This window comes from Microtus pennsylvanicus, chromosome 11 (assembly GCF_037038515.1).
Source record: "Microtus pennsylvanicus isolate mMicPen1 chromosome 11, mMicPen1.hap1, whole genome shotgun sequence".
NCBI lineage: Eukaryota > Metazoa > Chordata > Mammalia > Rodentia > Cricetidae > Microtus > Microtus pennsylvanicus.
The window spans coordinates 75,114,597-75,186,685 of NC_134589.1; the positions used below are offsets into that span (position 1 = coordinate 75,114,597).

Consider the following 72,089-nt stretch of genomic DNA (forward strand, 5'->3'; position numbering starts at 1 on the left):
AAAGTGAAGATATACTTCTCAATTAAAAATAAACTAAGATTACAGAGTTTAAGCGTAAATGAAGACAGCCTAGCCCACTGCCAGCAGAGGTGGCTGGACCGCTTTGAAGTAACAACATTTGAAAGCTCCCATTCTTTGAAACTAATTTAAACACACAGAATTGTTGAAAGATTAAAAACCGCAGTCAGCTAATTACACCCTCTCTCATCTCTTATTCAGCAAATGAATCACTTCTCCTGCCCACTTAGCTGAGGTACATGGGTTTCTGCCTAATTAGAAATGTTGTAGACGGGACATTAGCGGGAGCGGAGCAGGCCGGGGCGTCTCTGCTGCTTCATGTTTAATTTCTGACAGCACAGCCTGATAGCAAAGAATAGAGGAGTCATTAAATAATTTTAAATTATTTATAAAAATTACTTTGCCCAAATTATAATTATTTTTCCCCAAATGGGCTCGCGTCTAGTGGAGTGAGGGAAGAGGCGGTTCCACATTGATTTTAATGAACATTTTAATGTTATATATAACAGAACATCATGAATACAATGGAAACAAAGTTGTATCAATTGAATAAAAAAATTTTCAACATAAGTGGGGAGGTAATAATTCGATACTTATAATATTTATTTTAAAAAATATTCCCAGCTTGAGGCTGAAACATTTAATTTTGCATTCCAAACTCTAGCATCATGATTTTCACGTGAGCTTAATGCAGAATCACAGCAGGAAAACAAAAAATTTAATTAATTTCCTTTATTTGTCATTAAATCAATAAAATCTCTGACTGCTACAGGTCTCCTTTAATAATATATATCGAACTTCTATTGGAACCATATTGCTAATGCCGTATTATAGACACTCGAAACCCAAACAAAACAAATACTGTATAAAATCTAAACGTGAACATGGCTGAGTCCTAACATTTATATTTAACTTAAGGTTTTAATGCATTTTTACCTTTCAATTTTTTGAAAAGACACCAAAAAAGATAAAAATAAATATTTTTCTCTTCTGACTGTTTCTGACTTGAATGATGGCTACGAGGAGGTGCACAGAAGGCAGCCTTGCCAAGGCAACCACTGCGGAGTGCAGCCACAGCTGCTGAGACAGACGACACAAGAGGTCTTCCTTCGCCAGCTTTTAAAGGAAACCGCAGTGCAGTCCTGAAAAAAAAAGTTTTCCCAGTTCTGCACGGGGCAGTTATAGAAGGAGACATGGGTGAAGCTCACAGCTATGCCAGCTGCGGACACAGGGTTCAATCCTGTAGAACTCAGATGGCCTGTCAGCAGTGTTGCTGGGACCTCGGCAAAGGTATACACATCAAGCTACCTTTGATTTAGCCATAATCACATATGTATGCCTTTTTTTGGACAAAAATATATATTTTTATAAAAAACTGATCATCCAACTTTAATGATTTCATATATGGACTCGAGAGTGGTAGTAAAGGAACAGACCCAATTGTGACAAGGCGATTGAGGGACAGAAAAATCAAGTTCCTCAGGAAAAGCAAAGTATAAAGTTAGAGAGAAGCACATTTCCTCAGCCCTGTGCCAGTCCTCCCACGGACTATCCTGTGACATGCGCTCTCCGACTCGGAAAGGCCTTTGCGGTCTCCTCACCATGAGTTGGGCATCTTCACTGGGGAAATCGATCCTGACTGCCTCGTCTGAAGTGGGTTTGTGTTGCTTCTGAAACAGACACTTCACTTTATGCCTCAGACTTTTTGGTTCTTTATGTGGGTTATTTAATTAACTGATAAAAGAAAAGGGAACTGCTTAGCACTTTCCATCCCAGCATCACCTACTTGCAGCTACACATTCTTCTTCCACTTGCTTCTTTATGATCTTTTATTTGCTAAAGTTGGCAAAGTTTGCAAAGGCATCTTGCTTGGGCTGCACAGTTCCAGAAGGCATGGCCATGTTGGGCACGCCCATCCCCACTGGGCCTGTCAGGCCCATCCCCGTGGCTGACAGCCCCATGTTCATGTTCATGCCCACCATGCCCTGGCTCATCACTGGGGCATTTCCCAGAGGGGCCATCCCCATGGTGCCCGTCATCACACCGGGCATGTTCATAGGCATGGGTCCCCCCATCAGAGGGTTAGTTTGTGGCCGGACAGGAAGCATGTTTGACGGAGAACTGAGGTTCACAGCTCCAAAGCTTTGTGTCATCACATTCAGAGGCTGTTGCATATCTACCAAGAGAAAGGAGAAAGGTGACTTCAACAGAAGTGAATTCTTAAAATTCACAGAGCAGAAAAATAAGACACATTTTCCTGACTGTCAATCCTTCTAAACCCAAGAAGAGAAGTTGATTAATTTGTCCTGGTTACATTCAACAAATATTCAGCAGATGTTGCTTTGGTCTCCTAAAGACAAAACATGACTCCAAAACATTGCTGAATCCTTCCTAACAAACTGTCAAAAGCAGTGTCTACCAAAAGCCTTTAAAAGTTTATATTTGTTGACTCAAAATATTATATGAAGGAAAAAGCAGATGTACAGAATGTATGCAAATTTTTTATGGTTAAAAAGAGTTGGAAACAATTTAAATGACCAACAGGGAGCTGTGCAGTGGTACAAGGGGAAAAATCTAAAGATCATTTTTCTCTGAAAATGCTCAATAGAGGATAAACCATCATATTAATGTTGTTAAATGCAAATACCAAGAAAGAAAACAGTACATATATCCACATTATCACTTGGCACACTGAAAGAGAGAGGACAACAACCATGAGACAGGGCCCTGAGCTGGGGAGTTCAGATGGCTTTGTTTCTTCATCACTGTTTACAAAAACAGCTGTACAGTAATTCTGAAAAAACAAACAAAACCCAACTTCCTACTTTGGATCACTATGGAGCAAAAGCTGTACCACTGAGCTCTGACTTGGTGCTTGGGTTTCTAACTCAGTCTCCTATGTAGTTCAGGCAGTCCTAGTAACTCAAAAGCCTCTTATGTGCTGGGATTAATGGCATGCACTGTTCTCATAAGTATTTTTATTTTAGAAGACCAGAGCCTTAGAACTCATAAATCTTATCCTACCAGAAGCACAACACAGAGTTGGTGTGCTAGGAGGAGGGGTACCAACTGAACACTAAGCAGAAAATCTTAGTTGAATATGGTTATCTTCACATATACCCCACGTGTCCTCAGTGTACGTCATCTATATTTGAATACAGAAGATCTGAAACACAGATGGGCATTTGAGGTAACTTACTCTGTTGTTGAATCATTGTGTTAAGCGATGGCTGCTGGGGCTTGGAAGGTTGCATACCAGGTAGTAAGTTGTCTAGGCTGATGTTGACGCTGGGGTCAGACCAAGTAGAGGGCAGGGTTTTGCTGGCCGACTTCTGGACCATATCTGCATTCTGATTATAGAGAGGGTTAGGCTTCTGCAGCACTGCACTAACGTTCTGCAGAGGCTGGAAAAGAAAAGTACGATCTAGGAATCAAGACAACACCTTCATCACATACTAGCATATTAATACTTCAGTGCCCCGAGAAACTTCCTAAATGGAGCCCTCCGAAGACTCTGGGTATTCTCCCATAAAGCAATGCCCAGTTCTTTAGAAGGTACTATCTGTAAAAAACACCCAGGGCAATTACCAACTTGAGGTTACTATAGGCCCCAACCCCCAGGAAAACAGACTGAGTAGACTCCAAAGGGCAGCATCTGAATAGCAGCAAAGAACCACCTGCCAGGTTAGCACAACTGAAGGTGGACAGGTGGAAATGCAGCCTTACAAACAATGCAGGCCGGTCTGCTCATGTTATAAAGCCCAAGCCATCAAGCAGCAAGTCCACTGCACAGGCCCTGACTGGTGTTTCCCAGCTCTGTGCACCTCTAACTGCCTCGAGCGAGCGAGCGCCTCCAGTGGCACTCGTCCATGCATGGACTCACAAAGGAAAAACTCAGGAGAAAGAAGCAGAGGTGCACGGTGGCTACTCAAGATAAATTTATAAAGGGACAGAAACAAAGAAAGGACGAGAGAAAACAACCAAGGCAAAGGGTCAAAGGAGGACAACAGAGGCTGAAAGAAAGCCACCGGCCCTCTCACAATCACCTTTCTGCTTCTTTCTTCCCCTCCTTCATCCCAAACCCCAAAGATGAGGATCTATACGTTAAAACAAGCGATTAGTATCAGAAACACATCAGTAACTCAGTCAAAACTAACAAGTCCCAAGTACAACTCAGACACTCTTTCACCTCTGTCCATTCAAAATTCTACTGTTAAGCAATTTGTATTTAACTCCTAAAATGTGAATTTAAAAACTCCCACTAGTTTTCCTTTATGAAAATGAAGGTTGACAATAGGCCCAGAATGGGGGGAACATACATCACTGAGACAATGGTTTTCTACATGAGCAATGATGTACAGAGAAACTTGGTAAGACAGAACCAGAACTTATTCACTATTTTCCATGGGTCAAAAAATGTATCTGCTCCCCAAAACAATTTTGTGACCCAACAGATTTCAGCATGTCTCCTTGTGCCAGCTACCATGCTTGGTATTTTAGGGACTCATGTAGGTAAGACGGCCTTGCCCTCCAGAACACACCTGACTCTACCAAGACACAGTGGGTGATTAGCACAACCTACAAAACAGGCACAACCCCACCTGTGTTGTGCAGTCACGTGCCAACTAATGGTGTTTAGGTCCACAGTAGACTATGGGAAGGAGGGTTCTGTTGTCTTACACTAACCCATCATCTTAGCAGGTGTAATAACAATTCCCAAGGAAAGCAGACAACTTACCTGTGATCTTGACATAGGCAAACCAAGCCCCACAGTGTTAGTGCTCATCAAAGAGAAATTCATACTCTGGGAAGACGTCATGGTTGCCTGGGATGAGCCCATAAGATCAAACAGGTCTGAGGAGTTTGAGGCAGCAGGAGGTGGGCCTAAAGCTGGCTGTGAGCCACTGATGAGTTCTACTGCAGGCTGTGGGGCGCTGCCAAAAAGCTCACTACCGGAAACAACGGGGCCTGATGGGGCTTGGTTGAAGGCACTCCAGTCACCAAAGTCTCCATTCCCACTTGTTGCTGTTATCAAGACAGGAAGAAGACAGAGTAAGACGCACTCTGAACTGCACAGACAAATGCAAACTCTACGAACCGCAGCTAACTGAAGTTGATAGGAGTCCACGCAGGTTAGCATCTGTGGGTCGCATCTCCATCTGGACATTATCCTTCCTCATGAATATTACAAGACTGTTAACATGGTGGCAAAGAAAAGAGCTAGAACTCTCAAAGTAAAACCTACCTCTTGGCAGGTCTGTTCATGATACACAAAAAGCACCATGAAATGACTCCAACCAAGTCTGCATCAGTTAAACACATGGGACTCAAAAACAGAGGAAATTCTATACTGGTTAACTTCTTGCTAGGAGTGAGGACAACTCCACAGAGTTCAATTTTGCTCATCATTTAGAAGGTTCAAAGAGAAATCCAGTTGTAAATTATAGCTGTGTAATTGCTGAAACCCCAAGTTCATGATATAAAATTTATTAAGAACAAACAGAAATCGTGAAAGATAAAAAGCTAATAAAACAAAGTGTGGGTATTTAATACATTTCTGTTAGAAGCTCTCCCTCTCCTTTTGCTTTCATGGACTCCACAGGAGCTACCATCTAGACTGCCGCTCCAGCATGCTGACTGCTTAGTGGATGTCAATGAACAGCAAGGGGAACTCAGGTTTGAATTGATGCAGTCTGAAGGGGCATATACTCTCTCCGCTTCCACTCTGAGAACAGCAGCCTTTCTACCACAGGCCCAGAAGCAAGAACCAGCTGACCCTGGAGCCTCTGAAGCTGGGAGCCAAAGGAGACTTCTCACACGTCCTCTCACAGTGATGGGAAGCTAACACTTCAAGCTAGCTTTAGAAAGTCACCAGTAAGAGCTCATACGTTCCAGAGGCAAACTATTAAAAAGCAACTAATCAGCTAGCTCCTCTAGACCCGACTTTCAAGTCTACACTGTGAAGATGGAGTAAGGGCGCGTGCGGCATCAAAATTATTACTTTGGACAATTCAAATTGAGTGTACTGCACAGAAATGCTGCGTCTGGCTTCTGGAACAGCTGCATAACTATCTGTAATAGTTACCCAAGGAAGTCATAGTTAAACATTAGTTTGACTAGGCTACACATGATTCCAAGTAAATACACCTGTCCTTTAGGGAGGGACATCCACATGAATAGGAGTCAGTGGCAGCTGAAAAAGCAGAAAGAACAGAAACGCCATTTCTGGACCATCATCTGAAATTGTAAGTGCACAGCTCCATGGTCTCTATGGTCTGGGAATACGTGTCCAGCCTGAAAGGTCACCTCCACAGCAGCACTGTCTCATGAGAAGACCAGTCACATGATGCCTTGAAGCCTGCACTCCTCTATTACTGTAGTAATACATAGCACCCTCAGGAGAGAAACCCCGCACTGTGCTGACAGTTTCAGGTAAGAGTGGGGTTGCTATTCTTTATCCAGGGTTTTACTATAACCAGCTGTTAATCTTTACAAGATACTGTATTAGTCATTTTTATAATTCTTTCTTGATTATTAGATATTTTAAAACCATTTAAATATGGCTGCTGAATGACCATAAACTTTATCCTAATTTTCCATTTGCAGGATCCATTAAGCAGAATATGAGTGGAAATGGGCAAAGCATGCTGCTCCATCTGAAAACTCAGCCATCGGGATGATTAATCATGCAAGGACAAGATTTCAAACGGTGCAGACGCTGTTCAGAGATGATTAATCACTGTTGTAGGTTCAGCCCCTGTGTGGTGGTGATCAGACTATATTAATCACACATATATGAATGGAGATGTATGAGAAGGCTGAACTAACATATTCAAGTTATTTGCATACTAGACAACTTCATATATACAAAATAAAGTCAAGGATTACCGAAGGAGCCTGTACAAGTAGGCCATGTTTACCTTCTTCTTTGATGTGCCTATAGCACATCAGCTTTGGGAAGGTGTGCCACACTTCCAGAAGGAAGCAGTTAATCAATCACAGAACAAATCTAGTTTGGGGGGAAACACTTGGAATTTATAGGAGGAGGTTGTCAAAATAATGCAAACTATCTTCAAAGTTATGTGCTTTTCTTCCTAACTACTCCCTGAACTTACATTAGGTATCATTCAATATAAAGTACAACCCAGGTTATTATAACAGCAACAGAGTCTACGTGATCTGGAGAGTAACACTGACTCAGTTACATACATTTCTCCCCTGGCCCTCATGCCTCTGATTCTCATAGCTATTGTTAAGTGCTCTCTCACAGTGTGGGCCACACAGATTCTATGAAAAAAAAAATACCACAATGCCTTCACACCCTGAGGAAAAAGACAAAAGGACCTTAGTCTTGCACTCTCCAGATCTCTAGAGATATAACTATCTATATAAGGAACCATGGTAGGTGGTGTTTATCCTTAGCTTGAGAAAGCTGCCCATTTTCATTCCTGGAAAACCAGGCCAACTAAGGGAAACACTAATTATTGTGCTTTTGCTCTAAAATGAGACCCATGTACTTACACTCATCCCTGGAGGACTAAAGAGTATGCTATTGATATAGGTGGGGTTTGCTGGCTTAGTTTGAGTCGTATACAACTAAGTCAACTAATCTAGCACATCTAAGACACTGAACCAATTTATCTTGTGGATAAAATGATTGGGAATTAAGAATTATAAATACCATAGGGATTAAAAATGCTGATTAATAGCTCTGTGTTTATGCATGTCAACTTTTCTGATAACTTTCTACAACTTCTGGTTGTGGACAGTCAAACCATCTCATACCTTGGGAAGGGAAATTGCCTGATGCAGCAGCTGAGCTGAAGTCAGCAAATCCCCCAAATAAGTCAGTGGATCCTCCTAGAAGGAAAAATGGGGACAATGTTTTGAACAATTACAAACAATTTCAGGAATCCTTTTAAGGCAACACACAAAAATATGCCACAGGAGAGGTCCATGCTCACCCGACAAGCTGGCCTGCTTGCCTGTGGTTCTCCCAGCCAAGGTTCTTGGACTCCTTGACTTTTTGACATTTCTTCCCCCAATCTGTTAAAACTTTATCCCCCCCACCCCACCACCACACACACTGAAATTAACCAGACCCAAAGTCCATACATCTCAATGGACTTCTATACAGTTAGAATAGTCATTCTGAAGCTGTGGACCTTCAGATGGAATTTTACATTTTTACTATCAGATGTATTTCCACCACCACCAAGTGAAAATTCCATGTTAGATTAAAACCAGAAAAAACAACTGACTGTATATCCTCTTTCAAAAACGACACAGAGCAAACCATGAAACAAAAAACCAGACACACACACTGGGGAGGGTGTCGGCATCAGATCTCCTTGGAATTGGAGTTGCAGAAGGTCGTGGTGTGGATGCTGGGAACTGAACTTGGGTCCCCTGCAAGGGCAGTGCATGATCTAAACCACTGAGTCATCTCTCCTGCTTCCAATTTCAATGTTGTTGTTGGCTTTTGTTTGGTTGTTGCTTTTTTTCTCCCATGTCAGGATTTTTCTGTGTAGCCCTGGGTTAACCTGGAACTCACTTTGTAGACCAGGTCTGCCTTGAATTCAGAGATCTGCTTGCCTTTGCCTCCCTAGTGCTGGGATTAAAGGCACGTGCCACAACCACCTCGCTTACAATTTTATGTTTTAAAACAAAAACTTGGGGAAAAACTTGAAGTTGGTTTGCAAAAAAAAAAAAAATCAATTTGAACAGACAATGGGAGAAAACTCAGCGTGATAATGGTGCCTTTTCTCTCTTGCTCACTTCACAAAAGATTAAATACCTTTCCATTTTTTTAACACATGGGGAAAATCAGCTTTTTGCTACTATTTACTTACTCATTATTTTTATTGTGTGTATGTGTGTCTCATGACACATGCTCTGACACACAAGCAGAGGTTATAGGTCAGGATCTGCTTGTGTAATCTGAGCCATCCTGTCAACCCTTGCTACAACTGCTAAGCTGATGTTTTTAAAATGGCAAAATCACAGCCACTGGGTCAATCTCCTTCACAATTGGTGTAATACTACAAAGGTCAGGGATTTATTTTTAAGATCTAAAACTTCAAGCTATTGACTTTATTTTTGTCCTTAAGGTTTTACTTCTTAAGAGTCAGAACCTTAGAAGTCTAGAGCAGCAGCTCAGTTATAGTGCTTTTAGTGTTATGTGAACATTACACAGGTTACATCACAGCTGCTTAGCCTCCAGTGCTTAGAAACTAGCCAGGTGGGACTGCAACATCTGGGCGGCACTCAAATACCACCAGGGACAGTTTCCAACATCTGGTGCCATTTCTGAATTGCTTTATCGCTGCGAGACATTCTGCCCCATCTGCTATCCTCAGCTGGGTTAATTAAAGTATAACCCTGCCCCTTCTAAGGTGGCCAGCACAATAAAGGGAAGAATCAGTTTCTGGTACATTTGTGTTGCTCTTTCTTTTGAAGGTCTATTTACTGCAGCCAACTATCAGCAGGTGTAACTGCTTCCTCCTTCCCTCTCCACACCGCACCATTACACGCACTACAGATACATCCGTACAGCAGCCAGCTAGTGCCAACCACAGGCTCTGCACTCCTACCAACACAACCGCGCCCATGGCTATATTAACACTCATCCAAAGGACAGTATCAAAGTACTTTTGTTTTGTTTCTTTCCTTACAGGTATATGGGACAAGATAAAATGCTATGAGCACAAAGAACAGTGAGCTAATGTGCATACAACAGATAAGCATATATTAAAAGTTAGCAGGGAAATGAATGTTGCAAACACTGGAGCTTAATATTCAAGTTTGTTTTCCATGTTCCTTCATGTTCAACATTTTGATCAAAGTATACTGCTAACAGGATGACAACTTCTATTAGCAGTAAGGGATTTCAAAACAGATCATTTTAATTTGCTTCATGCAGGCAGTGAATAAAACACCAGTAATTTTTATGCTAAGCACAGACCATCAAATCTGAACTAGTCTAAAGTTACAGAGAAAAACCCACGCTGCAGATAAAAGCGGTGAAGAGCACAGATTTTAAGAAGCTTTTCATGAATGTGGTATTTCAGTGTGTCAGTTCTTCCCTTCTCCCATCTACACGAAAACTATACATATCAAATGTCCACGGCAACTCCTACCCAGTCTACCCACTCACGTGTGGCTTGGTTTCTACATGACCTGAGGAAGGAGCAGCGAGAATGGGCACGCATGCTCTCTAGCATGGATCTGCCCTTTTCTGATGCAAGACAAAACCGCCTTTAACTATAAGAAGTGTTTGAGAAATTACAAACCTGTTTCTTCAGGGGCAAGCTTCTCAGAGGAGGGAGAAGCACGGTGACGCTCTAACAGCACAAGTGCCCATGCTCCAGCACCTCCCATATCATCTCTAAGGAAACACAGGGAAGACTCTCTCTTAAGAGTGCTACACGAGGAAGGCCGCTGCAGGTTCCCACATGAGAGCTGTCATCATAAATGAATCATATCCTTCTGCCTTTCCAGGGCAGCACGGAGGTTATTTACAACCACCATCTGGGAACATGAATTTTCCAAAGCAATACTGGGAATAAGAAAAAACATGGACAGACAGTGCCTAAACTACAAATGAAAAATTAAATAGTTGAATTCAATGCACTAAAAACTGAAGAGTTTTAATATATATATAAAGTTAAGTGACTGATGAAAAAGAACTTTTAAATAATCATTAAGAATAAATACCTACACTAGAGAGAAAAAAAAAGCCTAGACCACCAGTAGGCAAAGTCACAACTGGCCTATAAAATATAATGTGATTCCTCATAAAACAAAGATTCTGAAAGGTGTAAATGTCCTGTGTTTGGAACAGAAGAATTTAGGAAAACGTCAAGCTAAGAAACCTGAAGTACAGAAAACAGAGATCATTAAGTTAAAAAACTTGGTGTAAATCACAGCAGGTCAGCAGACAAGCTGTCCTCAACTATCAGGCCTCACAGCTTGGTCACATAATAAATGCTAACGTTCATCTGACTGAATACGCACAAAGAACACTGGGGAGGCAATGTGCACACCTAGGAGGCCAATGTAGAAGGGTTAGGTGTGCAGCCAGTTTGGGCTGGACGGCAAAGCCTCATCTTAAAAGCATTTTACAAAGAATAGACACCAAAAATGTTGACAGCTACCTTTATATATTTATTTGGTGCAAATCAGTTGTTTCCCTCATTTAAAAAGTGGGCACAATCATCATCACCATCAGTGAAAAATTCCCTAACAATAAATTTTGAGTAAACCCAACTTAAAGATAGCTTCCATCCAATGCACAATGATGTGCTTAGACTCCCCACAGCGCTTCCAAGTCACATAAAATGCAGTTAGGGTCAAATGGCAATGGGAAATTTGGACTTAACACACATTGTTTTGTTTTTTTACTTGACAGAAGGAATTTAGGCTATACTAAGACCTATTAACACAGCTGTTCTAGGTACTGGTGACATTACTCTCCACTCCCAAGAGAAACACATCTTATACAGCAACAAGACAAGACCTAAACTCTTAATCAGAGACACAAGGCCTACAGGGTGGACCCATTCTAAAAGAGAAATGAAATGATTTTAGCATTGTTTCTAGTTGGCTTAGTTTCTAATTTTAATACCTATTTTCTGGCATGGTCTTAGGAAAATGCTCCCTTAGAAATGAGCTGTTATATAGGAGCCTGCAATGGAAGATCATAACAGGACAGTTATGAAAACAATCTCAAGAGCAAGCCGGCAGCTTAGGTTTTGCATTTTTAAATTTGGTCAGATGGTCCATAGTGATTTTAGCAGACACTTTGTAAATGTAAAATATGAAGATGCAATCACACACCCACACGAGGAGGAACGGAAGAAGCACAGAGAACCTGAGTGTGGCTGGTGGAGACACTCATCTGATGAGTGGTACAGATGTTCATCTGCTTGCCTCACTGTCTGCAGCTGGATTACTGGCATGGCAGCCCTGTGATGAATACAGGACATCTGGCATATCCTTACACACTCTCATGTGCAAGTGCTAAGATTTAAATCTAACTTCCTTCTGTGGCAGAACGTCAATTAAAACCTATAGTTAAATATACTATCTCAAACGAAATAATTAAAAAGTAATTCTGATGTCAAACCACGTTCAGCTGCTTTTGAGATAATATTAAGATATATTTTAAGGACAAGAAACCTTCCAGATTTCATTTAAACCCTTCCCAGTTACTGTATTAGTATTAACTGTTGTTCATATACAATTAGTCTACCATTTATACCAGAGAAGAAAAACCACACAAAGGTTTTTTTCTGCTCAAAGCAATCTTGGGATCACAGAGGAAAAGTCACATCCACACAGCTGACCTTCCTAGTTAGTTAATTCTTCTTTGTTCCACAGAAGCACAAAAGAAACCTTTCAATATTTCATGCCAGGAAGTCCAAAATAGTTGATACTCCCTAACACTGTATCCACATTAGTCGGCTGTATGCTAACCACCAGTCCATACTATAGTTCAAATCTTAAAGATACAAAGACAGCACATCTGTTGTGAAATAACCAAGGCAGTGGTTTACCACTGAGAGCACTGCAGTCTCACCAAGTCACAGTAACTTTAGGACAGTTACAGAAGAGACTGGAAGGGAAATGAAGAATCTCAGAACTGGGCCAAACTAGATGTCTTGTAAGTTTATTCCTAGGTCAGTAATTTTATGACAGTAGGCAAGAAAGAAGAGAGAATAACTGGGGGTTCTATATTAATCACACGTACTAATCTATCAGTGAAAAGTGATAGTGAAATTTACATCATGGACCTATGCTTAAAGCAAACAAGCAAGTTTAAAAACAACTTTGCTTCTGAGAATTATTACACTTACACACTATTTGTAAACAGCTGCATTCTACACACTAGTCACACCCAATCCTGCTGATCTTCATTTTAATGTAATGAACTTTAAACAGCCTTAGAAAAACTAATCTTTAAAAAGCTCTAGTTTTGAGCTGTTTTTACTTGGAGTACAGTAGTTTATTAAGACTACAATCATCAAGTGCAATTCTACAGCATTAATTTATTTGGATTCAATTTTTTAGGAGTTACTCAAAATATAGCACATGCTGGAGATCACAATGAAGATATTTTCAATCTCACTGATGAGAAAGGCTTGGTCTTTTTTGTTCAGTGTGATGTCTCCCTTCTCTTTCTTCTCCTGACAGCTCTGTGTATGTTGCCCAGGTTGCTCTGGAACTCCTCAGGCCAGGCGACCCCCACCCCCAACTCTGCCGGCTAAGAACTGTAATTATAGGCACATGCATTCCACCTCTTACAACACCCTCGATGGGGATGCATATTCATATAAGGCCCCTTTCCTCCAAAGCACCAGCATGTTTATAACTAGGTAACAACAGTCAATCACCTCCCTTTGACAAATAATTACTTTCTCCACTTGACTTTTCCAGAGCCTAAGAATTCCATTTTAAGCACCCAAACAGTGTCTGGGTCAGCAAATACACGCTGACAGATGGTAAAGAACACAAGGTATATCTGCTTTGACAACCACAATGAAGGTTTAACGAAAATCATGAAAACATGCAGGGTAATACATCTTTTTATAAAAAGAAATTTTAAAATGTTAATTTTCATGTAATTTTTTACATCTTCAAAATTACTTGTAGAGCTTAAAAATGTAAACTACAAAGCCTCCAAAATCTTGGTGGAAAATTTCTTAAGTATATTAAACCCTGAAGGAGGAAGCAGTACGGAGAGGAAGCCCTGTAAGTTAAAACATGTTACAGTGACTGATGACATACATTCACTAATACTGGTGACTACCACAAACAAGTCTTTTCTCCCTCCAAACCTAAAGATCAGAAAAAAGTACAAAACAGAGCGAGTTACTTTTCAAAGAATGCTTTGAGAAATAGGTGCATGCATATGATATAAAAACAGCAATGGTAACCCCAGAGACACATTCACAAAGGCCACAGGCACTGAAGACAATAGGGGAAGAGGCTACCAAATTATCATCTTCCCCCATCAGGCAGTTATATAATTCTCTCCAAACAACACTGAGTGCTCATATTAATGTCATATTAGCAAATCCGGAAGTATTTTTTGCAGGACTGGAGAGACAGTCCAAAGTCACCTAAATACTTGGCAAGTGCTCTATCAACGAGCTGTATTCCCAAACCCCTTTCTAAATTTTATTTTGAAATGAGGTCTCTTTAGGTTGCCCAGGCTGGCCTTGAATCTATAACCTTTCCTGCCTTAACCTCCTAAGAACCAGTGCTTACAGGCTGCATAACAAGACCTGGCTAAAGAGACAGGATCTCTCTATATAGTCCTGGCTGTCCTGGAACTTGCTCTGTAGACAGGCTGGCCTCAAATCACAGAGATTCACCTACTTCTGCCTTCCAAGTGCTGGGATTAGAGGTGTGTGCTACCACACCTGGCTAGAATTCTTTTATTCCATCTTTCACATAGCATTAGAAAGTAAATAGCAGAAACCGCAGTTGCTGGAAAGAAGGAGCCTTACCCGCTGATTGGCTGTTGCCATCAAACAGGTCAACGAGGTCCCCTGATGACTTGCTGCTCGGCACTGAGGGCTGAAACAGTAGAACAGTGAGTGAGCTTACAAAGAACTCTAGCGCTAACCCCCAACTTTGACAGAAATTATGTAATCATCTAAACAAGGCTAGATTTAGATTTCTAAAAGAAGTAAGAGAGGAAGAGCAAGCATCTATATAATCACCGTGAAGTTCTATCACATCTTAAACAGTTCCCCCATCTTAAGATTTTATTAAGGAAATATATATGTGTGAATGCTAATGCACGAGTGTAGGTGACATGGAGTTGGGGGATCAGATCTCCTGGAGCTGGAATACTGTACGGTGATTCTGAGCTGCCTGATGTGGGCCAATAAAAGCATACGCCATCTCTCTAGCCTCCACAATACATGGATGGTCTTGCTATGTAGCCCAGGGTAGTCTTGAACTCAATCCTACTGCCTTAGCTTCCCAAGTGTTAGAATTACAGGCATGCATGACTGAACCAAGATCTAATAAATTAGAAGTGAATTTTAACTCACTTTTCTTCATACTGCATTTCAATGTGGGAAAGCACTGCACTTCACACCAACCATGGTACAGCACCAGCCTGTTCTTTTATCATTTCTCCTAACTGTCAAATTTGGCCATGCTTTCCCTAGTGAATGTGGGTGAGACTGGTGATGCTGGTGGTATGAGATGGGCACAGATGGGATACACTGGGACTCACAACCTCCCTGTGTGAATGACAGTGTCATGTCTACCTCACAGGAAAAGTCATTCAGCCCTGGGACAGGTTTTTTTCTCCCAAAGAGATCTCTTACTATTAATGACTGAATAGGGCATGCCAGATGAGCAAATAATATGACCGATTAAAAGGCCCCGGCTTACTAAGGCAGGAATTCTGAAAGCAGTTTACGAGAATAAGGCAAACATGCTGTGTAGATCCATGTTGTCCACACCTTCGCTGAAGACTGAGGTGTGTGGGTTGAAGCGTTCTGATCCGGGCTGGCTTTGTCCCCTGTGTAATGTGCTGCTGCTCCTAGATCAATGGTTTTGGAAGGGTTAGCTGTGCGCTTGTGCCGGGTTGTGGTGGTCTCTGTGGCCTGTGTGATATGGATATGCTTCGTCGTCACTGTTTCCTCTTCGTCTTTGAATTCACCTTTGGGAGATCTGCCTCTTCTTGCTTTCTTTTCTTCATCGCTGTCACTAAAAGATATTAAAAATGAAACAACATAATAAGACTTGGGAATATTGTAAGATGGAGTCCTTAGTGGTTTGAGTGAAAGAATCAAATGCACTAATTTCAAAATTCGACACTTTGACTGTTTGACAGGATCAACACAATGTTATTTAGGCTGTTGAATAATGATGTGTATGTATTAGGGAGGAAAAGGGAATGTGCACAATTTCCTAGTTAAGTCTAAACACCCCTACAAAGGGGGTAAGTTATTTTCAAAAATGTGCTGAGCAAAAGAATGTCTAAACCACCTTAGTGTTTGTTACAGATGTAAAACTTAACTAGTAGATAAATACTGTGCAAATGTTTACAATTTCATTTGTCTTCTTTTAAACATTACCAACTTTCTGAAAAAAAAAAATGTAGTCTTAGATGGTCTCTGTCTTACCATATAGGCAAAGATGACCTGGACCTCTTGAACTTCCTGCTTCTACCTCCCAAGCTGGGGTCTGAGGCTGTGACCACACAGGCTTTTCACAGCTCTAGTTAAGAACTCAGTGTGTTAGCAATTCTCATGCACTAATCTAGGGACATAACAAAGACCGGCTAAGGTGAGGTATGCAGAGCACCTCTGTAACCCCAACACCTGGGAGGAAAGTCAGGCGCTGAAGGCCATCGCTGACTGTAGAATGAGTCTGAAGTCGGCTGGAGCTACCAGAGACTGAAGGTCGGCCCTGTCAACTGTCACCTGAGAATGAAGACAAGCACAAAGCCAGGTCTTTTCTAACTGCTGCGTTTCGCTCCTCTGTCATATCACACATTACCTACCTGTCAGCTATGCTTTGTAAAACTCGGCCCTATTTAAAATATTGCTGAAACAACTATCTTACTCATGTTAACACTGCAAGTCAACTGATCAAAACCCCTAGAGAGCAGGAAACCAGGATTTTCATATGTTGGGAATGAAGAGTCTACTATCAAGCCATTGAATTTCTGGTCTGGGTGCAAGCAGGAGGGAGGAAGAAGAGTGCCGTGAGAACCTGAAATACATCCCATTACTTTAGTGCTTAATTACAAAATATAGACATACAGCTTCTGTATTTTTCAGGTCAGACAAACACTTTTGAGGAAGGGGAGAGAGGAGAGTGCTCAGACACTGGTTCTCAAAGTTCAGTGCTAGAATTCAACACACTGATCTCGGGGAGAAAGCAGATATGCTCCTACTGCTGACATAAACTCTGTCCCTTCAAAGACCATGTTCCTACAAGTCCTGAAAAGGGCATTCTAGAGATGTGATGACTCTGGATGACACTGAAAATACACTAAAGTACTCATTTCTAGAGTCCTCAACAACCTATTTCAAAATCAGATTATGGTTTTATTTGAACTTCATTTCCATGACACCCTAAAACCAAACTACTATGAATTTATGGGTAGGAAAAAGATGGTATTTAGTTAAAAAACAAACAAACAAAAAAAGCAAACAACAAATGAACAGCGACAAAAAAAAAGCAAACAAAAACAAAACAAAAAAACCCTCATTTTGCCGTGCGGTGGTGGCGCACGCCTTTAATCCCAGCACTCCGGAGGCAGAGGCAGAGGCAGGTGGATCTCTGTGAGTTCGAGACCAGCCTGGTCTACAAGAGCTAGTTCCAGGACAGGCACCAAAAACTACAGAGAAACCCTGTCTCGAAAATCCAAAAAAAAAAAAAAACAAAACAAAACAACAACAAAAAAAAACCCTCATTTTACAGAGGCCCACACAGTCTGATGGGCCTCAGGTTTTACTTCTATTGTTTGATATAAATTCAATCACCTACATTAGAAAAATAATATTTATAAATACAGGCCTGTATTACAACTCTAGGAGCCAACTGCACAGGATTCTTCTGGTCATGTGGGCACGGGATGGTAATGCAGTATCTCAGGTAGTTCAACTTCAGCCCTTAACTTTCTCTAAAACAGTTTGTAAGTGTTATTTCTCCAACATTATTTTAGATCATGGAACCGTATGTTGTCCAAATGTAAAATTATGAATAAAAATTTTATCATGGATAAAAAACTTCAGGGCAAGACTAAGATGCCTGAAGGAAAATGCAGACGACAGGACCAGATCACTATAGAAACAGACAGGTGTGGACAGTACGGAAGAAGTGTGAACACTTACAGTACTTCTATCTGACCTAGTGTTCAAAGAGATGTGGTTTTTGTGTGGAACTGCCTAGCAGCATCGTGAACGGTTCCCATTGTTTGACATGGGGCATTTCCAGGAGTTGACATTCCTCTGTGAGATGTGACTGGAGAAATTCGCACATTCGCCACACTGCACATCCATACTGGTTTCTCAGTTAACAAATATATCAAATTAACACAATTATCTTGAAACTTCGGGAAGGAGTGGGGTATGTAGCCACCTTCGATACTTTATAACCAAGTTTCAAGTGTCCTCTAAGCGGGGAGGTGGTGGCACATGCCTGTAATTCCAGCACTTGGGAGGCAGAGACAGGCAGATCACTGTGAGTTTGAGGCCAGCCTAGTCTACAAAGCAAGTTCTAGGACAGCCACCAAAGCTACATAGAGAAACCCTGTTGGAGGTGGGGAGAGAAAAAGAAAGGAAGGAGAGAAAAGGGAGGGAGGGAGGGAGGGAGGGAGGGAGGGAGGGAGGGAGGGAGAAAAAAAAGACTCATCTAACAAAGTCTGTTAAAATCCAAAAGCTGAACTTCAGATAAGATCAACACCTTGAAATCAGACAAAAGCAAACCAAACACTGCATCAGCCCGCAGCCCTGCAGTGAGTGGCGGGGAAGGCGGCACACCTGCAGCGTTCCGGAGAGTCCTCCCGGTCTTTCCTCCGGAACTTGCTGATGGTGTCATCGATTGTGCTTCCGATCTTATCGCTCAGCTCACCTAACTTATCACTGAATGGAAAAGCGCTCTTGTTTTTATCCCATTCTTCATCCCATTTGGACTTGGGTTCAGGATCATATCTTTCATCTGTGTAAACAATGAAGAAAGAAACAACTAAGGATATTGAATTTGGAAGGTTCCACAGTCCTTCCTTCTGAAGACTTTCTCATAAAACATTATTTTGAAGAGAAAACAGAAATCTCGCAGTGCCACACAAGCTTTGCATGGCAGGGTGCAACAAATGCCAATCATTGTGTCAGGAATGCAGACTCACAAGTGTTTCTTCATGAGAACGTCACAGCCCTGATGGCTGGCAGCCATCGTGAAGCCCCTGAACCCTGCTGTGGAGAAGGAGCGGACACAAAACACACTTCACAAATAGAAGTCGGAGGGAAAGCTTTCAAGTTTTCAAAAGTCATTTAATGAATCCTATTTTTGTCTCAATGGTGCTTCAGTTTTAGAAAAATCTGAGACAACAACAATATCTTACAAGAATAGAAAGTAAAGCTAGGTGCTGTGGCACACAACTATAGTCCCAACATTCAGGAGACAGAAGCACAGTGCTAGTTCCAGGACAGCAAAACAGGTCACACTTCCAACAACCGAACAACAAAGAAAGGCGGTGGAGTGGGGCAGAGACTTGAAAGGAGAGAGAGAAGAGGACAAGGCTGGAAGAGTGAGCACACACATGCAAAGCAAACTAAAGACATGGAGGCTGTACTCTAGACTGCTCCAGACGGAAGTTGAGTGAGCATTTGAGGTCAAGACTTTAAGGCCATCTAGTGAAATACAACACAGTGAGATACCTTCTTAGAAACAGATGAAAGAGGAAGAATGGACAGACAGACAGACAGGCTGTCTTACACGACTGAGAAACCAACCAACCTCCTCTAAAAACACTGTTTCCCTAATGGAACTCAAGTCTGACTTCTGCAGCCCAATTAGCTGAAAGAATCCCATTCTTTGGTACCAAACTAGAAACACTGTAACTGAATGGATTTTAAGGTCTGGGAAAGAAATCTGTAATTTTCATAAAAAGAATTCTAATTTTCCAAACCTTACACTTTAGAACTCCAAGTGTGTCAGCAGCTCTGAGCTGTGAGGATCTGCAAGAGTGGTGGAAATCCCCGGAGAGCTCTGGAGGGAAAGATCAGTGATGGAAGGCAAGCACCACGATCTGCACTGCTGTGGTCTGGAGCTCAGTGGGGATTATGGACACAAGCAGAAACAACCCATTTCCATCTCCAAATTTAACTTAGAAAGCAAACTTGGGATCTAGTGAGATCACCTGAGCTTAAAGAAAGAGAAACGATATGAACGCAGGCAGGGTGGGGGGCGACCAGAACAAAACACTCAAAGGACAGCAAAAGGGACTTCTACTCGGAACCCGTTACAGGGAGGGGTGACATAGGCGTCCTTTGGGAAAGTTCTTACACATAATCTGCTCAACTGCCTGCTAGATCCTCAAGGTTAAATTTTACAGTACGGGGTTAACGATTTTAAAATATGTGTAGTAGGAGCTCGGAACCCAGGTCTGAGCGAAGGCCCAGGGTTCAAACCCAAATGCTGCAGAATGAATCAATGAATGAATGGATGAAGAAGTAAAACCACATAAAGCAGCTCAAGCTGTTGAGAAATCCAAAACCCATTAATAAAAACCAAAGACTGTCAATGCAAACACAGGCTATTCCACTCCACTGTAACACAGAAGCTGAACCAGCCCACTACGATACTGTCTACAAACTCACTCAACTTTCTGAACTCATCAGCTGCAATTACACACTGGTAACCAAACAGGATGCATGCACATGGAAGGAAAGTTGCCAGCGGCAATTTAGTGGTACAGAAAAAGTCAAGAACAAAAAGACTACTAGGACAAACCCAAAGACTTTTCACGCTCTCAGAGAAGCCACTCCAAGACTTAAGTGCTTACTAGAAGAGACGTGCATTCAATCAATTCAAGGTCTGGCTTTTTTTTTTTTTTTTTTTTAGGAAAAGTTTTCTCTGTAGCTTTGGAGCTTGTCTTGGAACTAGCTCTTGTACACCAAGCTGGCCTTGAACTCACAAAGATTCACCTGCCTCTGCCTCCCGAGTGCTGGGATTAAAGGCATGTGCCACCACCTCCCGGCTGAAGACCTGGCTTTTTATGTGATATATGAGATAAGACTGGTTTTCTGCTGCTAGAAACAACTTTCAATACTAACTAAAGGCAGCATTTTTCCTCTGGAAGCAGCTAAGCAAAGGAACAGAAGAGAGAAGATATTTTCCAGGAAATCACAAAATGATAAATTTTATTTTATTTATTTTTTATTTTGGAGACAAGATTCACTATATATCCCTGGCTGGCTTGGAACACCATATGTCAACCAGGCTGACTTTGAACTCACAGAGATCTGCCTGCGTCTAGTGTCCACCACGCCAGCAATAAGAAATTTCCTTTTACCAATATCCACAACCTCAACAGGATCCAACTGTAAGCAAAGTCAGAAGCAGGCGCAGGAGCTGGAGAGCCTCATGAATGCTAAGACGACATACAGCAGTGGCCCGCATGTGTCCACACTGGCCAGGCACTGTCACGGTGCACAGAAGATGGGGAGGCCCAAGAGACACGCTACCCAAAAGAACCTGTGTGTGTTTCAGCACTCAGAGTACTATCTTCACATTAAGAATAAACATTAGAAACAAATGTTCAAGCTATCTTCTGTGTGGCCAGGACTAGTCTCATGATTAAACTGGCTTGCTGGAAACTGTTAGAGGAGCTTCCCTTCTGTAAGAAGGCTAATCCTAAGAGGAGGGTGTGTGCCTCTTTGTTCTCTGATTAACTCAAAATGTTTGTACTTATCTAACTAGCCACAATCAGCAAAACCCTATTTTTTGGATTCACAATAAAAATAGAAAGATTCCAAAGATCTAGGCAAATAGGAGTCAAAATATTACATATATTTCAGAATTCTGTGTATTCCTGGGGAAAAAAGTATTTTTTTAAATTTTGTTTTGTTTTGTATTTCAATGATTTAAAATACACCCAAGGCTAAGTAAGTGGAGGCCTGGGTGGTTATGGCCTGGCCCTGATACTCACTGTATCTGAATCCGCCAACGCTGTCTGAGGAGACTCCAACATACTTGTCTTTGTTCTTCTTTGCTTTCTTTCGCTCTTCTCGAAGCCTGTCATCATCCTGTGCAAATTCAACTAGCTCCTTTACTTTCTGTCGAATGTTGATGCCTTGATCCTTGCCGTGTTCATCTTGAGGACAGTAAGGGAGAAAGCAAATTTTAAGAACTCTCTTAGTGTGTACCGACTGTTTCAGAACAGAATTGAAATGAAAACAGCTACAAAACTAATTTCAAATTTTTTAAGGAGGCAGATTATGACATTAAATTCTAACTGGACTTGATGACCTAGATCACAACTAGACAGGATCAACCTAAGAGCCACTGAAAGAATTGCAAATGTGACATGTGGGGTGCAGAGACCCGAAAGTGTTTTCTATCACATTTTAACGACTAAAAAAGGAACTACTCACTTTTAACATTCTGATGATCCCAAAGTACCAAGTATCTTGATTTCCCCAAGTTTGGGAACACTAACTAGGACTCAGTATAGCTAAACCCTGACATTTTACAGTTATTACAAGTAAAGCAGGGTACAAAATGAAACGCTAGCCGCCCTTTGCCGCTTTCACATTCAGAACATACTCTGTCCTGCTGTCGAGCCCAGTAAATACTATCTGGTGGGAGGGACTAGCTTCAAACAGATGTGTGTGTTTTGGAGCTCTAACCTTCTCTTCCCACATGATTAAAGCTATTCCTTTATGGACACCACAGGGGACCAGTCACCAGTGCATATTTTAATATAAACCCCAACACTCATGTTGTGTTGGTTCTGTTGTTATTAGCCAGTCCTTTCTGCAAGCTCCTGTCTCCACTAATTAATACTCTAGGGCCCACGCCTTGGATTCTGCACTCGTCACATAACCAGCAAGAGTCACATGCTAATTAGAGCAGAGAAGCTTCCAAGCTGGTTCAGATGACTGACAACTCCAACTACTGTTTTAATTTGCTTATGAGGGTTTTCTATTGCTCACCTACAAAGTGGTAATTTTCCAGGGATCGCAAATCATAAATGTGCTCTCTGGCGCTTGTAACAACTCGCTCCGATCCATTTCTTATGAGGTAAGCGAGGAGCAGCAACGACTGTGGAAATATAAAGCACCAAATGACTTAATGGAATAAGCTCTAGAAGAGCTCTGGTACACAGCTACACAAACACAAAACCCCAATATTACTAGACGGGAAAACTTCATGTTAGTGGTAAGGAGTGTGCCCTTTCATTACCGTTTGACCAAAACAGTTTGAACTTCAACCTGAAGTTCCTCTGATAACTAGTTAATAATTACAAACTACCTAGTCATTGGCCACTTTAATTCAAATTTTTTAAAAAATAAAAACAAAAACAAAACACCCAGTAATTCTGACATTCAACACTAAGTGTGTGATTTAAATGAACCTGGAGACTTGGGGGACTGGCCCAGCTTTCACTGTGGGCATTACAGAGTCAAATACCAGGGACTTGGGGAGATCCTTCTGTCTCTACAGGACCCTGCACCACTGTCCTCATATAAAATCTCATTTTGAAGCTAGTAAGGTTTCAAAACCAAAAAGCCCACAAAAGAAAAATTGAGAGTTTGAGAACACTTTGCTGAAATGTCAACTTCAGGGGTGCTAAGGGGCGTGGCTTCTCTGCTGAACTAGGCAGACAGGCTCTTGCAGTCTTGTGAACACAGCAGGAACACTCTTTTCTTTCTCAAGTGAACCTTCATTTCACAAGCATTCGATGCCTGAGGGTCTCTGCAGGATGATAAAACCAAGAGTACAAACCTACATTTTACTACTCAGTTTTGGGGGTTGGTTTTGAGACAGGGTCTTGCCATGCAGTCCTGGACGGCCTCTAGCTCACAGTAATCCTCCTGCCTCAGTCTCCTAAGTGCTGAGGTTACAGCCCTATGTCACCATACTCAGATTCCACAGTTTTTTGAAAAGAAGTCCAACAATATTTAAAAGCCCTCATTTTAGAGAAATTTATAAAATTTATAGAAATTCCAGAGAATATCTTAGAAAAAAATACCATAAAAAAAACCAGAATTTGTTGGACGTGACGGCACACACCTTTAATTCCAGTGGGAGGTAGAAGCAGCCAGATTTCTATGAGTTCAAAATCAACCAGGATTACACAGAGAGACTTTGTTGTCTCCGGACCCCTCTAAAAAATTCATAGAATGGGGAGTGATAGCTGGGGAGGTTTCATGATACAGAACCATGCCAACATGGAAACAGAAGTTTGGCTCCCTATCACCCACGTAAATAGCCAGGCAGGCCTGGCTGCCACCTAATCCTAGTGTTCAGGAAACAGGGTCCCATGGCAAGCTGGCTGCACTAGCTGAGTCAGAAAGCTCTGAGTTCAGTGAGCCCCGGCTCAGAAGCTAATGTGGAACGCCTGAGGAAGACACGAGGCAGCGCTCTGGCCTCCACACACATTCAAACACACTCATGTGCAATACCCACACATCCACAACAAAAACCTCCACCTGAAACAGGTTTTGAATCCCAAGAGCCAAAATATCTGAAGTTTCAAATGTGAGCACTGCTTTGGCAAGCAGCATGTTAATATAAATCCTATTTGGCACACAGCGTGCACTGGAAATAAAATTTGAGGAGCAGGAAAACATGATGAAAGAGAAAGCCTATCACCTTGTTTTAGAAATACAGAAATCGAAGTGAAATGAAATGAACCTGACAGACAGTGCTTGCACAATGGAAGTGTCAGCAACCTACACATGTCACAGTACCAACCAGTGTCCTTCGCTGTCCTGAGCACTATCACAACACAGCCATAAATTAAACAAAGTTTACACAGAAGTGACAAACATGAGACTCGCTTTTAATCTCAAATGCTTACGTAGTAAACATGTATATGACTACAGATTCAGTTCTCAGAAATATCCAAATAATTTAGTAGGGAAAAAATTGAAGAGATAATAAAAACCTTCCATATTTAAAAGAACACAAGTATGCAAACCCTCTGTAGTATGAAGAGCTGCTTGTGACGGAAACAAAGCAGGCACAGCCACTCTCGTGTGACTGCGGCAAGTCTGGACTTAGTGGACAGCAGCCGCTTGTAAGCTGTCAACACTCACTCTGTGGCCCCCACCGTACCTTATAAACTCTTCTCCAGTTCTTTTTGTTGTCTTTCAGCATTCGGGACCAAAGCATGTTCATAAGTTCTGGGAACTGTTCGTACATAAAAGTAGCCCTGCAAGAAAGGAGTTTTCCTTAAGCATTTGTAGTAGGTTAACTTTGACAGTAGGTGGCAGGCTTGCTCTAGGTCCTTTAGATTACCCAAATAGCTTAAAAAATAAGCCTAAATCAAATTTCAATGACATTCTTGCTAAATACGGCTCCTCTTATTCTGCGCAGCATCCAGAACATCTATAAGACCAGAAAGCACTGTGTCATGCTGCAAGCTTTTCACTCACGGCCTCGGTGCCCCACATTATTATCAAGAAAGAAAAACTTTATTGACTTTTACTTTAAATCATTTATATGTATTCTTCAAAATTTCCATGAGAATTCTAGTGAATCTCTAAACTTGACGGACACATTTTTAAAAGCTAATTTTTAATAGGAATGGAATCTAAATAAAACTCTCCACACCATGATCAAAATGGATATGCAGAATGTATGACTGTTGTTCAACAGTTTAAACCTGAAAGCAAACTTCACTTTCTGTGTAAAGACACTTTGATTCTTCCTGCGCTGTTGAGTCAAATCACCACTTACTTGGCAATCTCTCCCATGAGCTGCCCAGAAGGTCCCCAAGGATCATCATTCGTTGCTTCTCGAACTTTAGACTCAATCTCTGAATAATTCATAACCACATTGGTGCTGTAGAGAAAACAATGCACACGTGTGAATGCACACACACATACATACACAAAGATTAGCATCAAAGCTGAGCAACACATGAAAACTTAATCATGATACTAGTGCTGTATATGTCCTAATGAGTGGCCTCTATGGGGTGGGGCAGAGGGCGTCTCTGTGCACAGGCCACCCCAAGGACACCACATTTCAGGCTTAAGTTATCCTAGGAAGGGCTGGAGAGATGGCTCAGAGGTTAAGAGCACTGGCTGCTCTTCCAGAGGTCCTGAGTTCAATTCTCAGCAACCACATGGTGGCTTACAACCATCTGTACTGAGATCTGGCGCCCTCCTCTGGCATGTGGGCATACATCGAGGCAGAATGTTGTATACATAATAAATAAATAAATCTTAAAAAATAAAGTTATCCAGGAAGATTTTACTTTCAAGAACACAGGCGAGAGATCCCATCAGCCCTGGTATGAGCCCAGGAGAAACAGCTTGAACCAAATCTCACAGACAACTGAACATGCTAGAATAGATCACGGAACTAAGAAGTCAATTTCCTCACCAGTTGTGCTTTACAAGAATTTAGTTTCGTGTTTACAGGAATTCTATTCTCTCCCTCGTGTACTTCACCTGGGCGAGCTCTCTAGCACCTCCTTGACTAGCTCACCCTATGCAGTAAGCAGCAAGGGGCGGGAATGGTTCTGCTCTCACAGCCTCAGGGCCAGCTCACCTCTGCCTTTCTCCCCACCCCTATCGACAGGATCTGCTCTCCTGAGTGCTGCAGCTGGTGAGGGGCAGGCCTAGCTTTTCCACTCTCACGACCCAAGGGCCAGCTCTCCCAGCTGCCACAGGCAGCAAGGGGCAATAGGTAAGGGGAGGCATTTCTCCTCCGTCCGCTATGTAGTTTTTTAAAAGTCATCAAAAAGTTGTTTTCTAAGTCCAGAAGTGGCAGCTCATGCCTTTAATCCTGGCACTGGTTAGGCAGAGCAGGCGGATTTCTGAGTTTGAGGTCAATCTGGTCTACAAAGTGATTTTCAATACAGCCAGGACTACACAGAGAAATCCTGTCTCGAACTACCCCCCCCCCACCCAAGCTGTTTTCTAAATAAGGAAGGAGACCTTTTAAATCTTATTCATTCCTTCAAGTACTGTAGCCTGGGTAAGATACCAATAAACAGATCCATATCAGATATATATATATATATATATCCTGGACACTTCTTCCGACTGCACCAATGTCTGATAGCGTGACTACAAGTTATTTCTTGAGATCCCACGACTCCTGCTGCCCTTGAAGACTATTAACAAATTTTCCTAAAATTCCAGTGATGATTGTGTTGACAACAATTTATGAATAAATAGTAGTGTCCCTCTTCTCCTTAATTTTATCAACAATGGAAAAAAACAAAAGTGAGTCAGCCAAAACCAGGTCTGCAATATAAGATGCTACAAAACAATATATTTCACACTATAGTTTATCCTGGTGGCTGAAGACTCCATGGCTGCGGGCCATGTAGCATGCATCCAAATGTAGCTGGGAAAGTGAGCAGTACCAATTAGGATTACACTCCACCTTGCACTTCGTTACAGAGCTTTCCGCTCAAGGATGAAGGGTTTGCACTCATGCAGCTGGCAGTCCCACCAGAGCCAGAGCAGTCAGCAGTGCTGAGGCTCCCACAACACTGCTTCCCTTGCTCCTGAAGAGGCCCATGGGCAAACGAGAACCTTTCAAAGGCTCTTAGCTCAAGGCCTGCATGCTGGAGCCCTCTGTGTTTAGGAGAGGTGGCAAAGGGCCAGCAATTTAAGAATTTCCTCATTTCCTTAGCTAAAAAACAATGGGAGCCATTAAAACATAATGTTGGTTATAAAAGACACCCACAGAAGTATCCTATGTTGTTACTATGATAGCAAAAATCTAATACTTCCACAAGAACACTGTTCTAAAGCTATTTTTCAATAAAACTGTTGCTTTCAGAAATGAGCAAAAATAATACTTTTTTTTTCAGTTTCACTAACTCAGAAGTAAGTCTTAACTAAAACAAAACAAAGAACACTGTAGTTAGGCCTCATTCCATGCATTTCAAAGTACCAGTTTCTAAAAAGGTAAAAGCAGCATAACCCTTTGTTATTTGGATGCTCTCAATGTTGGACCTATTCTTAACATCAGTAACATTTTAAAAATGGAAAACAACTCCCTTCAAAAATAAAAATTAGAAACAACTTTAATCCCAGGTAGCTTAATTCTAGATCTTCCTAAGATGGACAGAGACATATGTCCCTGACTGTTTCAGTTGCTGGAGGGGCTCTCTAATCAGTGTTTGGACATACAAATTCTAGAAAACCGTCTGAATTTGGCTAAGCTGGAAACAGCTTCCCAGGACCTGGGCAACTGTGAATCAATGAGTTTCTGGGCTTGTAGCAATCTGAGCTCAAACTCTGGACTGAAGCTCTTTCAGAAGGTGAAAAGAACAGGACAAGTCTCACCACCACCCTCTTCTGAAGGGCGGCACTACAGAGACAGCCTTTAAACAGTGGCCCTGCTCTTCATTCCCCATTCCCTGACCACCTGAGAAGAGTAAAAAATCAAGTTGTTTTCCTTGCACAGTCCGTGTCCCGGTTACAGGGGCAGAACTCCCAAAGGAAGCAAGGTACCGCCGCTTCCGAGCCATGGTCAGCAAAACCATAAGGGGGACATGAGCGGCAACAAGTGATATTCTCTAAGGCATTTTCAAGAACATGATTTACTTAAAAATATAAGCCAAGAGAAGTGTGGAGAAAACTCAGGACCAACTGTGAATGAACAAACAATGTGGTACCAAGCACTCACTTCTCCTTCTGTCTGTCTGTCTGCCTGTTTCTCTCTCTCTCTCTTTTCCAAATGGGGTCAAATGGGTTTGGACCCTCATAGGCCATCACCCTTTAAGTCAAAGCTTACAACTTTGCTCATCCCAAGATCATGAAACATTAGACCTCTAAATGTGTTTTGTCATATTCAAGTGTACAAGTTTAAGATAGAAAGACAGCCAGAAACGGACCCAATAACTTAGTTCCAAGCAACAGTTTCAAGTAACAGTATTTTCTTCATTCTGTCTCAGATTTTCCTAAGTCATCCCCACAAGCATTACTAACCGAGGGAAACTATACAATGTTACTAAAATGCACTCCAAATTCTGTGTCACAGTTGGCTACATTTTAACTATTACAGGTTAGAGACATGAGGATGAGCAACAAGGATACTACCTGCACATCCAGTGTTCCTTTACCTGGACAGTGAGTGCCACAAAGCAGCGACTGAAGTATGTCACCTAGTGTTATGTGAATAAGGCAGTGCACAAACTTACGTTCCTGCAACTGGAATAATATTTTTAAAACAGGAACTGAGAATTAAGTCTACATCTAAGTAACCTCTTAAGATGTCTATGCCAGAAGAACTTCAAAAGGACATTCTGATAATGAAGTTTTGTGAAAGTTATGTTTCCTGATAAATGCCCATGTCTCACTTCTGCAACACCCACCTGGAGACAGAGGCAACAGGATCAGGATCAACACAGCAGGCTGGGCTATGCTGTTAAGACTCTGCCTCATAAAATTTCTTTAAATGTTACAGCACCCCAATTAACAGAAGAAGACATCAAGTATGGGTACTGTACTGCTCGAAGAACTTAAAGTTGAAATTATGTTTAAAGATACACTCTCAGCTACTGAATTGCTTTTGTTTTGTAAGCATCTATTAAAGAAGGAGCAAGTGGGAGTTAGAAAGATGGCTCAAGGGTTACCAGTTAGCACTTTCTGCTTTAGCAGAGGACCAGTGTCCAGTTCCCAGCACTCAGGTATGCAGTCCGCTCACCAAGTTCCTGCAACTCCAGCTGCAGGGGACCTGATGCCTTTTTGACTTTTTGCAGCACCAAAACACACATACAAATAAATAATAAGTCTTTCTTTTTAAAAAAAAAGAGATAAAAACAATTTTTTTTCCTCTCTTACAATACATGTTCTCTCTTTCTCTGTGTTACATGGCAGTCAGAGGACAACCTGCAGAAGCAGACTCATCTTTTTTCCATAGGTGATCCCTAACAATACACTGTAAGTGAGAATAAAGTAAACTTTCAGGGCAAAGCCCTAACCTGAAGACTATACCCTTTGTCTGAACAATGCAATGGCTACAAAGGCCCTGGGAGCAGGCGGTGAATAATGCTATTTTCTCGCTACGGGGTGGCCCATATTTAAAGCTACTTACATTTTTATTTCTCAAAACAAGACATTTTTATGATTAGTACACTTTACTCATTGACTCTACAGAGCTGACACAAACCTCGTGTATATGTCTATGTAAGCATACTCACTGAGGCCAGAAGAGGGCACTGGATCCCGGAGTTAACTCAAGTTCCCTGCAGGCACAGGGGCTCTGAAGAGCTGAGCCATCTCTCAGTCCCCAGAGATGACTCTGAGACAGTTTTCCCCAAGGCCCCCAGATTGGAAATCACCCTGAGCTGTGAGGTGGAACACAATAATAGACTTGTTCCCAACCCCACACAGTATATTCGGGTCATGACAGAAGTATAAACTATGTCTTTGTTTTGTAAACTTTCCAATTTTTTACTAAAAATGAAAACTTTCAACAGAAAGTCTAGTAAGAAACTATTGCGTTTTAGAATTTAGCACAGAGGTAAATGCAATGTCAGAGAATAATCTGTTAACTTAGCTGCCGCTGACATGGACGGATGACACCACCTAATACTTTCTCTTCTGGTTCTAAACTGTCTTTCTCTAAAACTTCCAAGAGTAAAAAATAAGCATTCCAAGTTGGGCATGTTGACCTATATCTGTAATCCAGCACCTACAAGGACTCCAAGTTGTGAAGCCAGCCTGCATTCTGTATTGTGAGATGCTGTCTTTTTTAAAAATATTTATTTATTTATTTATTTATTTATTTATTTATTTATTTATTTATTTATTTATTTATTTATTTATTTATTATGCAATATTCTGTCTTTATGTCTGCAGGCCAGAAGAGGGCACCAAACCCCATTACAGATGGTTGTGAGCCACCATGTGGTTGCTGGGAATTGAACTCAGGACCTTTGGAAGAGCAGGCAATGCTCTTAACCTCTGAGCCAGTGAGATGCTCTCTTGAAGGAAGGAAGAAAGGAACAAAGAAGGAAGCATTCATTCTAAAACCCTGTAATTTTACTGTGCGAATCAAAGAAGTGTTTGTTCCCCCACTTAAATGATCACATATCTAACACTCCAGGAAAATCCCCACCACTTCATGTCAGTGTGGAGCAGGCAATAGTAACCAAACTCATGTATAAATTTCTGAGATTCATAAAAACCAGTTTGCTCGTTTCTCACTCTAAAACTGTCCTAAAATGTAACTAGAAGTTCTGTTTCCACAAAGCACCAACTTTCTGATTGCAGCAAATGGTAACTTAATCGGGCAAGTTTTCAGGAAAATCCTTGAATAATTTATGAGACAGACGTGCTAAGAAAATGACATGAATGGGACAAGCCAAGAAAAACATCCTGGTGTCAGCAGCTAAACCCTGAGCTGTAGGAAGATGCCATTTCCCTTTCCTTACTCTCCAGGGGTGAGCAGCACTAAGCAAAACAAGCTAACCGACAGCAGTCCTTTCTCAGACTTAACACGGGCCTTGGCCCCAGGAACTACTCCACAACACAAGGCCACAGTAAAAGAAGATACTGTACACATGTGTGTTTTCATCAAGCTACTTCATCGTTTACAGCCATTTTGTATAAGAGCAAGGCAATACACAGATTTACTCCATCAGTGACTTAAGTTACTGAGGAGTGAACTGATATCTCTGGTACACACCTACTGTTGGGTCTCTAAACAAACCGATCACTGGCATGTCTCAGTCTCCTCGTTTACTAAGTCCCCATACATCATTATTATGGTGACCAAACAGTATGTACAGGCAGTTAGCTGAGTTTTCTGATCCACTTGCTGTTTTAGGTTGAGTGTTTAACCCTAAATATGACTTCATATGGACTGAATATGAAACACCCTACTGACTCATGTGTCAAAAACCTGAACCCTGCTGGTGACCGTATTTTAGGAGGTTCTGGAAACTACAGAAGACAAGGTCTCTCTGGAAGAAGACAGTCACTAGGAAAGGTCCTCTATCTTTACTGGCTGCTAGAATGTGAATCTCTGTGCTCCACCTCCTCCTTGTCCCAATGGCCTGGCACTGCTGAGACCATGAGCTAACAAGCCCCTTCCTGTCTGGGATGTCTGTCAAGTAACTGGTCACAAACACAAAGAAATTGACTATAAAGTCCCTCATCAGAAGGGTAAGAATACATGTGATGCCTAATTCTGACTGTCTCAAAAACAAACAAATAAATAATTAGCAGAGCGTTGGAGAGATGGTTCTCCGGTAAAGAGTGCTTCCCGTTCTCTCGGAGGGCTTTCCATCACCCGCTTCTGACAACTCACAACTACCTGTAACTCCTGGTACCGGCATTCCTTTTTGGACTCACTGGGCAACTGCACTCATACCCACAATGTATACAGATGTATAGCCATATAACTCAAAGTCAAAGTCAAACTCAATTTTTAAAAAATAATTAGCAGAAGCTGGGAGTATGGTTTGGTGGTACAGCACAAGGTCCTGGGTTCAATTTGCACTACCAAAACTAACCAATACCCAAAGTATTAGAAGTCTGAACTCTTAAAATATCCAAACCAATGTCCATATAATTACTCCATGTGGCATGCGGCTGAATAAGGGGTTTTAGAAGTGCCATAAAACCTAGTTTCCTTTCCAAAGACATAAATTATACTATGAAATATCTGGATAGTCACTAGGTCTTACTGATTTGTGTGGAACTCTGCTCACTTCCTAGGAGGGGTGTTGCTTTTATGATTCAGGCAAACTTACAGAAAATCTATCACCAAACAGCTTCTCTCATGACATGGCAAAGTTACTTTTTTCCACAGAGGCACCATGCCGGCTAAGACTGAAAGATCAAGCTTATCATGGCTAGCAAAACAGAATAATTACCCTCAAGAAGTAGAATAAGAAGTAACTCCCATGTGGGTAAAATTCCAATCCTGAGAAATCCCTTACCCAGAAAAAGTTCTCACAAAACTTTATGAATGTGTTTAACAACTATATAAAAACATATGCACGTGGAGAAAAAGACACCCCCCCCAATCAAAAACCAAACCAAAGCTCCAAACAAGATGCCAGTGAGCAGAGTGGGGTGAATGGAGATGGCCAATTTAAAATGTTTAATATTATTTAGACAATAAAAAAAAACAGAGAAAAAAAAAACAGTATCAAGTTTTGCCCCATTTTCTAGCAAGTGCTGGATGGCTGGACAGACATAACTGCTGGGAATCTTCCCAGCTCCTTGGTTCGGCAGTCACCCATCTACAGATGGACAGCTGTGCTCGCTGTTCTCACCTTCTGGCCAGAACATCTGGCCATCACCAGGACACTAGTCCCTACGGATGACAGTCACAACCCCAAACAATTTCTGTTTTCTGCTTTTTAAAACCTTTTATGTTTCTCAGCTACTTTAAAGATTTGAAACCATTTTATTTCCTCTGAAACAGCAGTCTAAACAGTTCTGGGAAAATTGTCACTGGGGATTGACGACGGGTACGCCCTGAGAAGAGGGTTCTCTGGGGAGCTAGGCAACACCGGATGCAGAGAAACTTCCCAACTGTACTGCTTCTGAGACCCGCCTAGACTAATGGCTCACCCCAAAGGTGACAGCACTGTACATTCCTCACACTTTTGAGATAACATTTCTTTCCTTGAACATCGTGTCTGAATGTCCCCAAACCCACCTTAATATGACTGCTGTAAATACAAGTGCCTCTTCAAAGTGTCAAATACACGTCCACCTCACTCTTCCTTTTTTCTTCGTAGGAATAACTTTCCCTTTAGTCCTAAGTTTTTATTCTGACAACTCTTTGGGAGTACACGATGGCTCTGTGGGTAAGGGGGCTTGCTGCCAAGCCTGACAACCAGAGTTCAATCCTTGAACTCAATCTGGAAGAACAACCAAGTTCTGCACTGTCCCCTGTCATCCGAGTGTGTGTCATGGTGTGCTTGTGTACATGTACACCCAGGCACACACATAATAAAAGTAAAAAAAAAAAATTAACTCTTGGGCTAAGATTTCAGCCTTTTAACTTGTCTCAAGTTTCACCTATTTGTGGTGTTTTTAAAAATCTCAGTTGTTCCTGAGTGTCATTTCACTTTCCCTACTTGCTGGCTTTACTTACCTACCTTACTTTATACTGACACAAAGTTGCACACATGCAGACAGCTTCATGTTTTGATGCAGTTATACACCAGGTGGTGTAGGAGGTCCTTTTGTTTATGTGTTGCTTTCATTGATTAATCAATAAAGAAACTGCTTGGCCTGATAGGGCTGAACTTAGGTAGGCAGAGAAGACAGAACTGAATTCTGGGAGGAAGAAAGCAGAGTCTGAGAGCTGCCAGGTCAGACATGCTGAATCTTTCCTGGTAAGCCATGACCTTGTGGTAATACACAGATTTATAGAAATGGGTTAAATCAAGATGTGGGAGTTAGCCAATAAGAGACTAGAGCTAATGGGCCAGGCAGTGATTTAATTAATACAATTTCTGTGTGGTTATTTTGGGTGTAAGCTAGCCAGCTGGCTGGAACAAAGGGACCCTCTCGTGCAACAACCAGGTAAGACTCGCACCCGTCACTGTGGGCCTCAAAAGGCCTGTTCTGGGCGCACGGTGAGCAGTGACAACGTGATGACGCAGTCAGCAAACCTTCCTGTCCTTCTCCATTCCTGTATTGACTACTGTGCTGGGGACCAACCTAGGCCCTTTCTCATGCTGGGAAGTACTCTGGTTCACACCACCTATGCCTCTTTCTCCAAGACACGATCTTACTGTGTAGTTTAGGCTTATCTGGAACTTGCTACATAGTCCAGGTTGACCCACCACCTGAGGCTAAGATTACTGGAATGTGCCACCATTACAAAGTGTCCCGAGCATCTTTGTAACAACAAACTCATCTCCTCTCAATTTCTTCCTCTTTCCCCAGCCTCTGCTAACCACTATTCCCTCTAGTTTCCACTTCTGCAGTCAGCTTCTCTGTGTCTAGCCCATTTCCCCCATCGTGTTCCCCAGTTTCATCTATGATACTGCATAAGACAAGAACATCCCATGGTGGAAATGTGCATCATCTTCGTGTAGCAACCAAAGCACACAACTGATTTCATGTTTTGGCTGCTGTGAATGCTTCAATAAACATGAGAGCTCCGTGTATCTCATCAACAGACTATTTCCTTTGGACATACACCTGCAAGTGGGACTATGGAGTTATATGGTTGGCTTGGTTTTTGTTTTTTTAAGGTATCTTTAAAAAATCTTTTGTGTATAGGTGTTTTGTCTGTATGTATATTTGTGTACTATGTGCATGCCTGGTGCCCAAGAAGGCCTGAAGAGGGTGTCAGATCCTCTGAATCTGAAGTGGAAGCTAGAAATTGAACTCTGGTCCTTTGGGAAGTGCAGCCATGCTCTAACCACTGGGCCATCTCTTCAGCCCATTTATGCCTAACTTTTGCTTTAAGTCTCCATACTATTCTCTGTAATGGCTGTGCTAGCTTACTTCACACTCACACCCAACCTTCTTTGCCCCAACCCTCTGCCATCTTAACCCCTGCTGTAACTGGGCTAATGTTACATAGCACATGGGGTTTGCTAAAGGCATTTAACCTTTACTTTAATCCCTTCAAAATTCCTATATTTTAATTTCTTTTCTTTCGTTTCTTTTTTTCTTTTCATGACAGGGTTTCTCTGTGCAACAGCCCTAGCTGTCCTGGAACTAGCTCTTGTAGACCAAGCTGCCCTCGAACTTACAGAGATCCATCTGCCCCTGTCTCCCAAGTGCTGGGATTAGAGGTGTGCACCACCACCACCCAGTTACATTTTAATTTCTAATCACCACTTTAATCATTTTATGCCAAACACCTTCCCCTTCACTCTGTGCTAATTGTATTTGGCACTGAACAGATAGGCAATAAAGTACTCAATGGGATGAATGGATGGCCCCTCCACATGGCCTGACTCTGGACCAGCAGCACTTCTCTGGGCCCTGCACCCTCGTGAAGAGATGTAATATTGCTCACAAATGCCAATTAAAGATGCATGTGATGTTTTCAAAAGAATTAACTTCATCAAATCCCAAGAGTAAAAATGATTATTTTTGTAAACCAGGGCTGTTTTTAAACAACAGAGTGATATTTTTCTTTGTATTATTTGACAAGGAGTAATATGAGTTCTGAGCTCATTAGAAGGCTGGGCAGGCTACATGCAGCAGCTGGAATGCTTACAGCCTACTCGTTCACTTCTGTATTAAGCAAACAGCTCTTCCCTTTGACCAGGAATAAGCCCTTTCAGTCTCCTTAACTTGTGGTGGTGGCCAAGTTAACCTCAAGCACTGTCCTCTTGCTTCCGTGGGCACTCCTGCCTGAGCTAATAGCTTGAGCACTGCTGCTGGTGACTCCTCACATCTCCACCAACTGTCCATATCCTCCAGGTCTTTCCCTGGCCTTCTACATTCCTCTACAACGCACCTCTCTACCTCTTTCGCCCACCTTTTCCCCACCTGGATTGCCAAAAGCCCTAACTAGTCTAGTCTTTCTGTGTCTATTTACAAATTCCTACCACACTTGAGCCAAACTCTTGATCATATACAAGTCTTACTTAAAGTTAGCAAAGGCCACCCTCCCCCTTTGCTTTCAACTCAAAACCCAAGTCGCTTGACATGAAGTAAGGTTCTTGTTGGATAACAATTTACCTCTCCAGTTTCAACACTCAGCAATCTTTAGGTTGCTTGCTTAGGTTTTCTTGGTTTTGTTTTTAAGTTCTTTGCTCTACTGCTAACCACATTAGCACTTGGTTTTACAAATGCCACTTCCTCCAAAAAACCTTCCTGCAGTGCTCCAAACAGGTGGAGTCCATCTATCTATACCTGCCTTCTACAACTGATCTGAAACAAAAACAAGTGTCCTGCTTGTTTCTTTCCCCTGCCCTGGACTTAAGACTATGACACAGTATTCTGCTTACTTAAACCCCTAGGTCCTGAAATAGGCTTGGTGACAGCAAATATCAAACCTTTACTGAACAGTCTCAAAACAACACCACCACCAACAACAAAATAAGTAAATAAACAAACAAGAGGCTGTGACAGGAGGACACAGCAGGGGATGAAGCAGATGAGGCAGAACCAAAGTTAACTAAACTCCCTCTTGGGGACAAAGTGTGCAAGCAGAAACAGCGAAGGCTGTAAGAGCCCCATCTGCAACACCACACACTGACAGGAAAGCACAGAGCTTCTCAGTGAACCCGAGGGCTTAGAAAGAAACCTGCTTAGGCAGCTGGTTTAGAATTTCTTTGGTTCCGACCAAAGTTCTGTCACCTGATATCAAGCCTACATGAGCTGGAAAAGTTCAAGGAAACCATACACAAAAATTTGGTTTGAACATCTCTTCAATTAGTCAAAATGTTAATAAGCTAAAAGACAGCAAAAGTTACTAGGGATCGTGTCAAGTTCAGCTGCAGCCAGAACCAACAAAGATAGAAAGAGAAAGAGTGTGCTCTAGCCCAGTGATTCTCAACCTTCCTAATGCTGTGACCTTTTAGTACAGTTTCTCAAGTTGTGGTGACCCCAAAACTAAATTATTTTTGCTGCTGCTTCCGAACTATAATTTTGCTTCTGTCATTATTCTTACTGTAAATATTTGATACGCAGGATATCTGAGATTTGACTCCTGTGAAAAGGTCATTCAACCCCAGAGGGATCTTGACCCACAGGTTGAGAACAGCATTCTAGGTCATCTGATGAAAAGTTGTTGACCAGCTCTGATCTCCAGCGATCTCTGGTTCTTCTTGGTTACTTGTATGCTTAAGTGCAGTCACATGAAGTTGGCTAGTAATGGAGACACCAGCCCACTAAGCACACCCATGACAACCAGCAGAAAACTGATGCTTTCTGGTTGGGCTTTTAAGGTCGCTGGGTTTTTGTTTGTTTTTGGTACCTTTTCTTTCTTTTTAATTCTTCTCTCATATATTACATCTCGACTGCAGTTTCCTCTCTCTCCCTCCCCTCCCAAGGTTGCTGTTTTTATAGTTTGCTGTTAATTGTTGGGCAGCAGCCAAGGGTGTGGTGTGGACTCCATACTTGCAAACTGACTAAGAAACTAAAGTATACCTGCAACCCTAAAACCAACAGTCATGTGCTGTCCTGATCTCTTGTGGACATGTCTGTGCAAAGCAGTGTCCACCATACTGGTTCTCAGTGGAGGTCAAGGATAACACCGTGCCCTCGTTCACTCAGTACAGATGTCTGTTGTCTATTCAATAACATGTTTCCACAATCCTGCTGTTTAAACAGCCCACAAAGGCAGTGCACAAGTGCTGTTCAGTGGTGCTCTAAGTCCAAGAGGGCTGGACAGTGCCTCACAGAGGTATGTGAGTTACAACGCTGTGTACAGGGGTTCAATGAGATAGATACAACATATAAAGTTAAGGGTTGGGACTGGAGAGTTGGCTCAGTGGATTAGAGCACTCTGCTCTTCCAACGACCCAGGTTCAATTCCCAGCATCCATATGGCAGTTCACAACTAGCTGTAACTCCAGACCCAGAAAATCAAACATCTTCACATAGACATACAGGCAAAACACAAATGCACATCAAATTATTTAAGAAAAGTGTCTTACATCAGAAACACACTTTTGGAAGGTTATGGATCAAATGAAGCAAATGTTGTGGCTCAGGCTCACAGAACCTAACTCTACCTTTTTCCCTAGGAGCAAGCACATGGTTCTTGCTAACTTTAATGATGATAACTTTACAAAATTGAACAAGGACTGACTGCTGTTTCTTATGCACTGGTGACTTAAGGTTCAATTTCTACCATCAAAAACAGGTAAATGGACACATAAAATCTGACTTGAGAAGGGAATGCATAAATGAAATTGAGTTGTATTGGACAGAGGTGGGCTGGAAGGTAAAGAAGTGAGATCAAGAGATTAAAAGACATCCACCCAAAGCACACAGAGGATGAATGCAGGAATGTCCTAATGAACACCACCACATGGTAGGGGACGGTTATTGATGTTGCTTTTAAAAGATATCGTAAAACCAGGGGTCATTTGGGGCTTGGATAGAATTTGGTCTGTCACCTGAAATTACCTCAGTGGCAGGAGCTGTGTCTTAAAGAAACAACTGAAGAACAACATTAGAAACCTACAACTTAATGGGATACTCGAACATTTAGTTAAGCCTCCTCCCTCCTCATGCTGAGTATTACATGAAGAGCCAGGCATCACCACAGACGCCATTTAAAACATGAAGAAAAGTCTTCCACGTCTCTTTCTTTGCATGGAAACTTGTTTACTAAAACCCTTCCATGCTGGAAATGTGTTCTCCGCACAATCTGTTCCCATGGAAGAAGTGCGCAAAGCTGCCATTGCCTGTATAGTGATAAATACTCTTGGGTTCTCTCCAAAGCACAGAAAATCTGCAGCAAAGCACAGCATCCCTGGCTCCACTCTCTCCCCTATAAAACGGCTGTATTTGTTGTTCACTGTTTTTTTTTTAAATACACAAACCTGGTAGTTAAGAGTGCTTGCTGCTCTTCCAGAGACTACAGTTCAGTTCCCAGCATCTACATCAGGTGGCAAGACAGCTAGAAGGTGGTGACAAAAACACGCAGGTGCTGTGGGAGTATAAACAAGAACAGCCCTTACAGGCCCATATATAGGAATACTTAGTCATTAGGGGACGGCATCACTTGAGAGGGATTAGGAGGTGTGGCCTTGTTGGAGGAAGTGTTCCACTAGGTGAAGATTTTGAAGTTTCAAAAGTTCAAGCCAGGCTCAGTCTCTCTCCATGCTGTCTGAAGATCAGGGCATAACTCTGTTACTTCTCCAGCACCATGTCTGCCTGTATACTTCCATGCTCCCCAAGAAGATGATAATGGGCTAACCCTCTGAAACTGTAAACAACCCCCAGTTAAATGTTTTCTTTTATAAGAGTTGCTTTGGTCATGATGTCTCATCACAGCAACAGAACACTGATTAAGATGAGTGTTATGTGTATGCGTTTGTGCCTGTGTGTATACATACACTTAACACACAAATAAAATAATATAATATAAATCTTTAACACAGAGAACAATAATAGAGTGGGTAGGGATTTATTTAATCCCTAAAGTCAGGTTTTGTTAGTATCCCTATTTTACAGAAGGTAAACTGAGGTACAAGGTTAAAGTCTCTCATTCGTCACATAACCACTAAATGGATGTGTTGAGTACCCAAGCTCAGGGAGTGTGGCCTTAGAGCCTGTGCTATTCAGTGTTGTCATAGCCATGACTTCAACAATCCTCCCCGATCAGTATACAACTCAGCACCAGGAGTAAGGGACATGCTTGGGGTCATTTCACTCCCTTGCTTTTCAAAATCCCTCATGGGTATCTTAAAGTATGTAGGACAAATCCAGATTCCACACACATGACTTACAAATCCCCATAGGCACGACTCTTCCCTGCTCTGCCACATGCCGTCCCATTGTCTGCACGCACAGAACCCCTGCTTACTCTCTCCTCTTTATATACTCTATTTTTCAGTCTTACTGGAAGCTCTGCATTTCTCAGAAGGGAAAAGCCCTCATCATCACTCATTATCAGAGCCTCTTCATAACCCTCCTGAACATCTAGTGTTCCTTGGAATTTACTTTTATTTAAATGTGTATGCACATGCCTGCTTATCCATAATCCACGTGTTTGCAGTACCCACGGTGGCCAGAAGGTGGTGTTGGATTTCCCCCAGGACAGGTGTTACAGGTGTTTATCTGCTACCAGTGGCTGGGAACTGAGCCCAGATGTTCTTTAAGAGCAAGTACTCTTAACCACTAGCCATCTCTCAAGCCCCAACTATTGTTTTCAGCCCTGTCTCTACCTAAACATTTTCACAACTTCAGTACCACAAGAGCTCCAGGTCAAAGATAATTATTCATTCAATAAACTACCCTGTGGTTTCCTGTATTCCCTGTTAAGACACTGTTCCTTTGGATGTGGGCATCTGCCACGAGACACATGCCTTTTACTAGAGTTATTCATCACGGATTACATAAGCATAAAGAACAAAGTTAAAAGACAGGCAGAGAGGGTAAAGGTACTTGCTGCTGAGCCTGACAACCAGAGTTTAATCCCTGGAACCAACATGGTAGAAGGAGAAAACTGAGTCCCACAAGCAAGTGTACGTACGTATGTACACACACATACACACATACACACACACACACACACACACACACACACACACCAATAAAACAAAAAACAAAGTCATTTGTTTTTTTAAAGAAAAAATTTAAGGGATAGGCTCCATGACAAGATTTTTGTCTATCCAGAATATGCAAAGTCCTGAGTTTGGTTCATAGATACAACACACACATACATTTACTTTTGCGTGTTCAGAAAATACATTTTATATTTACTCACCATGTAGCAATTATCTACCAAATGAGCAACATCTGTACCTGAAGCTCTTTCATTTAAGATTTAAGATTTTTATTTAACTGTAATGGGGGTGGGGGTGGGGACATAAACACCACAGTGCACATGTGCAGGCCAGAGGACAACTTCTCAGAGTTGGTGCTCTCCTCCCCGTTACACAGAGGACAACTTCTCAGAGTTGGTGCCCTCTTCCCCGTTACACAGAGGACAACTTCTCAGAGTTGGTGCCCTCCTCCCCGTTACAAAGAGGACAACTTCTCAGAGTTGGTGCCCTCCTCCCCGTTACACAGAGGACAACTTCTCAGAGTTGGTGCCCTCCTCCCCTTTACACAGATTCTGGGGATTAAACTCAGGAGAGCTTGCACAACAAGCAGCTTTATCCACTGGGCCATCTTCCCAGCCCAGCTCGTCTATATTCTTTTGTTTTTTATCTTCTTTCTTTCTTTTTTCTTTTTTAAGACAGGGTTCTCTCTGTGTAGCCCTGGCTGTCCTGGAACTTGCTCTTATAGACCAGACTCACAGTTCCGACTGCTCTGCCTCTCAAATGCTGTGTTTAAAGGCATGTGCCACCTCGCCTGGCAAGTTCCTTTTCTATTCTTAATGTTAATGTTGAAATTAATAAACTGGGGCTAGGGATATGGCTCCCTGCATAAAAAGTTTGTTGTCAACCATGGAGACCTGAACTTGAGGGCCCAGCACCCAAGCAAAAGCTGGCATATGTGACTGTAACCCAACACTGAAGGGGTGGAGACAGGCAGATCTCAGGGCTAAGTGGCCAGCCACTCTAGTGAAATGGCTAACTCTAGGTTCAGTGAAAGACCTTGTCTCAAAGGGGATAAAAGGTGTGTAGGACAGAAATGAATGAGAAAGACAGCCTGATACCAAACTCTGCCCCCCCATAAGTGAATAGCCACAAGCATACAACATATACACACAGGGAAAAAGTAAGAAACTGCATCTGTGCTGCGTACAGTGGTCCAGACCTATAATCCTAGCACCTGGGAGTCTGGAGCAGGAACACTGCCAGTTCAAGTCCAGCCTGGGCTACAAAGTAAGAACTCATATTCTCCAGCCTCAGTCTCCTGAGTGCTGGCATACATAGATTTTTAATCGGTGGGAAAATGCTACTCAGAACACATAGCCAGTTCCTCTCCAACTTTATTCAAAATGATTACCTATTTCAAGTAAGTTGTGGTTTAGTCTGGAAGGAAAGCACAGCATCTAACCTTAGATATCTACAGATCCACCGCCAGTCAGCTCTCCCTTAGACAAACTTCAAAACACTTACTTCACACTTGTAGTTGCTAAATGAAGCGCCAACAGCTAGCATTCTAATTACAACACCGCTGCCATAATTGACTCTTCCTGAGCAATCAGCTAAGGCTACAGGAGGGCAGTGCAGCAAAGGTGCTGAACACAGGTGCGGGACAGGAAGTGCTACTAGCAGGCACGCCGTCCCTGAGAGCGACTTATTGACATAATCAGAATAAATATGCTTTGATTGTTGTCTGTTCATATCTAATTGGTTTAAGGAGAGCAAACTGCATTGCTGGAGATAAAAAAAAAGGAGAAAACAGATAGATAAATGTGTTCTTAACCTCCAAGTCTCTGCTCTGAACTAGCTGTCTTCATACACGGCGTTCGGTCGTCTAACATGAAGCCAGACTGAGGATGGTGCTTAGCTGGCAGAGGGCTGCACATTACAAGCATTTTTTTAAAAAAGAGGGGCACAATTTAAGTAACCTCTTCATGTAGATCAGAATATGTGTCTACAGACACATGGGGTGGGGGTGGGGAATGACACATGTAAACACTGAGCAGTGTGGAAAGGGATTCAGGAATGCCCCGTCATAATTTCTAGAACTTTCATTTCAAAATACCAAGGTTTAAAAAGTCAGGGCGCTGGCTGCTAGACAGTGTCTTCTAGACACGACAGGCAAGCTGCAGCAACGAGATTAACAGTGTGGTTGCTGAAACAAGACCTGGATGGTGACAATACCTGCTGACACAGCAATGTGGACCCAGAAGATTTCACAAGTCCTTACCTTAGATGAAGAAACACAGGCAATCAGTGTGCTGGGAGAGGGAGGGTTAGTTTTTTCCAAGGACAGGGGCCTCCTGGTAGGTTTTCCAAACCCAAGTGGTCAGTCTTAAACACATATACATATTATCAACACTAAATGGACTCAGGTTATTTTTACATATATACCTATATGTATACATGCATACATCTGTGTCAGTATGTCTAAAAATAATAATTATAGAAAAGGTCATGTATTTAGAAGGGCATGGGAGGAGCTGGTGAGGAGAGGGGAAGAGGTGAAAATGATGCAAGAAAAATAGCCAAACATGAAATTCTAAAAAAAAGAAAAGAGAGACAGGCTGAGATTTGGCTCAGTGGTTAAGAGTACATCTTGCTCTTGCAGAGGACCTGGATTCAGTTCCCAGCACTACATAATGGCTCACAACCATCTGTAACTCCAGTTCCAAAGATTCTGACATCTTCTACAAGCCCCTGAGGGTTCAATAAACTCAAGTGCACACACACACAATACATTTAAAAATTAAAGTTAAATCAGGGGCAAGGGATATAGCTTAGATGGTGGAGTGCTAGTCTAGCATGCACGAGGCCCTGGGTTCTATCCATAGCACCACACATCTGATATTCCAGCAGTGGGAAGGTGGACACATTAGGTTCATATTAATTTTAGGATAGCCTGAGCTTTGTGAGAAAATGCTCTTACTGCCCATGCTGCAATGTACTAGGCGCTACTAAACAGTTTAAAACCATCAGTGTATCTTACATGACCTATCTTAATAATGCTGTATGCACAGACTAGCTGCTTTTCAGTAAACCGATGCTTTGCTGTTGTTTTTAAGAAAGGACAGTGTAGTATTATTCTCCTGGGGGAAATAGTGAAATAGTCAAGGTACTTTAAAAAAAATGAACACAGCCCAAGAATTTTATTTGGATAAGATTGCAATTCTAGTTGAAATTACAGCCATAATAATTACTAATAAAACTGCTACATTTAAACTAGGTTAAAATGTTATAAAAATATCATATTTTACTTATTTATTAATTTATAAACAGGGTCTTATAAATTTATAGCTCTGGCTGGCCTAGAACTCACAGGCTTCAAACTCAGAGACCCTGACTCTGCCTCCAGAGTGCTGGTAATAAAGGTTTGGGTCACCATGCTTGGATAAATAAATTTTAAATTCCTATGAATTAAAACTAACCTGAAAAAAATACTGTCATTATGTAACTTTAAAACCTGTGCGTCATAATTTTAAAAAGTTACAAATCTGCTGTGGGAGTGGTTTATATGTGGAGGGCAGAGGACAACTTGCAGAAGTTGTTTCTCTCCTATTACTATGCAAATTCTGGAAACTGAACTTAGATTATTGGGCTTAGTGACAAGTGCCACTGAGCCACTTTGATGACCCTGTGTTATAACTTTTAAAGTTATCTCAATGAAAAAATTTAAACAAAAACCCAGAAGAACAATCTACTCAGAACACAATGATAAAATCTAACACATCAGTTCATTTAATCCTTTAACAGATCCACAGGCAAATTATACCAATTCTGACTCCATGTTTGGTAGCTCATTTGAGTTTCTTTCAGCAGTCACATTTGAACACAAGGATCTTCATCAGGTTTTGGCTCCACCTGGTTCTTTTGGGAGTCTGGCTTTGTGTTGTACTTGAAGTATCCAAACTGGAAGAACATCCCCTATAGTATTGTTTCTTTTTCACAGGCAACTTCACAGAGCTATAGAATCCATTAGAACCTGAAGGTCTGGCTTCATGTTGCCCAGGACTCGGTGGAGCTCTTTAGAAACGAGTAAGACTTTTCAAAGTCTGCAGAATACTTGTAAGCTCTCAACAGTGTATCCAGTTACTACGTAACATTTAAATATTTGGAATGGATTAGAAAAGCACAGTATCTAGACATGAAGATACAAGTCTAAGATGCTATTTCCAAGTGGTTCATTTGGAACACAAGAAATATTAGGAAAAATAGATAGTAATCAAACCAGTATGGGAATACCAAAGTGACCATCGTACAAAAACCAAAGGGCTGGGAAACTGAAGAGCTTTGGAAGCTATTTACAGATGATGACTGATTCTGCATCGTGATAATTCACATAAATGGGACAACATTCTTTGCGACTGATGTCAGAAATGCCTTCAGAACAATAGTGAAGGTTTCCTATCTCACATATGAAAACGTCTGTCTTTCCCTCCATTTTGGGTCAGCTAATGTAAAGACGGTATGTGGGATACTGCAGAAAAGGGTAACTGCCAAGTTTGGTTCTGAATCTTAAGTAGTAAATATATTTTCCAGGTAAGTCTCAATTTGCAAAAGGTATACACTAGTAACTCAACTTTGGGATAATGAATGATACAAGTTTGTCAGGTGACTCTTTAGGAAGACTAGCGAAGACTGCAGATATATGTCCTAAAGGCAGATGGCTGTGGTTTTAGCTTAGACTACTTTCCAGGTCTGCTGCCTCAGAAATGCCCCAGACTTATGTAGCTCATTTTCTTACTAGAATAGTAAAACTGTGGAGCAGGGAGGTAGGGGTGGGATGGTCAAAATGGTACTTTTAATAAGATTTATTTTAAAAGATTAAAAAGAATCTGTGTGCCTGAAGTTGGCAGAGGCTAGAAGAGAGTGTCTGATCCCCTAAAACTGGAGTTGCAGATGTTGACCCACCACGTAGGTGCTGGGAATGGACTAAGGTCCTCTGCAAGAGCAAGTACTCTTAACTGCAGAGACATCTCTTCAGGTTCCCACAAAAACATTCCTAAAAAAGGAGGGAGGGAGGGAGGGAGGGAGGGAGGGAGGGAGGGAGGGAGGGAGGGAGGGAGGGAAGGGAAGGGAAGGGAAGGGAAGGACAAAGTTGAACAATGACTGTCACTTACTTGGTACATAATGACCTTTATTACTAGAAATGTCCTGATTTAAAGGACAGTCTAACAAATATCAAGTTAGCAAGTTTAGCAAATTTATTCAAAAACATTTATTAAGTGTCTACTGCACATCATGAAGTTCTAGCATCTGGGCAATAAAAAGAGCAGGAACTAAAATAGACAACTACACACCAAACAGAAGAAGGCAGGCACAGGGATGCTGTTTGCGTGCAGGTTATGAAATACAGAAGTCCAGGGCAGCAATTAGACACGAGGTCAGAGGGAGAGCCTGATCACAGAGGTGAGATGAGAAGCCACTGAAGAATTCCGAGCAGAACTAGCTGGTATTTTTGCTTTTAAGATACGTCTATGTGACGTAGTACAAACATCCGGGAATCTGTGATCCTCCTGCCTTAGGCTCCTTAGCACAGGGTCACAGGAGTGCTGCACCATGTGCAGCGGTTGAGTGTCCTGCTGCTCTAAGGGGGCCCTATAAACTCTATGTTTATTACTGCATGTGTGCAGGATGTGTGTGTCAGAGTACACGCCACAGTACATGTGTGGAGGTCAGAGCACAACGTTTTGGGGTCAGTTCTTGCTTTCCACCTTCACGTGGGTTTCACAGATCAAACTCAGGGCTCCAGACTTGTATAGCAAATGCCTTTACTAATTCAAATCACTAAACCATCACACCAGCCCCGTTACAAACTTTTATTTGCCTTCGTGATAAATGAGCTACCTGCCAAAAGTCCATGCAGCACCAAATATAACCATGAGCCAAACATGCCAAACAAAGAATATGAAATGCAAGTAGCACATGACTTTGTCTAAACAACTTCATGTCACCTAAAAAAGACAAATATGGATGGTAGCAGAAAGCTGAGGTAGGAGAAACATAACCATGTTTGAAGGTAGCTTGGATATCTAACAAGGCCCTGGTTTAAAAAAAAAAATTAAAGACAATAACGAATCTGAGAAAAACTACAGAAGACACCAGCTAGCCTGATATATTATTTTTCAGATTTGCTAAAAATGCATGAAATGTCAAGAAAAATAAAATTAAACTGAATGTGGCTGGGCATGGTGAAACAAGCCTTTAATCCCAGCACTTGGGAGGCAGATCTCTGAGTTCCAGGACAGCCAGGACTATGTAGAGATATCCTGTCTCAAAAAATAAAACAAAACCACAATAAACCCTGAGCTTACGAAGCACGTTTCCACCAGGAAAATATAGAGCTCTGTGGATAGGAGATGAGTGAAGTGCTAAGAAAGCGCGTGCGCAGGCTGAGCAACCAAAGTCAGTGCGTGCACATCGTCAAACAGTCAGCCTCGCACGCACAGAGCCCTGAGTGCAATCCCTAGCCCTCCATTGTTCAGGTGTGATGGCATTCACATCATCCCAGTAGTTAGGAGGTGGAGCCAAGACGACCACAAGTTCAAGGGAGCTCAGGGTCAGTGTGGGCTACAAAAGACTGTCTTAAAGAAAACACTGTAGTTGGGTGTACTCGTTCATGCCTTCAATCCCAACATGGGGGGGGGGGGCAAAGCAAAAGAAGCTGATCTCTCCAAGTTCACCACACAGAGCTCCAGGCCAGGCAGGGCCACACAGTGAGACCTTGTTGTGTTTGTTTTTTAAAAAGGAAAAGCAAGATTACAAAAAGATTATTTATATTCAAATTATACACAGCATTTAAATGTTCTCCTACACTAAAAAATTAACAAAAATCCATGTCAAAAGATATTCTAAAATAATTAGTTATTAGATTTTAAAGTAAAAAACAAAACCTATTGTTATCGTCAGACTCTAAGAACCGTTTGCATTTAACAAATCATTAGTCTAATTTACTCAAAAGCAGCTATATTTGGGATCCAGCACGGGAATGTGCTCTATTACTTTACCTGTATTGGGATCCTGCACGGGAATGTGCTCTATTACTGTATTGGGATCCAGCACGGGAATGTGCTCTATTACTATATCTGGGATCCAGCACGGGAATGTGCTCTATTACTGTATTGGGATCCAGCACGGGAATGTGCTCTATTACTGTATTGGGATCCAGCACGGGAATGTGCTCTATTACTATATCTGGGATCCAGCACGGGAATGTGCTCTATTACTATATCTGGGATCCAGCACGGGAATGTGCTCTATTACTGTATTGGGATCCTGCACGGGAATGTGCTCTATTACTATATCTGGGATCCAGCACGGGAATGTGCTCTATTACTGTATTGGGATCCAGCACGGGAATGTGCTCTATTACTGTATTGGGATCCAGCACGGGAATGTGCTCTATTACTATATCTGGGATCCAGCACGGGAATGTGCTCTATTACTATATCTGGGATCCAGCACGGGAATGTGCTCTATTACTGTATTGGGATCCTGCACGGGAATGTGCTCTATTACTGTATTGGGATCCAGCACGGGAATGTGCTCTATTACTGTATTGGGATCCAGCACGGGAATGTGCTCTATTACTATATCTGGGATCCAGCACGGGAATGTGCTCTATTACTGTATTGGGATCCAGCACGGGAATGTGCTCTATTACTATATCTGGGATCCAGCACGGGAATGTGCTCTATTACTATATCTGGGATCCAGCACGGGAATGTGCTCTATTACTGTATTGGGATCCTGCACGGGAATGTGCTCTATTACTATATCTGGGATCCAGCACGGGAATGTGCTCTATTACTGTATTGGGATCCTGCACGGGAATGTGCTCTATTACTATATCTGGGATCCAGCACGGGAATGTGCTCTATTACTGTATTGGGATCCAGCACGGGAATGTGCTCTATTACTATATCTGGGATCCAGCACGGGAATGTGCTCTATTACTATATCTGGGATCCAGCACGGGAATGTGCTCTATTACTGTATTGGGATCCAGCACGGGAATGTGCTCTATTACTATATCTGGGATCCAGCACGGGAATGTGCTCTATTACTGTATTGGGATCCAGCACGGGAATGTGCTCTATTACTATATCTGGGATCCAGCACGGGAATGTGCTCTATTACTATATCTGGGATCCAGCACGGGAATGTGCTCTATTACTGTATTGGGATCCTGCACGGGAATGTGCTCTATTACTATATCTGGGATCCAGCACGGGAATGTGCTCTATTACTATATCTGGGATCCAGCACGGGAATGTGCTCTATTACTATATCTGGGATCCAGCACGGGAATGTGCTCTATTACTGTATTGGGATCCAGCACGGGAATGTGCTCTATTACTATATCTGGGATCCAGCACGGGAATGTGCTCTATTACTATATCTGGGATCCAGCACGGGAATGTGCTCTATTACTGTATTGGGATCCAGCACGGGAATGTGCTCTATTACTATATCTGGGATCCAGCACGGGAATGTGCTCTATTACTTTACCTGTAGTCACTCACCTTTTAGAAAAGCCCCAGTGGGTTTTAAAAGACTTCATTACAGAACTAGGAAGCCCTTTCTCTACTCATTCACTGTCAAGCGATCATGTACTGGGGGTGGAGAGAAGCCTCAAAACTACTTATAGCTCTTGCAAAGAATCACAGTTGGTTCCCAGCATCCCATCAGGTCACAAACACCTGTAATTTTAGTTCAAGGAACCCAATGCCCTCTGACCTCTAAGTGCTCATAAATTCACGTGAACACCAGATTCAGATAAATAAAAATTAAATCTTTAAAAGAAAGAAACTATGCATTTGTTATCACATATTTGAGTGATATCTTATGGTCCAGTTTAAGGATGAAATGCCAGCTTCCATTGGCATTCAAAAAATCTTTTCATGTTTTAGATAAAATGTTTTACAGTGGCAATATTTTTAAAATCTCAGGGAAATACAAAACAAGCTAAACGGCACCATGGAAGTGGCAGGTGGAAACTGCAATATGTCTTTCCAAACACTTCAGTCCTCAATATGTCTTTTGAAAGAATATTCTGCAATACACTTCACAATATTCAAGTAAAAGCAACCATGAGTTGGTAAAAATAACACAGCATATGCACAGCAGTGTTTAAGACAAAAGGCTGAGCATGGAGGCCCACACCTATAACGCCAGCACTCAGGATGGAGGGAAGCTGAGGCAAAAAGAATAAGATTTAAGGTCACCCTGTAGGACACAGCAAGTCCTTGTCTAGTGAGAACTTCTTAGGAATAAAAATAAAACCCAAACAACAAAGAGTGCCCACTGAGGGGCTGGAGAGATGGCTAGTGGTTAAGAGCACTCGCTGCTCTTGCAGAGGTCCTGATTTGGTTCCCAGCATCTACATGGCAGTTCACAATAGTCTGTAAGTCCAGTTCTAGAGAATCTGCCTCCTCCTTCTGGCCTCCACAGGAACTGTATATGAGCAGTGCACACACATATATGCAAACACTCATACACATAAGATAAAAAGAAATACATCTTTCTAAAACGCCCACTGTAAACAATGAGCTCATCATTAGGACACAGATCTACACACTAGTAAATAATCTACTGTATCTTTATTCTCTCACTGTACTCAATTTCCTCAGTACTACTGACTACTATCACAAAACAGGAACAACAGATTTCCCAAGAAGGTACTAGATTTCAAGGTATTTTTTAAAAGGTTTCATATGTAACACCCATGAGCCTATAAAACATGCAAGCATGTCTTAGATTATAGTTGGGAAGTCATAGGCACTGCTCTAACACCCACAGCTACAGCTACTGTTTCTCATTAGTGGCCCCGAGTTTCAATCCATGTTTTACCTCTGATCCACTAGCGGTGTCCAGATTCAGTAAGCACTAACTAGAGACAGCTGAACGTGGTGGGAAGTGTCTTTGGCTAGCAAAGATCAATGAAGTAGGCAAACCAAAGAAAGCTCAAAGGAAGTGACAAGAGCACGAAGTCCTAGAAAGTTAAATCACATGTAACTGGGACTAAAAGGTAGTAACTCTACACAAGAATCAGCAGAAGTCAGAAAAATGAACTTCTAAGCCAGGTGGTGGTAACACATGCCTTTCAGCACTTGGGAGGCAGAGACAGGTGGATGGATCTCTGCAAGTTTGGGGCCAGACTGGTCTACAGAGTGAGTTCTGGAACAGGCGCCAAAACTACAGAGAAACCCTGTCTCAAAAAACAAAACAAAACAAACAAAAACCAAACTTCTAAACTAGGAAGGAAGCTGTCTTGCTTCCTCAAACTTAAATTTACCAAGATGTCATAATTGTCATATCTTTAGGTAATACAGTGGACGATGAGGGTAGAATTTGCAAAATCCAGACTGAGGAGAAATGCAAATAACCCAGGATCTCCAATAAACAAACAACTAGGGAGACATTTAGGACTAAAAAAATGGAGTTTGACTTGCAGGATAAGAGAATCAAGGGAAGACTGGCATGTCTGGCAGTATTACAGGTGAAGCAAGGAAAACTAACAAATATATCTTCCAATCAGAACATTGGAAACAAATGACAGGGCTGGGGTGGGGCTCAGAGGTTAAAAATGCTGGCTCTGTAGAGGACCAGGCTTTGGTCTCCAGCACCTGCATGGTAAGGCTCACAACTGACTATAATTCCAGTTGCAGGGATCCAACATCCTCTTTTGGTGTTCATGGGTAATGCACTCACCCCCCACTCCACACACATACACAATTAAAAACAAAATGGCTAGGTATGGTGGCAAATTCCAAGCCAGTGAAGGCTATATAACCAGACTTTGTCTCAAAAAAACAAAAACAAACAAACAAACAAAAAAACCCAAACTAAACAAGGAAATAAAAAAAGAATCATGAAGAAATTAAGAAATACAGGACCAGACATTTGATACCAAGGAATCACTGAGGATGACAATCAATGGTATTGTGGTCATGACTGAAATCAATGACTCCTAGCTGACTACAGGGACTCACACCATAATCCCAGCACCTGTGCACTCAATCAGGAAGGCTGCTCCAGGCTAGAGGCCAGTCTGAGCTGCACAGGGAGTTCTAGGTCAGCCAGCGCAACTGGTAAGACCCTGTCTCAAACCAACCAACCAACATACACACACACACACACACACACACACACACACACACACACACACACACACAAATAAATAAGATAATGCCTTACCTTTTAGGAACTGATTCATTTATAGAATAGACAAATTGATATGGTATCTGGGATTTGCTCCAAAATGCCACACTAGGCTACACAAAGACTGTATTCCACCTAGTTGCTCCCCTCCCAAAAGAAAGCAGGCATACATGAATATAGGCAGAATAAAGAACATTTAAAATCTTCTAGAAGCTGGGTGGTTGTGGGACATGCCTTTAATCCCAGCACTCGCAAGGCAGAGGCAGGTGGATCTCTATGAGTTCGAGGCCAGCCTGGTTCCAGGACAGGCTCCAAGGCTACACAGAGAAATTCTGTCTCAAAAAACAAAGGCAAACAAAAAATCTTCTAGAAGCTTTACCTATTTTCATATCTAGATCTTTGATGCTGGCACTTATTTTCAGTTTTTATCACACCAAATTTCAAATACAGCTTCCTAAATACTAGGCTCTTTACCAACTAAGCTGCATCTCCAGCCCCACTTTTCTTTTTCTTAAAGAAATTATTAAATGTCATAAAGGAGTATGAAAAATAATATAGAAGTGTACACACACACAACTGTGAAGCCATATTGTATAAAGTAGGAATATGACTAGTTAGTGTTGCTTACAACGAAGATGGCAAGTACCTTCAGTGGCCATACTGGGAAACACATAAAAGCTACCTGTAAAGTAAAACTGAAGTGCACACCAAAAGGTACGGGCAGGTTGAGGCTGTTAGGAGGCACCCTGGGAGCAGTACTGAACTCACTAACTTGAGCTCCCGAAAATTACCCAACGAAATGCTGGCAGGAGGGAAACTACCTCATCTTTCTCTGGAGTTACATTCTCAATACCTACTTGTGTCCTGTTACCAGGAGAAAAGAAGGATAATTAATTCATTGTCTCGGTGGCAACAATTCTTCACAACTGGTTCAGAGCAGTTGTTCTCGGAAGATCAGAGCTGACAAGCACCTTCTCATCTTTGATGCCAAGTTCCAAGAACTGAATAAAGGCTTACTGGCAAGATGGAGATAAACAAGAGTGGGGGGATGAAAGAAAAGCAAAGGAAGAGTCTTCCCATTGCAGTGGATTGCAGCAAAGTGCCCTGCCAAGTATGGGCCACACTGCACAAGTTCCACAGGGCTGATCTAAGACAACGAATGCACGCTCTGTTCAAACAACTGAAGAGCTAAGTTTCCGCATGGAGTCAGTCAGACTCCAACAGCAGTGCACACAGCTCTATCACATTAGCTAAACACCCAGGAACTAAAAACAAGCAATGTATGGCAAGGAAAATAACTAAAGGGGATCTATAATTGAGAGACCAACTTAAAACGAACTATCCACCGCAGATGCCTTGACCTTAAACAGCCAGAGTTGTTTAAACAACTGTGCTAAGAAAGGGCTGCTGGTGGAATACATGGCTCCCTGTAAGGAAAGAGAAGGGCTGGCTGGCTTGCAGAGCCAGCAGCAGCTTTTCTGGACCAGACCATGCATGTCACTTTTGCCACATTCCCGAAATTCCCAGAGAAAAATGCTACAGAGCTACAGAACTTGCAATTAATACCTTGTGTGGGATTACAGATTATAAATGTATTCAGTTTATTACAGTTTTGAATTCGGGTCAGAGATAACAACGCCTAGCTAGCTGCAGCTGGAAGTTTCTTCACTTATCCTTTCCTGCCACAGTTGGCCTTGAGAGCAATTAGACAAGACAGAGGAAATGGGTGCCCTCAGCACTGGCTGGCCTATGGGGCCTTCTTTGCTTTCCGGATGTTTTATAATGTTCTGCTCTAGACCCATTTCATACCACCAGGAGGGGTGACCACGGAGGGTACTATACCCTGACTTCGCAGAAGGAGGCTTCAGGCTACCAAGAGTTTGTGTTTGAAGCCCCTCCTTACTTTTGAGTACTGCCTTGGCACAGACGCCAAGAGCTGCTCTGGGAAACGGAAACATTCAGAAAGCATATATTTATCTTGTTGAAATAAGTCATATTTGCTAGTGGGTATAAGCTAAAAGTATTAAGTTTTCCTGAGTCATGAGCTGTACTTATTGATTGCTTCAAACATTTAAATGTAACATTTATTGGTCATCTTTTTTGGCTATACTTTGAAGTACCCAGGACTTCCACATATCAGGTAAGCACTCTACCAGTGAGCCATATATCCCTCATTCTCACTCCTTCCCTAAACCCGGGACAGAGTCTCCCTTAGCCCAGCAGGCCTCAAAGGGGCTATGTAGCAGAGAATGACCCTGAACTCCTGATCTTGTTTCTACTGCCAAAGTGTTGGGATTACGGGTATGTGCCGCCATCCATAGCTTTTAGTACTGGCCCCAGTACTGGGACTGAACCAAGCAAGAACTCCATCACTGAGTTATAGCCTCAACCTTTGATTACCATTAAATTAAAAAAAAAAAAGTTCATTGTTAGCTCTGTGTGTGTTTGTGTGTCAGTGTGTGTGGGGGGGGGGCAGTCATGACGCCGAGGCTTCATATTACTTGAAACTGGAGTTTCAGGTGGTTGTAAGCTGCCTGATAGAGGTGCTGCGAAATTATATTCTGATCCTCCAGAAGTGCAATACATACATACTCTTAATAGACGAGTCATCTTTTCAGGCCTCTTTAATTGCCATTAAAATAATAAAGATAACAATAATGATAATAATAATAAATACTCTTTTCAAACTAAATTGTCTCTGGAGGACCATGATTTTCCAAAACTTGGTTGCTTATGTGAAATACTAGTTTTATTGTTTCCTTGATGGGAATTTATCTCATCATGTACCCAATAAATCTGAAGTCACACCTAGCCCATGGCCACCATTTTACAAATGAGAAATTCGAAGTTGGAGTCATTCTGCCTTAAACTACAAACATGGCTGGCTAGAGGCAGAACCTGAACTCTTTATTCCTATCACAGTCTGACAGTCTGGCTACAGAACGGCCATATTAGTCACCTAGCCATTTCCTCCTCATAACCTCATCCCTCTACTAGACCAATCGGCCATTCCACGGATGCGATCCCCCTCCATCATGGTTTTCTAAGCATACAGTATAACAGTACTGTACAATGGGTCTCAGATCAAATGCTGAGCACTCATCAGTAAAGCCGCCTCCTGTTTTAGCCCCAGTGTGTCTGTCAGGCGCACACACAACTTTGGAAAAGTTCTTGGCAGCAGCATTCTTACACATCCTTGAGAAAGCTGGCTCAAGGCTGGACTCCACACCGGGCAGAAACAAGAAAGGAGGCATGTTTCACTGTCCCTTCAGACTCTCACGCAGCACACATTCGGTGGGGCTGGGTGGCGAGTTTCTTAGTTTTCTTCAGCTACCCTCTGACTTAGAAACAGAGGTAGGGTAGTTTTCTTGAGACTTCTTACAACTTCTAAACTACGTTGGTATTCTACTTCTTATGTGATACCCTGAAAACACCCAAGGATTCGGAAAAGAAATGATTTTTCTCTTTGGTTAAACCAAAACAGAGTTTACAAAGAGTGGAATGGCCCATTATAAATTTCTGAAAACTTAATGGAAAAACGAACGATAAAACCACTAAAGGAAAATCTTTTCAGACTTGCAGCTTCTCTGTGTGGTTTATCTCACTTCAAAGTCTCAAAAGTGTGCTCTTTCAGAAGCACACTGACATGAACATGTTTTGTTATTAAGACTCCTATGAAATGGAAGTCCTCGGCTCTTCATTTTCACAGCTTAACAGGGCCATAATTATCTTCATTCTGAATCAGGGAAGACAGGAGTACAACAAGGTTGTGATAAGAACCCAGCTCTTTCGGATCTGAAAAACGGTACTCTTTAAGCATTGGACCAACTTCTTAGGTCACGAGGCAAAATTTGCACTGTCAAACTCTGGTTCCATCTAAAGCATTATCCAAGTCGCTGCAAAATATGCTGCTTTCTGGAGTCAAGAAGAGCTTCTTCACTTCCTGGTTTTAGGTTAGGAGAGTGGCTCAAACCAACTGTTTTCTTACCACACTTATTGCATAATCGCAAAAACCCAAAAGGAAGAGGACTGGTTAAATATTTTAAACTTTTATTTCCTGGTGACCTAGAAGACCTGTTAAATTTGATATGCTCAACCTAAGGGTTAAGGGTTCCTCAGTATACTAAGGTCACTGGAGTTATTTCGGTCTGAAAGGCGTTAAAAGCAGGTCAACAGGATACACAAACTTGGTTGTTGGGGTTTTTTCCCCCCTTCCTTTAGAGAAATTCTTATTGGAACAATGTCTTAATGAAAATGAATGGAACAAGCGACCTACTCAAAACTAAGAGTAGTGGGTGGGAACGTTAGAGGGAAACGATCGTGAAAAGTTGTCTGGTCATCTGCTTTCACTCAGGGTGAGAAACCAGAAGGGTGAGTCTCCAGCAACTCCAGCCTGGCCACAATGACCACTTGTTACACCTCCCACCCACGGCACTGCAGGTTCACTAGAAATTAAAAGGACTCCAACAAGCTAAAGGGCATACCCGGCCAGGCCTAAGGTGTCTCTGGGTTATACCCCAAGGGGGACGGTGGGCGGGTGCACTGTGTCCCCTCGCCCCCAAGTCCGGCCTGGTGTCCAGGAGGCCAAACTCCAGCCAGGCTGGGTACGATCAAAGCATCCGCCTGCCAGGCGAGGGGTAGGGGCGCGGTGAGGACGTCCCGGGGAGCAGGGATAAGAACGGGGGAAGGGGGTTTTGCACCACCGGAGGCTCAGGGACAGAGGCCCAGGCCCGCAGCGGCCGCCGCCATCACCAGGCCGCGGGGCGGGGGGGCGTGCCGCGCGCCCCCGCGCGCCGGACCACCGTGCGCACGCTCCCCGCCCCCGGCGCGGCCCCAGCCGCAACTGCCCCCCGATACTCACGCTTTGTCCACCAGCTCCCGCACTTTCCACATGTTCAGCATCGCGCCCCGCGCGGCCCGGCCCGCTGCCGCCTGCCGCCGTACCCCACGGACCCCGGGACGCCTCCGCGCCGGGGCTGGTCCAGGCCAGGGTCGCCGCCGCCACCCACCGCCGCGAACTCTCCCTCGCTGGAGCTCCTTCTCCCGGCCACAGCCACGGCGCCTCCGGTGACACGTCGAGACGCGGCCGCACCGGCGCTGCGTGGGGCGGAAGTGGCCGGCTTTCCGCCCGAGCCGCGCGCCGCACGCCGGGAATTGTAGTCTGCGTCCTGCGCTCTTGAAGTGCCGGCAGACTAAGGTCGCCACGGTTTGGAGACTTCGGACCGAACCTCCAGGTGATTGCCATCCCAGTGACGGTTGCAAGACTTATGCTCACCTTCTTCAGGTGCACAGCGTGGCTGCTAAGCTTGATTATACGGGTGTGATTGGCTTGCGTGTTCTTCCTTTACGCACGTGTCTCTGCACTTCCAAACATCTAGGTATCTATACATCACTAAGCCTGGAGCTTCCAGCTCTGATTAGTTAACAGTTTCTTGCTAAATTTTTTCTCATTCTAATTATATGATACAATGATTTTATATGTAAACAGTTACTTGGTAACTTCGTTGGATACATTGTTACAAGCCTTAAAAACTCAGCTCACTATCGTTGGGAAACCAGAAAGTCAGCATTAAACATACACAACATACCTATATGTATTTATGTGATACATCCAAGCACTTCGTAGTTTTAATTTCTAAAAGCACACATACACTCTGCTCTCTGAGATCTGCTAAAATAATCTTCACTGATCACGTTTCCACTTATTTATGTCAGTCAAAGCAGCTGAGAAAACTTGACATAACCTTAAGTTTCATTTTAGGCAACTCCTTGAACTCACAGAGAGCCACCTGCCTCTGCCTCCCTGGGGCTGGGATTAAAGGAGTGCATCACCACCGTCCAGAGACTCCTTAAATTTTATAGGTTTTGGCCGCCCTGATGGCACACTGCACTTGGGAGGCAGTGACAGAGGCTTCTCGATGAGTTCGAGGACAGTCTGATTAACATAGGAAGTACTAGGTCAGCCAGAGTTATACAATAACACCTTGTTTTTCCTCGAGAAAAAAACCCTACAACTTAGCAAAAGAGCAGTGGATAAATATGTTCCAAGATTCTCTGAGTAAGTAAACACATCTGAGCTATGTTAGAGTCCAAGCCTGAGCTTGAATAAATAAAGACTCTTTGCTTTTGTGTATGGAAAAAAGACCTTGTTTTCAAGATTATAATTTTAAAAATTAATTAAATATTTATAGAAATATTTAAACATTAGATAAAATATGATTCTTATTTTTTACTTTAAAAACTCTGCCACTTTTGCTGAGCATCTTCAAGATGGCACAAGTGAAGACTGCAGCTGGGGCTCCAGTTCCCTGGAAGCTAAAAGGTCCTTGGAGGAGAGACATAACAATCAAAAACCATTTAATTAGAGAGAAGAAATGCTTGTTGAAATAAAGAACAATGTTACAGACAATGGTGTCAGAGGAAAATAACATGAGAGAATATTTAGGGCTCTTTGAGGAGATGGAATGTAAAACTAGACCGATACAAAGGAACTGGCTGTAAGAAGATCAAGACAAGAACTATTGAGGGGAGGGAACACACACACACACACCACACACAAACCCTTAACATTCACAATGGAGGGGGAAATGGTGGCTGTCAGTAGCAATGGTCCCAGGCCCTCTGATTCCAGATCTGTCAGCCCAGACCGCTGTTCAGTCTGCATTTACTTGGTCATTGGAAGCAGCAATGAAAGCGCTCCAGTAAGGCCCTGAAAAAGGTCAAACTAAACCGAGAAGTACCAAGAGCAGAAATCAAGCTACAGCTGGCTCACATATTCCATAAGACAGGGCGCTGGAGATCACACTAAATAAGTTGGAGTGTTAGGTTGGGGAGGGAGGCAGACAGATAGGTACAGAGGCAATCTTTTAAAGCAATGTTTACTTCCCCTTTGTAAGTATTGTCCAGCCCAAAGTTCAAAGGATGGAATGCGACCAGGGCAGATGAGAGAAACTGTTTTGCATAAATAAGCTCAGCAAGTTAAGTTCCAAATAAGCCGGTGGGAGGAGGGTATCGGGGAGGGGGGAACACCTGCAGAATGGGCATGGCACAGAACTAGCATCTTCTGTGCCCTGGGCTCTTCATAGCAGTGCCAGGCTCGCCATTCACCTACCAAACACAATGTGAGTGTCTCATATTCTCATTCCAACGCCAAGCTTGAGTATATCTAGAATTAATCTGAGTTGTCACCTGTGGCGTGTTTACAGTCCACTGGGGCCAAATAGAATGTAACACTAAAACCCTTCTGTCCACTGTTCAGAGGGAGAGGAGCCCCCCAAAAAGGGCTCAGAAAGAGTTTGTTTGAAAGGTGGTCTCCTGAGACTAAGCATTTGCATATCGGCAGAGTGTTCCATTTTTACCTTTTTATCTTGCAAGTTTGAGGGCAGTTTCCATAGTAACTTCTTTATAGCCAGTTAACTATGCCCACAGTAGAAAAATAAATGGGGACACGCCCCGCCAATCCCTCCTCAGGAAACATTTTTTTCACTAAGTGAGCCGACGCTTTTAAAGTAAGGCGAAGCCAACATGTGCTCTGAAAGGCAACACACTCAGCTCTGTTTGTTACATGCAATGAACAGTTACAGGCAAATGGCCACCAACTGCTTAGCTCCGGTGGTTGGCTCTCAAGTGGTTCCTTCGGAGAGCGCAGTGTGACAGTCACGGGACAACACTTTTACCAAAGATCACAGTGGAGGTCTAGGGGGTTCCAGGATTTTTGGCTTCTTGTTCAAATAATTGAAATAAGAGCTCACACTGGTTTTCAAAGTAGCAAAAAAGCTTTATTTAAAGCAAAGCAATAGATCAGAATACCAAAAAAAAAAGAAAGAAAGAAGAAAGAAAGAAAGAAAGAAAGAAAGAAAGAAAGAAAGAAATCAGAATCCACTGCAAGAGCTGTGTGAATGAAGGCTCTCAAGGTCCCTTTTATGGGGTTTAAAAGGAGGGATTTGGTTGCTAAAGCAAGCGATGGGAGTGGTTGTGCATTTGATTGATAGATTAGGTCTTAAGATCATTTTTTTTTTACTGCACATGTCCTTGCCCAACTATGCATAGGCACAACAGGATGGTAAGTAGGGGACTATCCCTCGATGGTCATTTGAAGACCTTATTTTGCTTTGTTGCTCATGCACCCAAACCCACTTCAGGCTGGATTGATGTTTCCACTTGTTATGCTGGATACATGGTGGATATAGTTGGACAGAAACTGTCTGTGTTTGGTTGTTGTTAGGTAAGGAGAAACATACTCCCTTGTTCAGAGGGAGGGGGATATGGGTAATTCACTGTAAGTGGGGGTTCTAAGGTTTCGAGGTGCATTGTTCACAGAGGGGTTTGTGTTCATAGTACATACAGGTGAGGGAGATAGGCGGTCAAGTGCATTATGAGAAGAGGGGTTTGTGTATAACTCAAACCTAGCAGGGTCCCAGGTTGCTAGGCTGTTTTGTGCTTGACTGATTCAGCACCATCCAGACTTCCAAGAGGACCAGTTGGCTAGGGCATAAAATCCTATCACCCAGGGATTCAATCAGGAGGACTAGCAGGAGTTCTGGGCTCACATGGCAACATACTTTGTTCCGAGACAGCCCGAGCTACAGAATGACATGTTGTCTCGATAAACAAACAAACAAACAAATAAAATAGAGGTGGTTCATCAGCTAAGAGTACTGACTGATCTTTCAGAAGACCAGGACTTGATTCTAAGCACCCACAGGGTAACTCACAACCCTCTGGAACTTCAGTTCCAGGGCATCTAATGTCATCTTCTGGCTTCCATGAGCAGTAAGCATACAAATGGTGCACAGATACACATGCAGACAAAACTCAGGAAAGAAAAAGAAGGGGATGGGATGGTAATTTAAAATGATGAAAAAAAATAGTGAACAAAGCAAGCAAGACAACAGACAGACAACAAAGAAACAAAGGACCAGTTGCAAGGTGTATGATTGGCAGACACCCTCTAATGACCTCTCTTCTAGGACCATTTGTTCCCAGGCTCAAGGTAGGCCAGAACTGGGCTGTTTCTGCCCAATGTTCCACCCACTTCCTCCACTCCCGGGCAACCAGAGCTTTGCTGCAATGACTCCTCTTGTGCCCACTATTTTTTTTTCCTCCTCTCCTTTCGCAGGTGGCAGAACTGCCTTGGGGCTTGAAACTCTAGCCACCTGTTCTTGCTTTCTACTCCCTTCTCCCTTCCTCCCGACACCCATACGTCTCCACACCCCTAATTCCCTCTTAGCTTCTTGTCTGCTGTACGCACACGACCCAGGAAGTAAAACCACAGATCTTAGCTTTCTGTAGTTGGATCCTGAGTCTTGATTTTGATCACACCTGACTGTTCTTCCTCTTTAGGAGGGAGAATACTTCATTTCTAGATGTATTATGTGGGCTGCCACAAAAAGCCAGGTAGATTATAGATTGTGCAACCCCTTGGGCACCGTTTACATAGACTATCATGAATAGACTATACAATCAACTAGGAAGGATGTGGTTAATGCGTGTGGGATATGAGCGGCAAACTAAATAAATAGGTGTTGTAGTACACACCTTTAGTCCCAGCACTCAGGAGGTAGAGGTAGATGGACCTCGGTGAGTTTGAGGCCAGCCTTGACTGCACAGCAAACTCCAGGCCAGCAAGGGCTATGTAGAGAGACCCTGTTTCAAAATAAAATAAAATAAAATAGAGTTGTTGGCTGAGACTTTCAGAACTTGGGGCCAAGCAGGCTGGATTTAAAATTTTAATCTTTATTTTGCCACTCACTAGCCATATGATCCAAATTATTTTACATCTCAATCTCAGTGTTCTTTTATGAGTAGGGAGAATTAATTGGAGCTCTATTGTGAAGGCATTTTTCAGCCACTCATCAGTAAGTCATGGACATCTTTCAAAATTCCAGTCTTCTTGTCTACCTCTTGGATTTCTGATTCAGTTTCTTCCATAAATGCTTGTTTGCTAGTGACCTAATCATCTGCAATCTCCTTAGGCAGAATAAAAAGGCCTTAAACTGTACCTCAGGGGTAGCGCTTTTGCCTAGTGCGCACAAGGTAAGAAAGTAACGTGTGAATAAATGATGGAATGACAAAATCAGGAAATTACAGCCTTGGAAACTGAGACACTTGCTGTGCAAACTTAATAAGTATTGCCAGAACTCCCCATCTGATTTTCATTTTAGCTGCCTGCAGGTAGGCATCTCGTTGTCAAGAGGAAGAAGGCCTAGCCCCTTTACAGGGATAGTAGACATTTGTTTTCAGTTAATCATCCTTGGGGGAAGAAGTATCTGTTTGGTCCAGGAGGCTAACATTAGGAGTGATGATTCTCATCAGCCTAATTTGGCACACGCAGCCATCAAGGCTACTCATCTCCAGGGGGAACTGATTGGTTTGGGTTGGGTCACACGCCCCCTTCTCACTGCAGAATTTAGTGAGTGGGCAACTCGAGCAGAGCCACACCACCAGCAAACGACACGCTCTCTGATGCAGGCAAGAGCACCCACTGAGGTTGAAGTTTGGGAGCGTATTTTCAGGCCTAACAAAGCCCAAAATCATTTTTGCCAGACCTGGAAATGATCTGTACTAGGTTTGCCTAGTTTCATTCTTCCTCGTTATCTAAATTTCACAGACAGCCAGGGTAGGGAAGGCAGAAGTGAAAAGAAAGGCAGGAGGAATAACAGGAAAGAGCCTTCAAGAAAGAAGCCAGGAAAGGCTGCCACTGGTTGCTGTCTAGGCAGCAGGTAAGCGGACTATCCAGACTTTGTCGCTCACTGTCTGTTCTGCTGGTAGCTGGGCCCTTCCTGGATGAAACTCGATCCCATTCAGTGGCTCAAAAGCTCCCCCAGGGAGCCTGGCCGGGAGTGCTCCAGAGAGAAGGCAGGCCTTCCTGGAGATGGGCGGGTCCTAGTCTATAGAAGCACTGGTGTTTGGCCTGCCTGGGTGCCTCCTGGCTGTTGTTCCTTTGCTTTCTGAACAGGGAGAGCCTCAGGGCACAAGCTGCCCCTAGTGTAGACCTCTGAAAAGGATGCCATCAGCTTATGCCCTGAGGCTCATTTTTATGTGAACGAATTTTTTTTTGTCTGCATGTATATATGTGCACCATGTGCATGTCTGGTGGCTGCAGAGGTAGAAGAGGGTATTTGGTCCCCTGGGACCAGGCTTACAGACAGTTGTGAGCTGCCATGTCGGTGCTGGGAATCGAACCCAGGTCCTTTGACCACAGAGCCAACTCTCTATCCTTGGCTAACTCATTTTTAAAGAAGGGATTTCTGAGGCCGGGCAGTTGGTGGCACAAGCCTTTAATCTCAGCACTCAGGAGGCAGAGGCAGGCAGATCTTCAGAGGGAGTTCCAGGACAGCCAGGGCTACACAGAAAAACCTTGTGTCGAAACCCCTGCCCGCCCCCACCAAAAGGGATGGATTTCGGGAAAGACCAAGTACTCTGAGAAAACCCACAGAGTCTTTGCTAGCTCCTGAACTCTCTTAGGTCTCGAGAATTATGCCCAGTGCTATAGAGCAGCATCTGATGCCACGAAGACTAACTGATGGACGGCTTGTCTTTAGTAAACCATGAATGTGACCGAAGACTTGGGGGAGGAACAATCGGGGAGGTGTGTTTTCTTTCTGGGATAGTCAACCTTTTTCATCTAAGGGGTCATCTGTAAATACATGGTGGGACTAAGGAGTAGCTGTCACCTGAAAAACTTAGTGTAAAGGCGGGAACCCTTACTCTGTACTCTGCTGTCTCTCCACCCAGGGACCTGTGAATGAGACTGGGCCAGGACAGGCTGGCAAGGAAGAGTTCCTGTCTGTAAGGTGCATCCACGCGGAAGTGCTCGGCCATGAAGAACACAGGGGTGGGAGGAGTTAGAAAGCCTGGCTCCTATACCTAACTCAGCAGGGAAAGAGAGCAGGGAGAAAAGCTACCCACAGGCAGGGGAAGCGGGTTTTATCCTGCTATGGGAGAAAGGTTTGTGAAGATGCTTCTCTATACATCTGTGACTGGCCTAAGTGTTATCAGACTCAGGCCAGAGAGGGACTGTATGGCCAGTTCATTCTTGGTGTCTGTTCTTGGGGCAGACGCCTTCCCAAAAAGGGAATTTATGGCAGTCTTTCTCAGAATTTTCTTTTGAGGTCAGGTAAGGGGATTTCCAGAATTTCTGTGCTGGTGAATCTCAAATGTCTTCAGCTTAATTTGTTAGCTAACTCTCGAGTTCTGGTGTGCCCCCACACCGCCCAATACGGAAGACAGGTGTGAAAGCAAAAAAACTGAAGGGAGATAGGTGAGTCGGGGTTGTGCGCCAAGGACAGAAGTAGCGGCTGTGGCATCTACAAGCCCCTGGGTCACATCCAGTCTCTATGACGGAGCTGTGTGACGTTAACTAAATGTAACTTAGGTCTTAGCACCCTCATTGTAAAGGCGAGTCTTGGTCTCATCGGGTTTGCTGTGAGAAGTGGATGGACTGACCCACATTAAACTTCCTTCATAGGGGATGAAAAGATGATCGATAGTCCTAAGGTCCCAAGTTGAGTTCCCAGCACCCAAATCAGGTAGCTCATAACTGTCTGGAGCATAATCCAGTTACAGGGGATTCGATGCCCCCTTTGGCCTCCATAGTTATTTATACTCCTACATGTGCTTGTGGGCATGTGCGCACACACACATGTAAAACCTTAAAATCTTAAAAAAAAATTCTACCTTAGCACCTGACATGGCTTAAGATCCCATTAAAGACAAGGTCTATTACTTCTAAATTGTTTATATCTAGACATCTCATTTGAGGAGAAGGTGTTGGGTGAATTTTGTTAACTCTTACAATAACTGTTCATCCAGGCACTTATCTTCGTAGGAAAAAAAATGTACCGTGAAAACCAGACCCGCTTCCTGTTCTCATGGAGCTTGCTGTCTTGGGGAGAATTCAGATGCTAAACTAATAAGCCCCGGGGAATGCCGTGGAGGAGAGAACAGGATGGTGCGAGAGAACGCAGGGTGGTGGTACGTCATCTAGACAGGGTAGGCGTGGGGCCAGGAAAGGCCTCTCTGGCAGGGTGACCTTTAAAGCAGGATTGGAATGATAATCTTGAGGTGAAGGAATGGAAGAACTGTCCGGGTAGAGAGAGCAGTCAAGGCCTCCCATGGGTGGAGATTAGCTTTTTCTGGGACCTGAGAGGAGGTCCTGGGGACTGGAAGGAGAGAGGAGGAAGGGAAGAGGTGAGCTTGGGGACTTGGTGGTTCTTTGCTTGCTCAACTCATCCTCTGCTCTGCTTTAGTCTGACTTGTGTGGACTTCGGGGCCCGCAGTATCATGGCTTTGGATTCCCCGAAGATTCTGCCTTTTGGGGGAGAGGGAGAGCAAAAGACAGGGAGGGGAGAGAGTGGTTCAATACCATGATTGCTGTGCGGGACATTCTACTGACAGGTGGCACTTTTTCATGGTTCTAGCAACCCCTAAGGCTTCTTCCCTTGAGTCTTCAGGTTTTGGAGGACAATATCTTTACTCTGATGGTAACCGTGTTTGCTTTTCTATATGTTGATTTGTCCCACCTTGCCCACCTTACTGGGAATTGCATCTTGTTAAGGTTTTGGCCATAATTTAAAATCATGCTGTTATGCTGACTGACTGAAGGAGTCCCAACATGGAATACTTTTTTCCCTTTCTTTCTTTCTTTCTTTCTTTCTTTCTTTCTTTCTTTCTTTCTTTCTTCCTTCCTTCCTTCCTTCCTTCCTTCCTTCCTTTCTTTCTTTTTTTCTTTTCACTTTTTGGTTTTTCAACACAGGATTTCTCAGTAGCTATGCAGCCAGTCCTGGAACTTGCTCTCCAGACCAGGCTGGCCTCAAACTTACAGATCTGCCTGCCTCTGCCTCCCAAGGTTGCCACCACCAGCCAGCTTCTTTTGTTTGTTAAATTGTGAGTATGTTCACATTAGTGCAATGTTCACAGGGGCCAGATGAGCTGACATGGATGCTAGGGACTGAACTTTGGAAGAGCAGTACATGTTCTTAACTGCTAACCCATATTCCCAGTCCTGGAGGCTTTTTAAAAGGGCATTTTTATTGATTTTTTACATGTATGATGTTTGTGGGGGTGCTATATACATGCCATGGCACACATGTAGAAGTCTCCTTCAACCTTTCCACGGGTTCTAAGGGCTGAACTCGGGTTGTCAGACATGAGTGACAAGCACACACTTTGTCCAGGGCGCCGTCTTGTTCACATCACAACATGGAGGGTTTTGCACATCAGATTAAGTTGTTATTTTTCATCTTTCTGGGATCCTTCTTTCTTCTTTCTTTTTTTCTTTCCATGTAGTCCTAACTGGTCCCAAGACCCAAATACTTCTGTCTCAAGACTCCTGCGTGCTAGGGTATGAGTATGTAGCCAAAGATGTCTTTGAACTCGTGCTCCCTCTACCTCTACCTCACTAGTGCTGAGAGTATAGGTGTGCGTAAACCTGCCCTGGTGTGCAGTGCTGGGGTTCAAACCCAGGGCTTCATGCACACGAGGAAAGCACTCTACCGACTGAGCTGTATCCCAGCCTCATCTGTTTCTATCAACATCTCCATCACGACTTCCTGAGCCACTGTGGACCCTCCGTCCCTTTACAGAAGGCCTCTCTCCGCATAGTCCAGACTCCTTGGAAAACTTGGTTTCCTCTCTTGCTACTAGACGAGGGGAGAGAGAAGCCTCTGGCTTTTCCTCTCTGATGCAGATATTAGCCACGGTTCATCTCTCGAGATTTCTTGAAGTATTTGCAAGCACCCCTCAGTCTGGGTATCCATAACCTACCTTGGATTGATTGTAAATTAGATCATGTTACTGACAGTACATAATTCTTAAGTTATTTCCCATGATATGTAGAGCTCAAATTTAACCCTTCAGGTTTTCCTCTCCAAGTCTGGAAGGACAGATGCTTCTGTGGCTTTGCTCTGAGTTAGGACTCAAGGCCAGTTCTCAGGACGAGCTCAACAGATTGAGAGTGTGGGTCACCAGAACAGCAGATACCACAAAGGTCTGTCATCTACATTCGTTTTCTCTGTTATCTGTGGTGTCCATTTTTGTTCACACCCACATCATATTTATCTCCAGGCAGCGCTTCTTGAGACTGTGTCTTCATGCTATCAGTACTTATTGAGGATGTACCTTAACGGTACCAGCTGGGTTTTTAAGACAGGTAAGCCACTGAAGCTTGGCTCACACTGCATGTACACACCCTCCCAGAGGTAAGGCTGCTTCTTCACGTGTTGACTTCACTAGTCCCAGAACCTATTCCCTTTTTCTATTTAAATGCTAAGTATATATTGCAGTGACACCCTGTGATTATAGAATACAAGCCTCCTGTGTACGGTCTAGCTTGCCGAGCCCTCTGTGTGGTGAAACTGTTTTTCCAGTCTGCTGGCGGGGCTTATAACCTTACTTGAGTCTCTTAATAAAGCTTAATTTCCCTCAGGCAGGCATACCATTAGGAATGTCCCTTTCCCATGATCCACTCCAGAGGCCATTGGGTCATGGACCTGACCGGGAAAGTGAAGATCTAAGAGACCCAAATACCTACTGGGAGAAAAAAGATAGAATATTTTATTACACATTATAACAATCAACATCCTTAATAGAGTTTTCTTCCCATCAAAAATTCTTTTTAAGGCAGTGGCTACAACTCTCTAGGTAGCTGAGAACCTTCAATTTTTTAAAATTTTCCTCCCTCTGTCACTCAAGTGCTATGATTACAGGCAAGTACTGTGACACTCTCCTTCTGCATTGTTGTCAGGGGAACCTAGGGCTTTTTGTGTGCTTAGTGAGCCCTCCAAACTGAACTACACTTCAGCCCTCCTTTTTCCTCTCTATAGAAGAGTCTATTCATTTTCTCAATAATAAATACAACATGCTCATGTGTCTTCTTTTAATCCAGAAATTCAACTCTTAGGTATTTACCTAGAATGAAAAAGCTATATAAAAATTATAATGGAAAAATATTCTTAGCAACTTTATTCACAGTAGCAGAAACCCAAAATCAACCCAAAATGTGCATCAGCAGGGTTTGGATGAACAGAATGGCTTGCATCATCTGAGTGAAATCTGACTCAGCAAGAGAAATGAATGAATTGCTAAGACAGGCAACAACCTGGGCTAATGGGCAAAAGCAACTGGACACAAAAGTTATGATTCTATTTGTTCAAAATGCTAGAACAGGAAGAGCTGAGGTGAAAAAAAAATTAGCACTGTGGTTTCCTGAGGTGAGGTATAAAGAATTGTGGGAAAGGAGAATGAAAAGTGAAAGGACCAGTACAGTCACTTTTAAAAGTGGGAATGATCCAAGCTGGGTGGTGGTGGCTCACGCCTTTAATCCTAACACACAGGAGGCAGAGGTAGGTGGATCTCTGTGAGTTCGAGGCTAGCCTGGTCTACAGAGCGAGTTCCAGGATAGGCTCCAAAGCTATCTGGAGAAATACTGGAGAGAGAGAAAGAGAGAGAGAGAGAGAGAGAGAGAGAGAGAGAGAGAGAGAGAGAGAGAGAGAGAAAGAGAGAGAACCCAAAACTCACAAAATGCTTTCTCCCCTCTTTAGCAATTTTGATAAAAGGTCACTGGATTTTCCCACACTTTATCCTTGTCCATACAGATATAAGCAAACATATCTACACATAAGTAGGTTTTGAGATCATGCTATGATGCTTATTTTAAAAAATAATACAACAGGGCTAGAAACATGGCTTAGCAGGTAAAGGTGCATGTTTCTAAGTTAGGTTTCATCTTGAAGACCGCATGATAGAACTACAGAACTGACTCTCACAAGTCTTTAGCCTAAGCTAGCTCCAATTCCCAAGCATGGCTTTGAATGTATCATCCTCCGGACTCCACCTACTGAGAGTTGTGATTGCTGGGATTATAGATAGGCATGTGCCACCATGCTTGGTTCATGTAGTGTTAGGAATCAAACCCAGGACCTTGTGCATACTAGGCAAACACTGTCCCGACTAAGTCCCAGTTATTTATGTTCTTGATGACATGTCTGAAGATCTGTTCTTTATGACATTATCTAAGTCCTACATTTTCTTCCAAGAGTTTCGTAGATCTAGTTCTCACATTCAGATGGTCCATTTCAATGACTTCTTTATTATTTCTTCTTCTCCTTTTCCTCCATCTCTTCCTCCTCCTCCTTCCTCCTCCTCTTTCACTTCCTTCCTTCCTCTTTCCCCCTCCTTCTTCCTTCTTCCCCCTTCTCCTCATTCTTGACAAAATCTTGCTATGTAGTCCAGTTTATCCTCAAACTTGCCATCCTCCTGCCTCTGCCTCTAGAGTTCTAAGTTTCTAAGCACATGCTATGACTTTTGGATTTCTGTAGAAGAGGACTCCATTCTTTTGCTTGAAGATGTCCAGTTGTCCCAGCACCATTTACCGAGTTTATTTATTTTTTCCCTCTAATGAATTGTTTTGGTGCCTTGCTGAAGATGAATTGCTCATGCTCAGTAATTATTCCCAGTGTCAAGGATGATAACATGACTGCTGGCTTGTAGCTTGTCTTACCACCCTTTGCCCTTTCCACTCTGAAGCCGTTTGTTTCACAGATTGTCCTGGGATCTGTAATCTTTGAGTAACACCATACCAAACACACTGAAGCATTTCAAGGGCACACTTATATAGGGGCACATAGGCCAGTAACTGCAAATTTTCCTTATCTTTCGGGCAGGGGAAATAAAAGTCCTTACACATAGAGTGTTTATGGAGATGGAAGAAGGTTTAAAAGATGCCTTTGAATCATACAGTAGGGGGACAACTGTAAAATACTTTACAACATAAAGGAGCAAACTCAATGCTTTGGCAAGATTTGGCCTAGGACGCCAGAAAAGAAGCTTTGCTCTTTGATTAACCGGCTGAATGACCTTGCCCAGTCACTTGACTCTAAGCAGCTCAATTTCCTGGTCTACTGAATGCAGGTAATGACGCCAGCTCTAATCACTGTTCTGAATTATTAGATTGAAACCGGGGAGTGTGTGTGTGTGTGTAAATGTGCATCAGAAAGTTTGTTATTCTGGGCCCCGTGAACAGTGTGAGTCGCTTTCATTGAAAAGAAATCTCTTTGGCTTGTTTATAGTGAGTGATTTACCCTTCTTGGGGAACAACCACAAGCAATGTTTACCCCAATAAAACATTAACATGAGGTTTCTTACCACTTATCTGGGCAAAGGCCAAGGCCTGGTATTTGGCTCAAAGAAAGTAGTTATACATTGTTTAATAACAACCAGGCCCTTAGGCAACTCCCAATAAAAACCTTGGGTGTCTGGATTATAGCATGACTAAGGACTACCTCCAACACAGCCTTTTATTGATTGCTTAGACTGAGGAAGGAGTATTCTTTTCTTTTCTTTTTTCTTTAAAGAAGTCCTGGGCTTAATTGGCTTAATTGATATATGGTTTAATTGACAGAGCACTTACCTGGGTTTGATATCCAGTACCCCATAAACTTGGCATGGTGGTACATGCCTATATCCTCGCACTTTGGAGATGGACAGGAAGATCAAAAGTTCGAGGTCATTCTTGGCTACATGGCGGGGAATTTGAGGCGAGCCTGAATTCATGAGCCCCTATATCAAAACAACAATCTGAATAAGCTTCATTTACACTATGATGAGCTTAAAGCCTAAGCCTTCCTCGGCTCCATTTGCCACCTCATGGAGTTAAGGGGAGAAAAATGGTGTGCCCGAGGGAACCTGATTTGTAGGGAAGAAGCAGTGAGCCAAATAATAGTAGCAGCCCAAAGTAATAGCTGCCTTATTGGGAAAGAGAGACATCACGCAGCTTTTCTAGACATTTCTCCCCATCCAAACAGGTCACTATAGAGCCACTGTACTCTGGAGACACTCTGGAGGACACAAGTATGACCTAACAGTTACAGACAGACCAGGGCGGGAAGAAAGGGTCTTTAGTTGTGGCTAAGTGTCAATGGCACCAAAGAAGTCAGGCAACTGGGATACTAACCTCTCTGAGAAGGCTGGATGTTACTTTAAATGGAGTAACTCAAGCGTTGAGTTTGCTTCACAGTGACGTTTTACCTAGTACAAGAAGAGGGATGGCCATGGGCAAGAATAGTCCCTGTACAGAGAATGGACTGTTCTAGAAAGCAGTGAAAAGGGCAAAAACTCAGGCGAATGAGGTCAGAGAAGCGAGATGAGGATCTAGAGATTTCCAAAAGGGAACTTCCCCTATGAATGTTTCTTCCAAGGTGCCTTCCACTTTAACCACAGAAAGTTACATGTTGTTATAGAATTTTTCTTGACTTATCTGAGGTTCTGAAACTGCCTTTAGCTTCTGCCTTCAGTAAAGTGTGAGCATAGCTTGATGTGGCGGCATGTGCCTATGGTCTCAGCACTTGATGTGGCGGCATGTGCCTATGGTCTCAGCATTTGGGAAGTGGAGGCAGAGAATCAACACCAGTCTGAGGCTAGCTCATGTTACACATGAAGAGCCAAGGCAGCCAGGGCTATATATTGGGTCCTTCCTTGACAGAAATGTACATACATCTACTTATTGGCTATGCCTCCTTTTTCTTACCTGTGAAATGGATGTTATGTGATGAGGGTTAAATATATAGGCACAAATCAAATGGGCTTATAAATGGGCCAAGTGAGGGCATAGTGAGTAGCCACCAGATAAAAGTGTATGTTAATAATTGTAGCTTTTAGAACCACATCTCCCCCTTCTTCCTCTCAGGAGATGTCTTCTTCTAGGTCTTTCAGATACCCAGAAATCCTAGAGCTACTAGTATCTTTTTGAAGCCAATGGGATATTAACAGTATTATCACAAGCAGAAGATGTTAGCTCAGTGGTAGACAACTTGCCTAGACCGAGCGAGATTCTGGATTCCATCCCTAGTCCTGTAAAGGTGAAACAACTTAAATAAACCCAAAGCCCAGTACAAAGCTCTGGTATTTTGTTCAGGTTGGGTGACTCACAACTATAATCTCAGCATTCAGCAGGCTGAGGTTAAGAATGCCATACAGAGTTTGAGGCCAGCCAAGTAACAGAGTGACTTTCAAGCCAGCTAAG

The 72,089-nt window shown here is 42.8% G+C and overlaps 1 protein-coding gene across 2 annotated transcripts; it reads right to left on the minus strand.

Annotated features, from left to right (window-relative positions):
- Window positions 1-490: 490 nt before the first annotated feature.
- Window positions 491-57,173, minus strand: Clint1 (clathrin interactor 1). 2 transcript variants are annotated; one of them, XM_075992861.1, is made up of 12 exons: window positions 56,931-57,173; window positions 25,465-25,569; window positions 24,841-24,937; window positions 22,713-22,821; window positions 21,707-21,871; window positions 18,537-18,714; window positions 15,504-15,750; window positions 14,532-14,601; window positions 7,804-7,878; window positions 4,757-5,043; window positions 3,218-3,422; window positions 491-2,194 (listed from the first exon to the last, which is right to left on the minus strand). In XM_075992861.1, exons 1-12 carry the CDS (start codon window positions 56,969-56,971, stop codon window positions 1,848-1,850), a joined length of 1,926 nt encoding a protein of 641 aa, XP_075848976.1. In that variant the 5' UTR covers window positions 56,972-57,173; the 3' UTR covers window positions 491-1,847. The 2 variants fall into 2 exon arrangements, with proteins under 2 accessions (XP_075848976.1, XP_075848975.1); XM_075992860.1 differs by lacking the exon at window positions 56,931-57,173 and having other exon boundaries at window positions 3,218-3,368; window positions 25,465-25,588.
- Between the last annotated feature and the right edge of the window lie 14,916 nt (window positions 57,174-72,089).

Bases quoted from the DNA above. Each gene is read 5' to 3' on its own strand.
- Clint1 (XM_075992861.1), bottom strand. From the start codon at position 56,971: ATGCTGAACATGTGGAAAGTGCGGGAGCTGGTGGACAAAGC. The intron at 21,872-22,712 runs GTGAGCAATAGA...ACTGTCCTCAAG, and splicing joins GGAAAATTACCACTTTGTAG to ATGAACACGGCAAGGATCAA. The intron at 7,879-14,531 runs GTAAGGCTCCTT...TTTTCCTTCTAG, and splicing joins TGGCAACAGCCAATCAGCGG to GAGGATCCACTGACTTATTT.